Below are 72,089 nucleotides of genomic sequence, written 5' to 3' on the forward strand. Positions count from 1 at the left end.
CCTATCAGATTTGAAGACTCGGACCAGACGACAGCTTGTTTGCAAATGAATCGCGATCTACGCTTTGTTGATCGTCGCTGTTATTGTTATGCAGCGAGAAGAAGTAGGCGGTCGCAAGCACTACACGTGCTCAGGTCAGCTGATGACTAGTCTCGTCTTTCAGACTCTACTACACTACAGCCCCCCCCCCCCCATTTATCCATGGTTTATTTATTATCTACCTTGTTTTAAAATGATTTAACTTAAATTTAAGATCATGACAAATTTCAACTTCAAACATTACCAGTAGAGGCTAGAATTAGCTGAGATGTTGATTTACTGCAGAGAATGAAGGCAGAGAGAGAGAGAGAGAGAGAGAAAGAAAGAAAGAAAAACGATGAGATTAAAAAAATATATATATGTTACATACATTTTTTTAAAGTGTGCCCCCCTAACGGTTCCCCATTTTAAATTTTAAACCGAATAGGCACTTGTTTTCCCCTTTTTGTTTGTTTGTTTGCTCGCTTACTTGTCAGCAAGTTCTTTAGTAAAAATCCATGTATGATAAGATATTTTGCCACATATACCCCTCCCCTCCTTTACATAATCCCGAATCTGCCCCTGCCATCCTTAACTTATTACTTCTGAATGCAAAACTCAGTCTTCGATCTGACAAAATATAGGGATCTTCTTTCAGGTATTTTGGAGAAACTATACTATACTATTACAGTGAGTGAGAGAGAAATGAGGTGGAAAATGAGGGGTGAAGACTTAGGACTACGTAGTCTACGTTTATGTATACGTGTAGTCTTATCTTGGTACACGAGTCTGTCGAAATGAGAATATTTTCCCTTTGTTACGGATTTTTATCTTTTCGTCAAAAGTATGCCTGTTGTTTGTTGGACCAAACACGTTTTGTTGTTACCAGTTTCCTGCTCTTTCATTCACGAGAGATAAAATATATTTGGGAATTTCAAGCCCTGGTGAAAAACGAAACAAGTATTTACATCAACTTTTGTTAAAGGTATATGTATCCCTTTTGCAGCCAACATCAAATTCTGTAGAACTTTGCAGGAATTATATGAATCTGTCACTTATGTCCTATCTGTGAAATTTAAACGTTAGCAGTGTCCTAGTATTCAAATTATGCAAGGAACCCCGTTAACTTTCTAGACTTTACTGTCAGACACTATTGACTGACTGACTGACTTCTTTTTTCTTTGGAAGTAGCATACATAATTATACTGTGAGCTGTAAAGGGTACATGAGCATTTGCCTACATCAATAACCCACTTCTTGTAATGGCCCTATTTAAACTGATTGAACATTTGCGCGAAGCAAAAAAAGTGAGACCATTCGATACAAGGGTCTGAAAAGGGTCGGACTATTTAATTAAACGATCGCGATCGCTAAATTCGAATCGACATCTAACGGCCCTTAGTTTACCAAAACAATACATTTTCAAGCCCTTTTGTTTTTAAAGGAAGTTCTAGATTAATTTTACCTTTCAATTGCTGTTGGAATTCAACCTTTTCATTTTCTAGGCCTCCGAATGGGACATCGTACCTTAAAACCGCAAAATTATGATTTCTGCTGGTCAACAGAACTATTTGAGAAGTAATTGTGAACACGATTATTCTCGCTTGATGTTGGGACGTTAGGGCTAAATCAAAGGTTACAGACGATGAGCCTAATTTTTGTGACCAGTTTAATTATTAATACTAATTATTTTGTATAAGGTTGTCCTAATATTTTTTGTTATTTACAGGCTATGGCCGAAGAATTCGTTCCACATATTTGATTAGAGATTATGGTTTTTGTGATGGGTTTTTTAGAGCCCTATTTTCACTCCAAATATATTCTATATTGAACACCAACGTAACTACAAATAAACGGTGGTTTTGAAGTTAATTGGAATGCACAAAGTCAGCGAGGTTGAGCAACGGCTATCATAGCCGTTGCTCAACCTCGCTGACTTTGTGGGGGGGGGGGGGGGCTCAAGCACACTGCATAATGCAGTGTGCTTGAGCCCCCCCCCCCCTTTCCTGTTCTTCAGGCCACTAACAAAATAATTATAAGCTGTCCACTTCGTATCCAGTAGATGTATCCCTCCGCTTGAATTCAGGCCCGGCATTTAAACAAAATGGTACGATTTGCATTGAGACTAATTGGGGGGGGGGGGGGGCTGGGCTTTGATGTAGATTCTTATGTACACACATCATCTCCCCTAAAAGAGAGAATTCCTGCCCCCCCCCTCTTGTTATAACTTTCCGGGTACGTCCCAGCTTTATTTATTATGATAATTCCACAAATTTTTTAACAATTTCTGACAATCGATTTTTTTAATTGAGGTGTAGAAGGTGCTTTAGGAGTTTATAATTATCATTGCTAAAAGGCCGTGAACAGCAAATTTTGTAAGTCTCCATATGACGTTATGAGAAGGTTCTGAAGTAAACATATTGTTAAACAAAAATAGCAATTAGTGTTTTAGCCTGGGGGAAGTCCTGTTGGGGCATTTCATTAGAAAATATAAAGAGAAAGTACAAGATAATCTGAAAAAACACGAGATAATCAATAAAGCGATTGTGAATGCTGTGGTATAATTTGTAATGCGTCATTTTCTTTACAGTTCCTTCCGCGGCGGTATAACTATATCACTGTTTCAAAAGAAAGATAAAAAAATCCGGATCTTTCTAAATAGATACACTAATCTATTCTTTCGAGTCATACCCGGGAGTCATACCCGTGAACTTGCAGGAAAACAACGGTTTTCCCCACCGTCGGACAATCGGAATAAATGAAATGACTAAGATGGAATAAAGTGAGGTAAACATATGGATTGGCATCCGTTTAATTCACTTTGTTCTTAGAATGTTTAAGATAAATTGAGAATCTCATCAACACGTATTCATCATGAACTCTGAAAAGTGCAGTAGTAGTAGTAGAGCCTTTAGTAGGTCATAGGTTTATATAAGGTTCATATTTATTGTACATTTAACAATGGAAATTCGTGGTATTTAAATGGTATAAAGATACACAAATACACATTTCAATTAAATGATTTTGAGTTGAAAGAAAACAAAACAATTTAACATAAACATGTATATTTATTAATAATTAACTAGATTGTGACAGGTTTCTGTTGATTTTTTCGTTATGGGGGGAGGGGGTGAAAGGTACGTTTCTTCGATAAAATATGCCTATTCTGAAGAAGAAAAACAACTACAACAAAACAACAACAAAAAAAAAACATCAAATCAAACATAAATTCACTGGTCTATTTCAATTCTGACCATCACAGCTAGCGCAGAATGTTTGAGTGTATAATTATGGTACAAACGCCCGGTCTTTAAACACAAAAGGCATACGGCTTTCTTATGTGAATGGTGGGGGTAGCAGCTTTTCATAGATTTCTCTGGTAAACATAAACAAAAAACACCATAAATATATGTTTTTAAAGGAGATTTCTTATCTCTCACTTTCTCTCTCGAAAGGGATCTTCCCGGCAAGAGAATCCTCGATCTATCTCGCTCTGTGTATTATGGATGTTTTGAGTTTATACCATGTACAACAAGGACTGCCCAGGAAGCCGACATAAACTACAGGTACATGTAACTTTTTTTCAGCATGTGTTTGTAATGATGTCGTTGAAAATTAAATTTCTCAAACAAAAGCTTGACCGGTCGTCCTAGTTTCAACGTACCGTATCAAGTTCACTTCTATAACCAGCACACGCTCTGCAAAAAATGGGGAAATTCGAAGCCTATTCTACCCTCAAATTCTATGAAGATGACATAATTGTTTGTTTGTACACAAGGATTTGGGCTTTTAACGACTTCTTTACACTGCACACACGAAGTTCTATTGTTAAATAAATAAAAAAAACGGGTGGAAAAGTCTGTTTCCATAGCTCAAAATAAGTCTTCTTCAGTATATTGTAAATGCAGTTTCATCAATTTTCATGACGGGGTTGCAGTTCTCCAAATAAAATTCTGAACAATTTTGGTGCAAAAACATATTGTAATCATGGTGTTTTCCGTAATTTTTGTCCTAAAACTGAAAGAGAAACTAGATGAGCAATGTGGACATTTCTAAAATGTTTTGAAAGAATTACAATAAACAGTTTTATGTCCCTCCGCAAATAGGATGTAGTTCATTGTATGAATGTATTGTCATTATGGTCACAAAGGTGCAAAGTCCGTGGCGATTATATTTTCCTGGTTCTCAATGGTCAGCGTGACTCAAATTTAATCAACAAGCCCTGTGAGAGTAAAAAAAACACTGTATTCTCATCCCTCTTTTTGTTATTTTTTTTACAAATTGTGCGAAGTATTTGCGGAAGTGCTTCACAGTCAATATCGTAACACACACACTTCAACAACAAGACACACAGTACATCAAGAGTGGAATACTTCTATAGGGTGTCGGTCTGAGGGAGGGGGTGGGGGGGGGAGGGGGCACGGATTGCCCCCTCCCCCCTCTCACAAAAATCCAGAGGCTGATCGAGCACTGGTATTTTAATTGTATTTTAATGGATAATTCACACTTGATAGCCAGTCATCAGCAGGGGAAAAAAAAATCAGAACATGCTTGGGGAAAGTGTTCTCAACTAAGATAAACATTAATGTTATTAATAGAAATAAGTGATATTATAGTTATAATTTGTATTGATTAAATGATTTATTGATTGGTTCAAAAAGGCAAGTACATGTATAATAGAAAACCTAAGAAAATGTCGAAATATGAATTAACAGAAAAACTGGCAATTATTATCAAACAACGCTCAGAAGTTCTGATTTTTCCCCAAAAAACGTATTAAAAAATCATATAAATCCTATCGATGATATACAATTCACTTTCTTTATTTTCGCGAGAGGTCTTTAGCACTTGCATTGATTTTGATATCATGAAGATGATATAGCTTCGAACAAAGAATTCTCACGCTAACAAATTAAAACTATGCCGTGAATTTTCATCACATTTATTATGCCAATGAGAGCGTATATATGGGCATCGAGAAGAGATGGGGGCGTAGTCGTGACCTACGAAAATTTCAGAACGTCGTGTCAAGATAAAAAAAGATTTAAGTCCATTTTCTGATTAATTTTCATTTCCCCTTGAAATTACGATTATTATGAACAATCCAAAACCACAATAAAGTTACGTTAAAAGGTATGCATTGTATGCATATGATAAATTGGAATTGGAAATGATATAGAGCGATGAATAATCCCAAATATGATTTTGGGGTCTGGTGTGTGAGACTAAAAGTCGCATTTTTGATTTCGCCCACGTCCGTTTTTCGTTCCATAAAAGGTAAACGGCACGCGACCCGCTCGGCCGAAGGTCTCGGATTTCACACACTTTTTGCCCCAGGCCCAGGTATCCCGCCCCGTTACGCGTGCTTCGTTTGTAACCCCATGACCCCCCCCCCCCCCCCCCCCTCCTCCTACTTACCCTTGCTTCTCGCACCCTTACGAAATCTGTACACACACATAATTGATAATATTCCTATTGTGCATTTTTAACCTTTATGAGTCTGCTTTTGTACGTACTTCTTGCAGGCATTGTTTTGCACACTGTCATTTGTACTTTTATTGTTGTGGAAACTAAATGAAGTTATGAACTTGATTGGTGACGATATCCAAAACTCTAAGAAATAAAGAGAAGGTTGGCCTAAAAATTAAAGAAAAGCATGGGAGAATAACAATTTTATAAAATCTATTATATTTAATTTCCAGGAACATAGCATCGAACGATAAAATACAGAGACAATGGTATCATGAATAAATAATTTTAATGCTAATATACAAAAACCAAGAATATAACCGTCATATCATTTCAAAAGGCAATATAATAAATGTCATATCATTCCCAAATCACAGATATGACTATCAAAATGAAGCGCGGGAAAGGAATAAATGAAGACTGTTACCATGGTAAAATAGCACACCCTTATCCGCCTCGACTCATCTGACGCTCTTCCTTAGAAACAGACCAGAAAACATCTTAAAGGTATAGGAGTGTTTTTTACTGACACTATTCTGTAAACAGATATTCATAATAAAATTTAGCGATGGAAAATTGTAGGATTTACAAACATAATGATTATAATAATAGGTCCATTTATACAGCGCAGCTACTATATTTACTGCGATTAATATACATTATATCCTGCATCAAAAATTTGTTGGCTTTTGATTGGTTGAGAGCTCGTCACATGCCCAGAAATATTTGATCTATTTGTAGAAAGTACTATATGGGAGTACTATTTTGGTTTACTATTTGGGAGTTGAAAAAAAAATGTGAATTTTTTTTGGGAATTGAATCAATTTTTTTAAAAATCTTAATTTAATGAAAACAAAACATTTTAAATCTTTTTAGAGAAAAATTGACATTTTTTTTGTTCTAAATTTTGTTTTCCCCAAAATGTTTTTTTTTTTTTTTTTTTTTTTTAAATAAATTTTTGATGCAGGATATAAACAAAATATACCATGCCTTCTATTCGAGGTACTGGTTAACCTATGGGCCTCGGTGACTCCAAAAGTCCCATTTGATTCGGGGCTGCGCCCCTCAGCAAATAGTACTATTGGAGTCACCTCTTGCGCATAGTTTTAACCAGAACCTCTCAAGGCAGTGTATATTTGTATATTCTATCATATTATTACCTCGACTGTAGCAGAGCTGCCACAAAGGCGCTAAATCACGCAAGGAACTTCCTCGCACCGGGTAAACGTTTACTTCATCTGGGTAGAAAGCGTCAATGTAGATTAATGTCTAGTCGGAGGACATCAGTGCCGCGGCGGGACTCGAACCGCGAACCATGTAAGCCACAGTCCATTGACTAGACCACGACATCTCTTCATACGACTGTACAACATAAATTGGAAAACATTAATTTTAACCCCCCCCCCCAAAAAAAAAAAAAAAAAAAAAAGAATAAAGACAACTGTCAACAACAAAAAAGTGTAAAAATGTTTTTAAAAGAAGAGAAGAGAGGAGAAGAAAAGGGAAGAGAAGAGAATAAGTGAAAGACGACGAGGAGATAGAAAAAGAGAAAGAGAGGAAAAAAAGAAGAGTAAAGAAAACAAGGCGAAAGAAAGGAAAAAAACACACAATTCCATGTCAAATTCAAAACCCGCGCTTATTTTAGGGTTTAACAATCAAGGAACTTAAAGTACAGTCATTGTACGAAATGAACTCCCACTAACATAATAGACCAGTTCACGGTTAGCACATGTCCCAAATGAGCCCGAATATTCTCAGATCTTCAAAACATGAAGAGGTCCCACTTTGTACATTTTGAAATAATCACTCCTACAGCGATGGAGGTGCTATACAAATAGCCTTTGTTTCCCCTTTTCAAAGAATACTACTACCTGTGTATCATGGAGTGCACTGCTTGTGCATAAATGAATAATGTCCCCTCAGCTATATACGCACGTTGTCATAATGATGTTGTCATACTACATGTAATAATAATAATAATGATAATACACGCCATTTTCCATTTTAATTAAATGCTCATGGTACTTATTTTACATTGGTATTACCCGTTTGAATCATATTAAAAAGCATATAAAAGTGTTTTCTGTTTCGTCACCAAAGAGCCTTTTACCAGAAGGAGCTTTTTTTCCGTATGTTTTTATCATGTTTCCCCCCCCCCCCTTTTTCCCAGAGAATCCTAGTATTACAATAATTAATCTACTAAAAGTTCTGCCGCTTTCTTTCTGTCTCTGTCTCTGTCTCTGTCTCTCTCTCTCTCCCTCTCTCCCTTTCTTTCTCTTTGACTTATATCTATATCTCTCCCCCTCTCTTATTGCTATCTTTTCTCCTAATACGCTAATAAACCTAATTTATTTTGTCCACCTAGTACATTACAACAATATTTTAAAATAAAATTTGTTTGCATTCATCAGAGGGCGCCTTGTAAGTTATTGGTCAGAGCCATCATGATAAAGTTGGACCACGACGAATGCTGCTTTGTTTTAGGCCAGCACATAACACAGATTATGCATTAAAGTATCTCCAACTGAAGCCGAGTTGGCCAATCTGTGTGTACAATTGGCTCATGGAAAATAATTATCATTGATTTGGGGTATTTTTCAACACTTTCCACTACTTTGATTCCTTAGAGCTTTTCACATGTTATTAAGTGCATATTCATGATACCATAACAGTTGAAAAAAAATTATGTTGCAATTAGTTCATGTCTATTCCTTTTGACGAAATGACTGTAGTATGAGAGAGAGAGAGAGAGAGAGAGAGAGAGAGAGAGAGAGAGAGAGAGAGAGAGAGAGAGAGAGAGAGAGAGAGAGAGAGAGAGAGAGAGAGAGAGAGAGAGAGAGAGAGAGAGAGGGAGCGCTCCTTGGTAGAATATGAACCTACTGTATGTGTTTTCGACTATCATTCGATACAGCGCCCTCTCTTGTTGAAATATAGAATTATCGGAAAGCCAGCGATTGTAGAGTATGATACAAACACTATGGGGTATTATTTGCGTGTACTTTGAGTAAATGTGAGATTAAGTGCCAGAATTCATTCATCTTCAAAAGTTCTTGATAATTAAAACAAAGGATTAATTATACACAAATATTCTAGGTTGTGAGTGAATAAGTAACAACTGTTTGATATGAAAGATTGGCAAGTCCAAGGTCTTCAAGTTTCAAGTTTGTTTGTCCCACATTTTACACAAAATATAGCCATACATATAACATGTATATTATATTTATATATACATGTCTTTTTTCCTAAATTTCAGGAAAGCTCCCTTTCTCATTTCTTCGCAAGAGTCAATAATTGTTCCCGGCGGGAATGGCGAATGGCTCTTTTGAAATTTTCATGAAATTCTTCCCGTCTACATGCCCTGGTTAAACATACAATCGAAAGGCTTATTTTGATTGAACATTTCGATTTGCCTGTTTTGATCATTGACAAATCTTCAACCGTGAATGCTAAGGAGCAAAGCAATCGAATGAAAAGACTCTCGTCAAAATGAACACTGAATAAGAATGAAAAGAATTAACCTAAAAACTATTTTACATTATTGGGCTACAGAGTTTTTTTCATTTTTTTCATTTTCATTTTCATTTTTTTTTTTAAATTGGGGGGGGGGGGGGGGGGGGCGGAGCCGTCGCTCCACTTTGAAACAGTTTCTTTCCCCCCCCCCCCCCCCCCCCCCCCCCCCCCCCCCCCCCCCCCCCCCCCCCCCCCTCTTGGGAACCTCGTCGCTGACCTTGCCTCCCACAGTTTTTAACATTTACTCTGATCTCTGCAATGAACCAGCCTGACCCAGGCATAAACCTACGAGATTCTAATCAAACAGTCATTTCCGTGGAATTAACATTTAGCGTTAGCAAAAAACCTGACATGATTTTGTCTGTAGATGGCGATGGACTAGATTCCAATGTTTCGATCGTGAACATGGTTTGAAACCAATCCAGGAGCTCGAGCAAGAAGAGGGCCAGGGTAAATACTGGGTTACGAGTACCGCAACTCCCAGCCACAGAAACACGCTATACCATACATAAACCTCCACCTGGATACGCGCCGCTACTCTTCACTTATACGGTTTTCAATCACAGGCTACCGTCAAGTTTTGGGGTGCAAATCTCTGGCGCTCGACGCCGAGAGAGAAATACTTTGCTCAAAATCTTCAAACAAGCTAACCGGTGATGGGGCCCAGATATCTATTCCCCGCTCTCCTGCTTTTGCTGGTTACTTTGTCAGTGGACGCAAGAAGAAACCGCCGTCCCAATGTGATCATTTTGTTTGCAGACGATTTGGGGTATGGAGACCTGCAGGTGTACGGGCACCCGACCTCGTCTACGCCCAACCTGAACCGACTGGCCCGCGATGGGAAGGTGTTCACTCAGTTCTATGCTGCGGCCGCTATATGTAGCCCATCGAGGTAAGCTGAGCAAATAACACAAATTTGTTTCAACCTAGCCATGCGGCATGCGTACCTGTTTTTTTTAATTTTTCATTCATTCTTTTTACATTGAACGTCTTCCCTCGGAAGAGGCAGTGAAATAAATGTCTAGTATACTGTATATGGGGAATTCTTTAATTGAAATGACATATTGTATTTTGTCAATTTGTATATTAATAATATTGATCAATGCCAAATGCGCACTCAAGAATCTACCTCCGACCCCCCCCCCCCCTAGCCTCCCTGACTCCCTGACTTGTTTATTATGTGAGTACCTTAGTGACAAGATGAAAGACCTGGAACCTTGGCTTCTACCTCATTATTCTTCCCATATTTGCTCTAAAGGTAAAGGTAAATGGGGATGTTGGATGTCTATTTTTTTAAATGAAAACACTCTTGAAATTGGATGGTTATCATGGTTCTATCAGTCATGGCCACAATCTACTGCCAGACCAGAAAGTAACATCCTCTATTAATTAATTGCATGGCAACATAATTCAATTAAATGATTATACTTTAGAGCAATTATTCGGAAACCTAGCCCTATATACCGGTAGTGAAATTGATAAAAATGTTGCATTATGTGTAGAGCCTTGCCCTTGTCAGGGTGTTTTGCAAAACAAACGTGTGTCGGTCAGCTGAGTGTAGCATTAGACTTGATCGTAGCTCTGTGGGAAAAGTTACATCTTGGGCAGATGTAAAGTTTCCCAATGAGCTAAAAAACAACATCATGGATAGCATTTTATGTGTACACAGTACATGTATGTACTCCAAATTTACAACCCCCCAAAATCTCTGACTCTTTGTGGCAAAGAAGATTTTTGCGGCCACATGAGGCCAGCCAGCTTGATCAGGCTTCGGACAATGAATGATGAGGGGGTAGGAAGTGGTCAGAGGAAGAAGAAAGCCAGACCAGACCAAACAAAAGAAGCAGACACTATTGTGCTAAGGGGCTGATGCCTTAAATCCTTTTCACACTCTGTCTCTGAGTATACTCAGGTCACAAGGAGGGCAGAATAACTTGTGTGAAAGAAAGGGAAGGTAAGATATATTCGCTTGTTTTGCTACTTAGACCCCGCTGCGGCCCGAGGACTGCTGTTGAAATTTTGATTGCGTTCATCCGTGGAGTGTTGCAGAGTGTCGGGGACCTACATACCACTGTATGTGTATGTAACCCTGATCGAAAGATAGACCTTCACACTGAAAACGATATGGAAGGAGTGAAGAGGGGGGGGGGGGATAAGGTAGCTCTGGAACGCGATGTAAACAATCTGCAAAAAACCTTTGGACAATTGACAAAGAGCTTGTTGGAAAGTTGTTGAAGATTAAAATCTACGAACCCAGCAAATAAAGAATTACCATGGACGTAGAGCATTGAACTTGTCTATTTCTACTTCTGTTGCTGGTGACTCATTATCAAAGTCTGTTCAGCATCTTTGCCATGGAAGTCTATAAGAGCATCTGTGATCAAGGAATACCAAATTGTACACTTGGTGTCCATCATGACCTGCATTTGAAACATTATTTTGAAACATATATGCAATCAGGGAAAAAAATACACGGGAGCTCGGGGCGAATTAGCCCCCGAAATGCCAAAAAGAGCCCCCGAAAATTTGTATAGAGTTCAATGCAAAACAAATTAAAGAGTGTTATTTTCATGCATGCAAGCTTGAAAAGTAGCCCCCGAATTGTTTTGAATTTTTTTTCCCTGTATGCAATTAGCTTATTGGGTGATGGAAACCACAACTATTTTTCATGTACCTCCTTTCCTCTCTATATTTCCAGTCACAGTCAATTTGTTTGTTCTCTCTTTTTGGAGAAAGTTACCAAAGAACTAAAGTTGATACACACAGTGCTGACGTCATAAAAAAGTATGAAGATTTTGCTTTTTCAGGACATTGATCTGTAGGTATACTTGCAAGAGTGCAGAAGAAGGATGGAGAGATTAGAAATAAATTTAGTTGAAAGGAGGAGTTAGAGAAAGAGCTTTAAGGTTGAATGCGAAATTAAATTATTCTTTTTTGCTAGGAAATGAAATAAACTAAAGGATACAGGTTCATAAATTGGTTCATGGGAAAGGGAGATTTCCTCACAGGCAGTTTTTCTTTATGTACATTTCCCCCTAGAACTCATGCCCATTTTTCTTTGTCAAAACCTGTACATTCGTTGACAGGAATAAGATAGGAAGTGCAACAACATACATTTAGATCATGAGAAAATGCTGTAATCACTTTTTGTTTTTCAATTTCCATCATATGAATTGTTCGAAATGTTTTTCTGTCTGCCATCCTGATAGCAAGCAACACAATGAAGTGGTTACCAAGGTGTTGGAATTTTAAGCCATTTGAACCAAATTTGTTTTTGCCCACCCTTCACTCATACTCTCACCACCTTGTATGTGGGGAAGGAATTAACTTTTGTGCAACATTTGTCCCAAATCTCGCCTTCTACAACGTTATTCAAGCTAGTCACCACCAAAGTTCCATGTTTTTTCGTGGCAAATGCACCGCAGAAATGGCCGTATCCCAGAGCGATGCTGGCCCCATGAATAGCTGAGTGACTGTGGTGGAAATCTCTATTTATCCTTCGGGTTTGCACAGGAACCTTACACTGAACAGCGCCGGAGAACATTCATTGTGCTCCATGAAATCCTATATGACTTCTCTTTGGCTCAACCAACTTACAATTTAATAGCTCCCAAAGGGTTACTACCCTCCTTCTGCCAGCCCCCATTCAGACGAGCCAATTTCATCTTAGAACTATACAAACCCTCAAACAACGTTCTGCAACAGACCGGTTTACTAACATATAATCAAATTTTATACATACTTTTTGGACAAAGGTTGTTCTTGACAACCTGAAAGCTTGCCCAACATAGCAGCACGTCATATAATGCAGACTGGATTCTGAGTATTGTAGTTCATCCATTTTCAACAAGTTAATGGCATAACTCATCACTTGGTCTCCAGGAAAGAAACATTTGAATATATGTTAGTTCTATTCAAAGTATTATCATTGATATCTCTTTTGTTAGTATATTATCACATTTGTTGTTGGTATCATCCAAAATACTGCTTTTTCCCCTTTTCAATGATGCCCAAATTGTTATGATTATGTAATAATGGAATATGCAGTATACCTGCATTTTGGGCCAAGTATAAAGTGAAATGTTACAAAATGCATTGTTATTGTCAACAGTGAATCTTCATTTGTTTGGAGGATGTGTTTTGAAGGAATACCAATGCATTTTTTCAACTTTTCACTTTTGACTTGGCCCCTCATATTTAGGTGTACTGCACAGTCCATGATTACATAATGATTACAAATAGGGCATTGATAATGTAAAGGGAAATAAGCAGATTTTCAATGATACCAACATCAAATATGATAATATAGTAAAAAGAGAGACATCAACAATAAAACTTGAATTGCAGAATGTATACATTTCTTACAGTGTGAACAGTCTACAAGACTTTTTATCCTTTCCCCCCTTCCAATGGCAAGGACTATTGTGTTAGTTCGCACCTCCTAATGCAAACATAGAACTCAATCAAAGGCGGAGAAGGTGGTTATTGATAAAAAAGGAAGCAATTTGTGAACTATTTGCACAGACTTTTGTATTGTATCAGGCGAGGTTTCTCTCCGTATTACCAGAACTTGAGGATATTTGTAGAGTTAAAGATGGCAAATTCAAGACATTTGTGAACTACATTGTATTTGCAAAGATTTTAGTATACCCCAAGCAGAGGTCTTCCTCTTCCTCCAAAGGGTACCTGAACAGACTTTGAGGATGTTTTCAAAGAGTCAAAGATGGCAAATTCAAGAAATTTCTGAACTATTTGCAAAGATTTTAGTATACTAGTTAGCAGAAGTTTCCTCCCTTACACTGCCTATTTGCTTGCAGTGTACTGTATGTCCCTATGGTGTTACAAGTGTTGGTGTACTGTATGAAACACAGCTCAGTATGTATGTGTTTCTTTGATTTCAGAAAATGAGAATTTGTTAAGTCATCTCACGTCTTCATCAACGTCAATTCTGTTCTTCCTGTAGGCCCTGAAATTATGATTTCCAGGTCCCCATTTTTATATGGGTGGAGGCCTTTTGAGGCTGGAGGGTGGCAAATGTTGAATAATAATGTCTTGTCAAAGGATGTTAGCCATTGGCTGGGATACAAACCCTCAACCCTTGGATTGAGAGTCAAGTGAACGAACCACTATACCACGCCACCTCCATGTTCATTGATGGGGGACAAAATCACTTATGGTGAAAGGAGGCTAGGTATAAATGGAGTTCCAGCACCCAGTGACACCTCACCCCACCTATTTTCTTTTCTCTGTGGAGAGGGTGTGTGGGTGTGAGGGGTGAATTGATCAAGTTCACATTGTGAGGGAATGCTTGGGTATTGTTAATAGTACGCGACCTTTGACATCGTGTCACCTCGAGGGTCAAGAGCGGATCCAGCCCCCATTGGGTAAACAAACGCGCTAGATGACAAGTTCATGCTGTCAAGTTACGGGCTAGCTAGGACACCTCAGTAGCCTAGTTTCCAATATGTTGAAAAGAGGAATGGTACATGACATTGACATTGCATGCATTACAGTAGATGTAGACATGAAATGGAAAAACAACCCTTATCTCTTTTTTTCGAAATTGTGAAGAAGATTATTATGCGTCAAAGTAGTAGTAGATGTGCAGTGGAACGCAGTGGAACAAAATTCCTTTTCCCCTTTTTTAGATGGCAAAATTCAAGAAAAGGGAACATAGGCCTACTTCAAGCAATTACAGCAGTAAAATAACATTTCCAAAGGATTTTGACCCCAAAGTAAAATCTAGTTGAATAATTGATGACAAGATGATGAGGTAAAACTCTTCCAAAGGGCTTTCTCCCTCATTCTCTCTCCCTCTCCCTCACCCTCCCTTACCCTCTCTCCCTCACTCTCTCTCTCCCTCTCTCTCTTTCTTTCTCTCTGTCTCTCTGTCTCTCAAGCAAACTAATAACAGAAAAAATACATGTACCTAATTGAATCAATGTGGAAAATTAAAGAAATTGAAGAACGCTTTAAAGAACTTAGCCTTTCATGGTGCACCCATCGAAACGCAAGAATTAACACAACGTCAAAATTGGACGTTCGTATATATGAAGTTATTAGTTTGCTGTAGCTGCAATATACTACGTTGTACATCCATGTCATAAAGACAGAGCTAGAGGCTAGGTAACTAGATCATCTCTTGAGAGCTAGAAGGGCCTTAACTTGTCTAATTTCACACAATCTTAACACCCTTCTGGCTCTCAAGAGATCATATCATATGATATTTTCCAGTCAATGCCATTCTCGTAAATAACAAAGATGGACGGCGAAGCTGTTCAATATGTCTGCCTCGTCATCATTAACGCCTACATGTAAATCAGATGACTCAATAACCTTCAAAATGCTGGCATGTTGTCACAGGGGAAATAATGATGTTTTCATGTCTTCCAAAGTGATGTTGTTTTAGTTGGAATACATTGTTTGGCACTTGGACTGTAAACTTAATTTAGAACAAAATTTATTGCTGAAGTGACAGAATCACATAGGCACTAAAAAGACTTCTACCCAGATCATTTCCAGTGGCGTATCCAGAATTGGATGAAGCAAGTGTGTGCCCCCAGCCGCCACCCCCTTTAATATCCAAAGCTTTAGAAAGAGCAGTAATTTGTAAAACATGTATTGTACATGTATGTGGGTGCTCGATGGCTTACATTTTCATCCCTTCTTTGATAAGAATCGATCATTATAATCATGATTCTTCTCCATAATTTCATTTTGTATGTATTTTGTTATTTCTTTTGTCCAAGTAAAATGATATACAGGGTGCCCCTGGCTTTTTTATACTGTCTTATGATAGATTCTTTAGTAGGTCCATGGTCTTACATAGAAGTGGGCAGTAGTGTGTTATGATAAGATCTTTTGTTACATTGTTTATCGGTTTATCCCCACTTTACCTGTGAGAATTTTCCTTTTGTTTGCTCCAAATCCGATTCAATCAGGGCTTTTTATTATCTCCAAATGCTGTTATGTTAACTTGTAAGGAAATGAAGGAAGGAAAGGATTACCTTCCAATCGCTTCCCTTGCAAACACTTAATGCAAAAATTATGCCCTATTCATCTCATTTTTCTTTCCAGCGGCTTTATACTTTGATGGACAACACCCTGATAAACTTATAAATGTTTTTAATCAGTTGATTGACTAATGTTTATTTTACCTGAGTGCTATGTAGGCCTACGTCTACATGCTTCTCATCAAGTTGAAAGTAGACCTTGGCTTTAAGTCCTATTCCAATTCGAGGGACTGACCCTCCGTTTAGACTCCCAGAAATTCTGGATTTCATGGTATAGCCATAGTTAAACTTCTATTTGATATTACTTTTTGCATAGTCTGAAAGTCATGTAAAGAAATGTCTTATCACATAGCATCATTATAGCAAAATGCATGTTTGAGCATCGTTTGAATTGAAAACTCGATAAAGAATCAGGTTCCGGCTGTAGTCTGAACTTTGTATCATGCAAAAATCTTATTATTGGGAAGGGCTTAACGTGAGCTTGCTCTGATCATAGCTACATGTACATGTAGCTGTCACGTCAATTGACCTTTTCAAAATTTGGATTCTTTATGTGATATTTCTTCATACGTTGTTATCTCCCTGTCTTTATGCTCCTTTTTGTTATGGCAATTCTTTCTACGCTATACAAGTTTAATATACATTTCCTAAAACTACGACTGTGGTCTGAACTGGCTATTAACAAGTTGAAAATAGACCCCTTGCTTCAAGTCCTATTCAGATCTGAGGGGCTAGGTAATCAGGGATCAACGAATGAATACCCTGCCAAAGGGCACCCGCCCATCAGCTTTCCATTCGCACCTGAGAACTCCAAGTCACTAATTGATTGAATGGGTTGGTGGGTAAGGGGGAGGGGGCTCAAGTAGCTAATCTCTTTTAAAATAAGAAATTGGCTATATATGCCCTTATATGCCCAAAACTAATATATAAAAAGCGGTCTTTGAAAAGACAATGTTGGAGTCTACATAATATACAACTTTCCTGTGTTTCAAGCCTTATACTACATATTTCAGGCTTGTTCGGTTGAAAGTGCAAATATCTTATGTGAAATAGAATATACATCATGATATAAGTTGTTTGTGCACTAAACTCTTTTTGCCAACCAACGTGTTTTACTCTGCCAGCCATGCATAGCAAAGCATACATCAGACACATTGAATTTCATTTAAAAAAAATATATGGAAGGATGACTGACTAAGCAATGTTCAATGTAAACATGGGCAACACTAGAAGGGGGAGGTGTTGGATTAGAGAATTTCCAGGTCCCTTTTTTTTCTGGCACCCTCCCCCATTCACTTAAATGTAAATCCATAGCCCTCTAAAGTTCTTAACTTCAGAAAGACTTTTGTTTGTCTGCGGGAATGCACAATATAAACAGGACCATCACTAGATTGTGGGGAGGGGGGGGGGTGTAGCCAGTAGGGTCTCATTTCCAGCTACATTGTCGTTGTTGCCGAATCTGGTCCAACAGCCCCCATCCCCCATTCAAAATGGTCTTGCAATACACCTGAAGGCCTGGATATAATCAACAGCTCTTTAAATTTCATGACTTCAAAAACACTTCTGGGAATGGACAATGTAAACAGGGCCTTTGTTCGACTTTTTGAGGGGGGGGGGTGGGTGGTTAGATGGGAATTTTCAATTCTTTTGTGAGTAAATTAAGTTTGGCACCCCTGCTCCTCCCCAAATCAAAATGGTCTAGCGACATCCCTTGAATCTAAATCCAGAGCGCTCTAAATTTTTTCACTTCAAAATCACCTCAGGTCTGCTTTCATCAGCCTGAGTTGGCCAAATAGCTTATCAACCAGAGTTAGCCAGATCACAAAATAGCGGGCTATTTGGCAGATAAAAATGCAAATAGAGGCTTATTTGCACGGGAAATTTTCCAAAGATATCTTGCACTAGTTTGCAAAATAGCCCACTATATTTGTGGTCTGCTTCAGACTGAAAACTCGCACTTTATGCGCGAACACGGATTAAATTTCTCAACATTCAGTTTTGAGTTGATGAAGATGAGATTTGAAACTTTTGGTTGATCTCAGGGATTCCAAAATAGTGGGCTATTGGCCAACTTGGGCTGATGAGGACAGACCTCTCTTGTATATTTGGAGGAATGCAGACCTTCATTCTTCTTTCATCGGTCCTTTGCTGGGAAAGCAAAATGTCTCCTCCTTCCTTTTCTTAGTTTCTTTTGGGTGAAGTGACAAGAGGCAGCTAACAACTTTCACATGATTACACACTCACACACAAATACACCCACACACTCAGAGGGGGGGGGGGGGGTGGAATAGTTATTGTGCATCCAGTAGAAAAGTTAGTAGACACAATCAGGTGTAATTAATATGCACTATTTCCTTCTGATTCTTAACCAACTATGCCCCTTTTATTCTTCTTTAGCACCTATTTCATTCTTTTATACATTTTGACAACTCTTCCTCCCCCTTTTTTGTCATTCTTTTTTTCTTCTTCAAAAAGGGCCCCCTTTAAACTACTTACATATCTAGAGGGCAACACTCATGTTGTTTAATGTAGTTAATATAAGCGTATGCATCAGTTTCCAGTAAGTTCCTGAAGGAGTTGGAAACCTCTTGAATATCACAGGGTTGAATCACCTTGCTTCAACTCAATCAGTGTAATGTAGAGTTGCTCACAAGTACAAGTTCACAAAATTACATTGTCACCCTGGTCTTGAGGACTCTTTGCTGCTGGTCATTCTGATTTTCTCACATTTAGACACTTAATAGTCCCACTCCACCCTTAGGGTGCTGCGTGAGGAGAAATAAGAATTCATGGATCCTATTTTGAAATGAGCAAAATGGGTGATAATTAAAGTCTTGTATTGTACTCCTGCATTTATAATAGTCTCAGATACTGACCCGGAGTCATTTGAAATAATTTGCTGGAGCATATGAGATCAAGGAGATAGGATTGAGATCTATTCTCTGTATCCTTCACCTGAAATAGATACGGCAAACAAGATCAGTCGCTTGTGACAAATTGAGTATTGTCCCAGTTTCCCTTCATTTCCTCCATGCAAACTTGACTCACGAATCAATGATTAGAGGGTGACGGATGGGATTAGGTGGGATTGGTGAATGCGTGGCCCATATCCCGTGGCCAGGCCGGTAGCGAGAATCAACGCCAGACAAAACATCTAATTTTTATTTGGATTTCGGTCAAAATCCTGCTTTTAGCTTTTAGGGTAAATGATGTGTTTGGGGCTCAAGCTGGTGATATATCTGAGATTATCCCGGGTAATATCCTATTTCAAGTTGTCGATTTATCATCTCTAGCCCCGGGGAATAGGCTAAAGCAACAATGTATACTAGGTGTCTACTACATGCTAGCAAGTAATTGATTCCGTCAATAACATTCAATGACCATTGTCAGAGATGCCACTTGGGCTTAGCTTGCCCATTTCTCAGAACACAAAGAGGTTGTTCACCTATAATTAAAGTACACCAAACACATACATTTCAAGTCGGACAAGACTGAATTATTTTACAGCCACAAAAAGGGGATTTCATGTTCATAGGCAGAGATATGGGAGATTATCCATAATCCTGTGAAGAGCAGTAAATGTTTGAATGTTGTAATTATTTCATTATTTGTAAAGGTGAAGATAGAGACTAAAATGGCACTCAAGAACATTCTAATGTGATGTGGGAGCCATATTGAGAAGAAAAAAAAATCAGAAACGAGTTCATAGTGATCACATTTTTTCATCAGCAACCAGGCTGAATAATACAGTAAGCTTTATTATTGAAGCATAGCTACAAATGTCAAATTCTCAAAGATGAGAAAGCTACGAGTTTTAGAACTTGTAATCACTATACGCATGGGAATTTCAAATGGGCCAAATCGATGATGTCACTGTGATGTTATAAGGGACAATCTCCTATTTGTTCCAACACACAAAATAACTGAAATTTAAATTTTTCAAAAATGTATGACTCTGCTTCTTCTTCTTTTTCAAGATAATTTGCCTCCTTCAATACTCAGGATGGTCTCTTCCATTTAGAGGACCTTTAGTAATATACTCTCCATAATACATTTTGAGTAGTGCCTCAAGGGTGGAGGCACGTATGTACATGTAGGAAAAAACAGAAATTTGTGATATTTTTGTACACAACAAACAGGAGAGTTATCCGTAACTGATTATTTCAAACAGTCATAATTTTCTTATTATTGGTCAGATTTATTTCACATTTTTTGTCATTCTGTTTCTCATTACTAAGGTTGAATTGAAAAACAAATATCACAGGATCTCATGACTCTTTCCTCTGTAGCTGAGCAATTTCTAAAAGGACAATTCAGGAAATCTAATAGGAAATAATCTTTATCCTTTCCCTTTGCAGGGCTGCTCTTCTGACTGGCCGCTACCACATGAGATCCGGGATCTACCCCGGTGTCTTCAACGTGACGTCCTCAGGAGGCTTGCCACATGAGGAGGAAACCATCGCAGAGATGCTCAAGGGGCGCGGCTACTACACGGCGATGGTCGGCAAGTGGCATCTGGGGGTGGGGCTCGATGGGAAGTACCTCCCACCCTCTCATGGCTTCGATGAGTTCTTAGGTAGGTGTCTCATCCGTTGTGATTTTCCTTGTGTGGTGCCATGTCGGGTCATTTGATTTGTGCTTAAAGCAAAGCCCCACTGCACCTCTTATAGCTGCTTGCCCCCTCTATATAGCAAACAATGCCTAATCAGTGACCATTGGTCCCCCATGGTCCCCATTTTCTTATGTTAATTGAGAGTTGCCAATTTGAAACCACCTGTCAGTGACCTTACAGGGAGGTCTAATCCCCCTGGCCAAACTAGTGCAGACAGGCTTTAAAGAACATGTACATTTGCTTTGGATGTTATTTCATTAAAGACATACACATACCTTGTTGTACTAATTCAGTTGAACCTGATCACGTTAGAAAAAAAAAGGAAAACTTTGACCTCAAACTAACTCCCTTCCAAGTTAGGACGAAAGCCTTTGGTTTGAATTTTAGTAGAATAGGGGCAATAGGTTTGGGCTTTGGGTCTCAATTAGGTTTTAGGTCAGGCTTATGTCCAGAGTTTTGTAGTTTTTAGTCTAGGATTTGGGGGGTTCAGTAGTGTTGAAAATGAAGGTTAACTTCATGGTCTCAGTTGGATTGTATTTTGGATCAAGCACAAACATGTATTCAGGAAGAAGGCGGACATTTCATTCAATTCTTGTATGATTATGTTTTTAGTTGCCTAGTTTTGAGATAACTATGGTGGAACATCTTTCAAGCTAGATTCCTCGCCTGACAGTGCCCCCGTAAATGTTTTTCTTACACAAAAAGTTCAATAATCCCAAGTGATTTTGAGAACTTTTCAGGCTTCAACTAAGCCCTGTTGGTATGTGAGTCTAGAATCATTAATCATCCCAAATTTAGTGTTTGCAAAACAAAAATTGGATTGGAATTCTTTGATTCTGACTGATCCTGTGATACCAATCTAGTTCTCCACAATGAAATGTCTCTACTCTCGACAGGATGAATGATAACTAGTAGAGAAGACATTTTTCAAAGGATTGTCATCAGTATCAACCTATTTGTTATCATTATAGCATTTAAAGGTACATGAACTATTTAACTTTTGGAGTCTCTTATTTAAAAAGACATTATGAAAGGTTACAGGAGGCCAATTATATACCAGTCGGTTATAGCAATGGGCATTGTACAAAATTACCTCTCTACTCTACTGAGGTCCAGAATACTTTAAAAAAAAAATTCTTTTAGTGTAATCAGTATTCCCTCCTCAAATTGGCAACAATTAATCTTATTTTTCACTCCTGCATAGTTTGAAAAATAATAATATTTATTAAATGAACTAATGTAAAAGACAATGGAAAAATTTAACCAAAATAATTTGAAAAAATAATGTTTATTAAACTTACTGATGTGAAAAACAATGTATATATTTATTTATATTTTACATCACTTTGCCTTTTTATAGACTTTAGTGGTAAGTTGCTCTTAAATTGCACAACATACTGCATTGGAAATAGACTCAAAGTTGTCTGTGTTGTTTTGCTCTTTCTGCTTGTGTATTATGTGTAATTCCAAGCTTTCTGGATCAATAGATAATGCAAAAATGTCAGTGAAAGGAGACAATGTACTGCTATGGGTAATGCCTTTTTGTATTGTATTATGAATCAAATTCTTGTAATCTTTTATTGATTAAATTCAACATCAACTTACCCCTTACTAAACATTCATCATCTTTTTCAAAATTTCAAAAGACAATTTTTTATTGAATATTCTTGGCCCAATCATACAGCGATTCAACTTTTTTCTGGACTGTGTCAAAATGTTAAATGGTGCCTCTGGGGTAGAGAACCTATATATGGATATTGCTTTAGTCCCCATAGCGACATTAACATTCCTTATAGTACTACAACCCCAGAATACTACAACCCCAGAATTCTAACATAATACTATTTTTTTTTAAATATAAATATTTTAACTATTTTTTGCCAGGTCCAACAGAATATTTTGTTAGCGTTGAATCTCCCTCCAAATACAGGGGGGAAAAAGTTATGATATTCAATATTAGAGAATTAGCTAAGGATTCTTAAAAAAATAATGCACTCATTTATATCATTTTACAATCTTTGGCCTATTTTCTACGGAAATATAATCATCAATGCTAGTTTTATGTTTTATTCAAATTTGGGTAACATGTAGATCTAAGTTTTTGTTTGTTAAATGTGGTCTGAGACTGGTGGCAAAACGTAATGTATATATAGCTATTCTCATCCTGCACGTCACTTGAGTTAATTTCACAAGCAAGCATTACTTGCCCAACTCAATCTAATGAAGACAGAGAACTTCAAACTCTGACTTTCTTTTGGAGAAGTGCTGTTTGGTCTAATAATGATCTCAAGCTCAAGCTTGTCTGGGGGGTGTTTCACAAAGATTCTAAGTTGAACTGAACTCTAAGTTGGACTTAAAAATTATGGAGAACCATTTGTAGCCTTATAATGAAATATATTTAAAAGCAAAAATTCAAGTATTTTAGACTTTTCATAAATTCCACATCAAGAACATGAAATCTCCAATGATAAGAGAAAATATGAATGATTTGAATCTACATTTCATGCCTTTTAAAATAACTTTTACAAAATATTTGTAAAGATGCTAATGGCTTTCCATAACTGTTAAGTACAACTTAGAGATAAGTTCAACTTAGGATCTTTGAGAAACATCCCCCAGGTCTAATAAGGATGCGCCTATAGCATATATACAATATCCGCCCATCATATCAACCAGCAATCATCAATATACAACGATGACATAAAGGTCAAAAGGGTCATTTCGGTAAGAGGGGTCATGTTGCATGGCATTTTTATGCCTCCGCCACCGAAGGTGGTGCCGGAGGCATCATGTTTTCGGGTTGTCCGTCCGTACGTCCGTCCGTACGTCCGTCCGTACGTCCGTCCGTACGTCCGTCCGTCCGTACGTCCGTCCGTCCGTCCCGTTTGACCGTTATCACAATATCTCAAGAACCATTTAAGATTTAAACTTAAGACTCGGGAATAGTATTTATCACCATAGGAAGACGATCTGATTAGATTTTGGAGTACGTAGGTCAAAGGTCACAGGTCACAGAGGTCAACTTATGAAATTCCTTGTATTGAGTTTGTTAGCGCGATATCTCAAGAACCATTTGAGATTTAAACTTCAAACTTAAGGATAGTCTGTATCACCATAGGAAGACGATCTGATTAGATTTTGGAGCACGTATGTCAAAGGTCAAGGGCCACAGAGGTCAACTTATGAAATTCCATACATTGAGATTGTTATCATGATATCTCAAGAACCACTGGAGATTTAAACTTCAAACTTAGTGATAGTGTGTATCACTATAGGAAAACAATCTGATTACATTTTGGGTCACGAGGTCAAAGGTCAAAGGTCACAGGGCTCATTATGTATGCAAAACAGCTTGTGATCGCGTTATCTGAACAACCGATTGATGGATTCCTGCCAAACTTTGGTCATGTAAGTATCTTGCAGAGCTGATGAACTGATTAGATTTTGGGGTCACGAGGTCAAAGGTCACAGGGCTCATTATGTATGCAAAAACAGCTTGTGATCGCATTATCTGAAGAACCGATTGATGGATTCCTGCCAAACTTTGGTCATGTATGTATCTTGCAAAGCCAATGAACTGATTAGATTTTGGGGTCACGAGGTCAAAGGTCACAGCGCACATTGTGTATGCAAAAACAGCTCGTGATCGCCTTATCTCAAGAACCGATTGATGGATTCCTGCCAAACTTAGGTCATGTATGTTACTTGCAGAGCTGATGAACTGATTAGATTTTGGGGTCATGAGGTAAAGGTCAAGGTCATGCGGCTCATTATGTATGCAAAAATAGCTTGTGATCGTATTATCATTAGAACAGATTGATGGATTCCTGCCAAACTTAGATCATTTATGTATCTTGCAGAGCCAATGAATGGTTCATAAGATCAAAGGTCATGGGCTCATTATGTATGCAAAAATAGCTTGTGGACGCATTCTTATTAGAACTGACAGATGGATTACTATTTAACTCAGGAAATCTTGCAGAGCCAATGAACTGAGTAGATTTTAGGGTCATGAGGTCAAAGATCAAAGGGTCATATATGTATATGAGAAATTGCTTGTAATCACGATATTCTGAGAACATGTTAATGGATTACAATTGAACTTGAATTTGAAAAATTTCTTCCGTTTCGGTTTGTAAAATTGCTCTATGACGGAGGCATCATTTTCGACTGCGCGCAGTCGAATTCCATCTAGTTATTTTGATGAGATTAACTGGTCGTGACAGAACTGGTTTTAATGTCTCTCTGCGAGAAGCAGAGGAGTACTCATGAATATGTTGTCTGGGGATGCGCACAATGTCTCTAATTGTGTTCCGATGCCCATGACCTTCTAAGATAGTTGTGTTGAAGTTGCCAAAAACATTTTAATCAGATTTGATTTTGTAGATATCATAGATTTTATGATGAATTTTTTTTTATAGATCAATTAAAATTACAGATTAGTAGGTAGATAGCACAAGCTGCAGGCTCTCACTTTTTGAGTATATTATCTCATTCCGCATGGTCGCAATAAAGTAATACTGACTAAGTAGGAAAAGCCTTAGTGTTTGTCCTACCTAGGAACAAGTAATGTATGTAATCGGCAAAATGGTCTATTCGATCAGATTCATTCCATTTTACTTTTCGCTTTCATGCAGAAGTAAAGATTTTCTAGAACTGGTTGTGAGAAAACTGGTTTGAAGTCTTTCCAAGGAGCAGACTGCAAAATGAGAAAAATGTATTGTCTGGTGGTGGGTACAATGTCTCTGTTTGTGTTCCCATAACCTATTTAAGCTACAGGGGCTGCAAGAATGGGGGTGCGGGAGGGGAGGGGGGGGGGTTCTTTGGGGTCGGCAGGCCCTCTCTTTTTGAGGAAACTGTCTCATCCTGCATCGTTGCAATAATTGAAGTTATACTGATATATTCTCAATCGTTTGCTCAGGCCCCAGTCCCCCCACTTTGCCTGTTGAAAAAGGAATGACTTAATAAACATAAAATCTGTCCCTTATTTAACTCATGTCAGTAGAGCATGTGAATATTCATCCTATCCAAGATTTCAATATTTTATTTTTACCATTTTTTATTTATTTATTCTTATCAAGGAAGACAAAAAGCTTAAAGATAAACTTTAGTACTGGTAATGCGATTGCATTGTGAAAGAAAAGGTGTGGAAAGGATCAGAAACAGTTGATCATGTAGCATGTAAGTATTGGTGTGCACTGCAAGGTTCTGGAGTCATCAAAATCATAATAAATTTGACCGAGTCTTGGTAAAGTAACAAGCACATACACAGAAAGCTATGTATGGGACAACACGCATGATGTCGGGGTTGGTACTACCTTGATTCCTTGTCTTTCTATGCTCATTACTCAGCCAGTATACATTTTCTTCCAAAATTGTTTGGCACATGTCATTTATTTGTAATCTTGAACATTCAGTGTAAGTTTCGTTTGATTCTGTGAGAAATAATTTTCTTTTTTTTACCAGTACTCAACTTTATCTTTAACAGGTGCTGATAATGGCTAGTATCTAACCATTTTTCATTATAAGTTGAAGAAATCTGACAATCTTTTTTGGGGATCTCAATTATTTTCACCTCCTTGCTATAATCTTCTTGAGGAGCTAAAGGCTACAATTGCTAGCATCTTACCATTCTTCCCCTGTCTTAAGTTATATTGAAATCTAACGAGTGAAGACAAGTTATATTTTAGGCTTACCCGAACTGTACATACATGTAGGCTTTTAGTTAGGAGTAGGATGGAGTATGAATACAACTCTGTTTGGAGCCTGAATGGCATTAACTCCCTTAGTTTAACATAGAGTTAGAGATAAACTTGAGTTCTGGTAATGCGATTGCATTGTGAAAGAAAAGGTGTGGAATGGATCAGAAAAGTTGAACAAATAGCATGTAAGTAATGGTGTGTAATGCAAGGTTCTGGAGTCATCAAAATCGTCAAAAATTTGGCAGAGTCTTGGTAAAGTAACAATCGCTTACACAGAAAGATGTATATGGGACAACACACATGGTGTCGGGGCTATAGTACTACCCTGATTTCCTTATCTTTCTTTGCTCATAACTCAGCCAGTATACATTTTCTTCCAAAATTGTTTGGCACATGACATTTATTTGTAATCTTGAACATTCAGTGTAAGTTTCGTTAGATTCTGTGAGAATTCATTTTCTTTTTTACCAGAACTCAAGTTTATCTTTAATCCCCTTCTAGCTCTGCACAGTCAAGATGTGCAATGTTTTATACTGAAGGAAGGAAGGAAACGATTTGAAAAAGAGGAAATTTTTGACCTTGATCAAGCTCATGTGTTCTCTGTCTCAAGGTATCCTCGTTACGCTGAATTTCCCACCGAACTCCCGCTGAGCTTAGGACCAGCTTTCCTGTAGGTCCCACGTAGGGATCCAAATCATGGTCCAAATTAAGATTATATTGATCAGGGTTTAACCGTTGGTCCAGGGTTCAATGCTAACAGGGGGCGAGCCTGGTGCACATGGACTCAATATTAGCTCTGGACCTCTAACCCCAGAAAAAAGTATTTGAACCTTCTGTTATACCTTTAAATTGGATCAGTTATGAAGAAAATCAAGAAATAAGCTAGTAATAATATTAATAATTTGTTTCTCTTTGAAAGAATGTAAATCAACTCTAAAAATGTATATGGGCCATTCAATGCTTGGTTGTTATACAAGATAAAGGGATTATGATTTCATATCAAGGCTTAAAGAAAAAGCTATCCTAATAGTTAACATGCTGTTATTCAAATTTACTTTTTGTAGTGTTTGTCATTCAGATTTAATATTGACACCAATTGTGAGTCTTTGAGTATGTATTGTATTCACACAAGTTGTTTTTAATAAGTTAATGTAAATTCAGTGTTTTGGATTGCATAAATACATCTATTTACAGAAGTATTATTCGAAGCAGATATTTCGAATTTAGGATTATGGTGCAGAGAACCAAACTAACAGAGCAAAATGTTGTTAGGTGGTCCCCTCGCCTTAAAGAGAAGAAATCGAATGGGTCTGTGCAATGATCCATTATGCCCATGAAACCTTAAAACTTTTCTTCAACTTGGTAAATCGATCCAGTTAGAAGAACCAGTGATAAATTATTGATACTTCATAATCGATATGAAACCTCTTGTCTTTGCTTTACTGTGGGTCTTAATAATTCTGTGAAGTACCAGATGTACATGTACATAGAATTTGTGCTCACAGAGCTTTTCTACATGCTCAGAAAGGTGAATAGTCTGGGAAGTGATTCATAAAGGAGGTCATCTGGACCTTAGTAGAATATTTTGTAAAAAAAAGGGGTGGGGGGGGGGGGGGGGAGGGGGAGTGGGTCAGACAAAAAGAAATATACATTTGATATATCTGTGACGCACTTGCTATCTGCATCTCGCAGAGGAAAGGAAGTGTCCTGAAACCTACAATTTGTAGTCAATGATTAATGTTCCAGAACAAAATTTTGAGTGGGAGAAGGAGATGGGGGTGGGGGGGGGGGATGTACATTTACCAGTCCCCATGTCTGTCTTATACCAACGCCCCCGGCTCACTCTTTCCTGAAGCTGACTATGCTAACAATGGTGTCTCAAGTTTCAACAAGGTTCGTTGGAAAACCTCTTTAAATTTGGGTTGAGAGCTGCTAAACTAGTGTAGGATAGAATACGACATGAATGAGTCAGAGAAGAAAAAAAAATGGAGTTGGCACTTCAAAATCGAAAGGTTTCTTCCAGATATGCAAGTATGCACAAAATTGTACACAGCAGTATAACAGAATTCATGGTCTCAAATATAAGGTGGGAGGGAAATTTAGAGGGATAAAGGGTAAGTCCACCATGAAATTAAGTTGGTTATGAAAAAAAGTAGAAAAGTTTGAAAAAAGTGAAAGTTTGAGAGAAATCAGAAAGTTATGAATCATTCAAATTATAATCAATAAAATGCAAGTTGGCAACTCTGTGATGTACCTATTGAGCATCTCTCACATTTGCCTTGTACTGACATTTATTTCCATTTCTCTTGGTTGTTGATGGTGGACTGGATCTATTTCATAAGATGGTTCCATTGAAAAATCCCCTTAAATTTGGGTTGAGAGCTGCTAGCTAAACTAGTGTAGTATAGAACACTAAATGAATGAGTCAGAAAAAAAAAAGTTGGATTTAGCCCCTCAAAATTGAAAGCTTTCTTCCAGATATGCAAGTATGCCCACAGCAGTATAAAATTATTCATGGTCTTGAATATACGGTAAGTCTTGAATATAACTCTCATATGTCCCAATTGAGCATCTCTCACATTTTCCTTTTACTGAAATTTTCATAAATTTCTATTTTTCTTGGTTGTTGATAATGGATTGGATCACTTTCATAAGTTGGTTACATTGGAAGCCTCTTAAATTTGGGTGGAGAGCTGCTTAACTAGTGTAGTATAGAATACTAAATGAATGAGTCAGAGAAAAAAAGTTGGAGTTGGCCCTTCAAAATTGACAGGTTTCTTCCAACCATGCAAGTATGTACACAGCAGTATAAAAGAATTCATGCTCTTGAACATCAGTGTGGGAGCTAGGGAACCGGGTCAATGAATCAGCAAAATATCCTCCTCCTTGGTTCTTAATGAATGAGCAATTTTCTTTTATGTTCCATAAAAAAATCTAGGCTAGAGCCTGGTATGATTTGGAGAGAATGAAGATTTGATTATTATTTATGGAACTTGAAATGCACGAACCAAGCAGAGAACTGTATGCAAGAATAATCATACAGTTTCCAATTTGTATAAATTTCTTATCTTTTATTGGATAATCATTTAAACTGTCACTGATCCAATCTCATTTTCTTCACTAAAAAATTTGTTATTTGATGAATTTCATTTCCCTTTAATTTTTCCTCTCCACCTTGGAGAGATGTCTGTCAGCTTGTTCCAAGTGCATGTGCACATGATTCAATTTTTCCAGACAAGCGTAATAGGAGTCTGGAGGCAGTCTGTTACCATGCGATAGACATGGCATACTGTATGGCCCCTAATGCTCAGCCAATGCTGTATGTTAATCAGTTTGGGGACATGAAGAAAATCGTTTGGACCACTAATTGGACTGTATTTGAGCATGTTTTAATTGGAGAGGGGAAATGTTTTCATGATGTTTCATATAGGATTAGTTCAATCAATTGTTGTCCTCATTACTTAATCTACAATGCTGTATGTTAATCAGTTTGAGGACCTGAATGCAATTGATTGGAGCACTAATTGGACTATATTTGAGCATGTTTTAATTGGGAAGGTGAAATGCTTTAATGATGTATCATCATGTTTCATAGGATTGGTTCAATCAGTTACTTACTTATTCTACAATGCTGTATGTGCATCAGTTTGGGGACATGTAGAAAATTGATTGGGAGCACTTAATTGGACTATATTTGAGCATGTTTTAATTGGGAATGGGAAATGTTTTAATGATGTTTCATAGGATTGGTTTGATCCATTATTGTCCTCATTACTAATTCTGGAGCATGCTTCATTGGGGAATGGAAATGGTTGACTACAAATGTTGAAAGTTGGTAGTTAGAGATGCGAAGCTGATTTTTCATATATATGCGTAAAAGATGCAGAATTCAGAACATCATCTTTTCAAAGAATTTTGTCTGTTTGGATCCAGAAAGATGTTAACTCATACATGTACATAATGCTCATAAAGATTTAATGTCCTTCTGGCTCTGAACAGATGATTTACATCTTAAGCCCACCGCACACTCTACGATCTTTCCATGATCTGAGATTTTAAAGAAATAGCAATTATATTAGATATAGAAATCTAAACAAACGTCATCTTCCTGATGCAGGTTCTAAATAGTTATAAGAGGACTAATAAACAAAATCAAATTGTAGACAATCGCACAACTGATTTGATGTCAGTCATGTCACTAAGATTCTGAGCTGATTCCTCTTCCAATTAAGCATGGAATCCTTTGAAATTTCAAGTTTATTTATCATATGACTATTGAAGTCATCGATCATTAACATTTTAGGAGTTTGAACGTTCATATCAAATGTTATTTCGAAGTCAGATCGTGTAGAGTGCAGTCGATCGGTTTTATATGCACAGACATTAGGAGACAAATAAGTTTGACTTCATGTACATATTCTATAGTGAAAGACAAGGTGAAGTGTATTTGTTTAAGACATTACAGAAAAGAAATCCAATCAGACGTTTAGTTTCAACTTGATTGTACAAATATTCACGCTGGATGACTAAGCCATATCCTTCATTTCACAGCATTTGTTGTGGTCTCATGGTTTCATCACTACCGTTGTAAATCTAGCACATTGTACAGTTTTATAGGATTTGGTAAATTGCAATGATGAAATTACAATTTTTGACATTAGTTTGAAGTATAACATTTCAGCAAAGATCTTTCATCATTATATTTTTAGTTTCAACTATGTTTTACACATTTTCTTTGCGGAGAAAGACATATCCTGAATTTCACAGCATTTCTTGTAGTTTTATGAATTCATCACAGCTGATTAAATTAGAGTTGATGTAGCATGATTTACAGGCAGGGAGTATGATACCGAATGTTTCTATTCTATTAAAGTCACAATGAGGAAATCAAAATGTAGACATTTGTTTGAAGTATTTGACATTTCAGCAACGTAGAAGTTCAGCCAAAGAGTTAGTTTACTTCTTTATTTTAACATTGTTTCTTCCTAGTTTAATCAAACATATTTGTGCTTTCATCAAAACCAATGTTAATGGAGTGTGATGTTTTTTCATAAAGATGACCTTCAGAATTTCAACACTTGGGTGCAGTATTTATACATTTCAGCAAAGAACTTCAATGAAATTCTCAGTTTCACATTAATTTAACAAATTTTGTTTCCGGATGAATGCCTCCAAAAGTCCAAATCATGATTGATTATGAAATTCATTATTTCAGAAAGCATAATTTTGACATGTGATTTATATTTGTACGTGGCAAGAAATTACAAGAAAGTCCATCAAGATTGGCTCTTATGATTGGAAAGGTGTCAAAATCGAGGAGCCATTTAGATGAGAAACTAAACTACTGTAGTTCTGTTCAGATTTCATGAAATTTGTTTGAAACTTGTATAAAGGAATTTAGTATTTAAAGAATCATGTGTAGTGAAAAGGGCAGGGAAAATATTAATATTTATTTTTCGGGGGCTACATTTCAAGCTTGCCTGCCTGAAAGTAACATTCTAAAATTTGCTTTGGATTGAACTCTATGTAAATTTATGGGGGCTCTTTTCTGATTTTCGGGGGCTCTTTTGGGCATTTCGGGGGCTATTTCGCCCCGAGCCCCCGTGTATTTTTTCACTGGAAAAGGGCATACAGACTAGATAACAACATCGTATAAAGAAACTAGTTGGAAGAGGTCAATTAACATGATCGCTAGCCAATCATCATGCATGATGATAAGCTATGCTCAGTTTTATGATTTTCTTATGATGCTACGTTCGGACTAGAACTAGGCACTGATTCTTTATCGAGTGTTCATCCAAAACGATGCTCAAGCATGCATTTCTCTATACAACATTTATTCAATCCTCATTCAGATTAGGACAAAAGTAATTAGTTATTGTATACATTGTGTTTATTAGGAATATGATTCTTGTTTACATGTAGCTATACAATAAATTCTGGTAGTCTGAATGAGGGGTGTTATAAGTAAATCAAATGAAGCAAAAACAGCCATTGGACATGTTCTGCTTGATTGCATGTTTTACTTGCTCAGAGATGCCAACCAGTACGATTTAATCGTATTTAGTACGATAATGGAATGTGATAATACGATATCACCTCTTAAATTACGATTAAAAAAAAAAGTTAAATATATTTTTTTGTTTTTTGTTTATACCCATAAAAACCACGGAATCGCATAGAAACATGTACAAGTAACCCCCGCTACCCCAACAAAAACTTTGCTTTACAATTTTCTTTTAACATTTTAATGAAAGAGCAAACATTTTACTTGACCGTACGTACCAGTATCACATTTTTCTGAAATTTTACTGGCTCGGGGGCTAACCAGCCATTGGTAGTGTCAAGTTTTCGTGAAAATCTAATGTTTCTCTCCAAAATCTGATTTTTTAGGATACTCAGTCTGTTTTTTTTGTGTCAAGAGGTTGGCATCTCTGCTTGCTACTCAGTTAAACAAAAACTGATGGTCTGTTCGGACTTGAGAAAAATTATATGAAATATGAAATAAAGAAACGTTATAAGAAATCAATGCATACCAAAAGGGGCATTCAGACTAGCCGGTAACAAAAAGTGAGTCCTAAGACTGATGAAAGCTCCTTGGAAACAGTGTTTGTTTTTGCAGTCATCCAGTGGAAGTTCATGGAGAACGCTTGTGACAATGTGTCAAAAGTAATATAATACTTGATGAATCTCTCATCTCGATAGGAAAGGGGATGCCTCATAAAACTCTACACCCTGACCTAAGTTTTTGTGAAATAAATCTTGAGCAGCGGGTGGGGACGGCTAATGATATTCTGTGCTGTAGTGGTTTACTAAGAGGATTTTCTTTGTAAGCCATTCCCCTTACCCTTACCTGGTATATGTTGAAGCTCCTATGAATCAGATATTCAATGACGAAGAAGAAGAAGTTGGTAATTTTTTTAGATATTGAAGATACAAATGTGCAATGAGAAGTTTAAGAGGATTAAATTGAAAAGTACATGTATCTGCTTCTGCTAGAGGCAAGCAAACTTTCCTTGAACTTTGAGGTCAGAATGAAACCTGTTTTGAGAACTTTTTTTTGTTCCTTATCCCTCCCTCTGTACCCCTCTCTTTCTATTTCTCTTCTTGTTATGTTGTACCCCCCTTCTTATTTCCGTCATTTGCCCCCCCCCCCCCACATTTCTTTGTTTTCTATCCCCACTTCTCCAATCTTCTTTTCATTGTTCTTCAGTTCCCCCATCTCTCTGCATCTTTCCATTTTCTCTTTTCTTCTCACTTTCCCCTTCTTTTCCTGTCACCTCTCCCCCTCCCTCCCACTCTCTCTCTCTCTCTCTCTCTCTCACTTTCCCTCCTCTCTTTCCCTCCTCTCTTTCCCTCCCCTCCCCCCCCCCTCCCCTCTCCTCTCCTCTCTCCCCCCCCCCCCCTCTCCTCTCCTCTCTCCCTCTCCTCTCTCCCATTCCTCTCTCCCCCTCCCCTCCCCCTCTCCTCTCTCCCTCTCCTCTCTCCCCCTCCCCCTCTCCTCTTCTCTCTCCCTCTCCTCTCTCCCTCTCCTCTCTCCCTCTCCTCTCTCCCTCTCCTCTCTCCCCTCCCCTCTCCCTCCCCTCTCCCCTCCCCTCTCTCTCTCCCTCTCTTCCTCTCTTCCTCTCTCTTCCTTTGTGTCTTTTAGTTAAAATGACCCTTCGTCCTTTTTATTTCCCCCACATATCAAATAATATTTGCAATTCTACAAACATCACATTCCTGACAACAATCATATCCTCTGTTCAGTTCTTCAGTGGAAGAATCCATATGAATTGAAAGCAATGGCCAGATGCAGTCAAGTGATGCTGGGGGGGGGGGGCAGCATAGATTTCTGTGAAACTTCTAAAGCCAGATCAATGAAAAATATGGAAAATACAATGCACATATAATCATAATATATCTCCAAATAGCCTTCTGTTAGAATTGCTTTAAAGAACAGATTAAAACAGCTACCAGTATTTACTATACATTATAAATATACCTATTACCTTTGTCACCCTGATAAGCAAGCTCACACTCTTTTTAGTAAATGGTTTGGGGGTTATTCATGTACAGTACATATAACAATGACAACAATTCAGTGGAATTAGTGCTTTTTGATTTAATTATCTACATGGTTTCTGTGGTCAGTCCATTGTGGCAGTGTATGGTGACAGTCACGTAGGGCCAAATCACCAAGAAAACCCACAGAGCTGCAGCATACTTCCGAAGAAATTCACAGAATTTTGGAAATGGGAATTCCTGGGTGACCCACTCTCGCTCACCATGCCTTGCACGCCATGGAATTTGAAGAATTGGAAGCTTGTAGTTCTTGATCAGCAACTTTGTATACATGTGTTGACATAAATTTACAGAAATTATATTAAACAGTGATTTCTTTTTAAGTGGAAGGAACTCTTTAAAGTCTACAGGCCCATAGAAAATACCATTTTACAGATGCCTAAAAATGACAAACAAAACAAATAAAAAACAATGGAGGAGGAGGAGGGGGAGGGAGAGGGGGAGGGGGAGGAGGAAGGGAGTGAGGAAGGGAGGGAGAGAGAGAGAGGGGGGGGGGGGTACATAACCATGCAGAATAAGCTATAATTGAACTTGATATGGTATACATGTAGGTTTCCTTATTTTGCCTGTGAAGTTGCAGCAGTCTCTTTTATTTGGATACAACCCTTTGGTTTTTCATTTTATTTTATTTAAAGCAAGATGCATTGTAGACATTTATTTGATTAAGTGTGAACTTGCCTTGAACTTGTCTTGCGCCACATGATGCCAGTCTATTCTTGTATAGTTACCTCCTTTTATAAACTGCACCAATTCATTCTCTGCAGGACCACATTTTGTAAACATGGTGCAGAAGAGATTGAGCTCTCTCTCTCTTTCTATCATTAAAAAGAAAAGAGTTTCAGTCATGTCCACACTTTTTGTTACCATCATGAATGCATGTATATTTATTTAAGAAGCTATTCACTATTCCTGTTCTCATTTCGCTGTGGTTGCTCTGTGCACAACTATCTTTGAACTGGCTGGAAAGAATATCAACTCTTAAGCAAAGTGGTAATCATTGGAGCTTTAACGTTTTTTTGTCCATAAATATACCGACCTTTCTAAAGACATTTGGCAAACACACATGATAAAATATTTTTAAATACACATAGTTTAGTTGGTAAAAAAAAAACCCATATCACTCTGTTCATCTTCTGTTTTCTTGGTGTATAGTAAAGCTGTGCCCCCCTATAATATGGTAACTACCTCAAAAAGGGCCAAGGCTATTAATTAATCTTAGTGCTGACATTTGACTATTTTGCAACACCAGGGAACTCCCTGTAGGGGCCTCTAATATTGCATTTTTTTTTGTTTTCTCGCCCTAACCGCCATGGTAATTATAGCAATGCATGAACAAGCTTTTTAAGTTTATGCATGTCACTACAGAAAGACTATTTTTAAATCCAAAAGTTTCCCTGTGCGTTTCAGCATACCGGTAGTTATAGGGTGCGTTCAATCGAATTTTCGAAGCTAGAATCACAAACATGAATCACAATTCAAAACGCCGTTACAAAAAGCAAGGTCACTGCGGTTTGCGTTCAAGCGATTTTTCATCAACGCTGATTCTAGCTCATTGCGAGCCAAACCACTGCGCATCACACTGCGCAGTATGGCCCAGGAACTTCGGCGCGCGCTTTCTGGAATTGTTTACGGCCGACTGTCGACTGCTGTTTTGAGCATAGATCGCAATAATAAGACAAAGAATGAGAAGGTAATAGAAGGAAGAAACAAAGAATAACATGAGGAAAGAAAGAAAGAGAATGTGAAAAAAGGAAGGAACAAAGAATGACATAAGGAAGAACAGAAAGAGAAAGTGATAGAATGATTAAAACAAAGAATAACATAAGAGAAGGTGAAAGAAGGAAGAATCAAAGAATAACATAAAAATAGAAGGAAGAAACAAAGAATAACATAAGGAAAGACAGAAAGAGAATGTGAAAAAAGGAAGGAACAGAGAATGACATAAGGAAGAACAGAAAGAGAAAGTGATAGAATGATTAAAACAAAGAATAACATAAGAGAAGGTGAAAGAAGGAAGAACCAAAGAATAACATAAGGAAAGATAGAAAGAGAAAGTAACAGAATGATTAAAACAAAGAATAACATAAGAGAAAGTGATAGAATTATAAAACAAAGAATAACATAAGAGAAGATGATAGAAGGAAGAAACAAAGAATAACATAAGGAAAGACAGAAAGAGAAATTGATAGAATGCTTAAAACAAAGAATTACATAAGAAAAGGTGATAGAAGGAAAAAAACAAAGAATAACATAAGTATAGAAGGAAGAAACAAAGAATAACATAAGGAAAGACAGAAAGAGCAAATGATAGAATGATAAAAACAAAGAATAACATAAGAAAAGGTGATAGAAGGAAAAAAAACAAAGAATAACATAAGAATAGAAGGAAGAAACAAAGAATAACATAAGGAAAGACAGAAAGAGAAAATGATAGAAGGAAAAACAAGGAATAACATAACGGAACAGGCCACGATGGTATAGTGAACGCAAATTGCATGCAAAGCGGGCGCGCGGTTTTTCCCAAACCGGAAGAGGCTTCGTCATACAATCATGATTGAGAACTCCGTCCGTTCAATCGAATTTTAGCGACCGTGATTCTTTTGAATCATGATACAAAACGCATCTTTTTCAGCGTTTCATGTTTGTGTTTTCAAACACGTTTATTTTTACGACCGACGAAAAAATCGCTTGAACGCATTGCGTTTTAAACTAAACGTCTTTAGAAACCGTGATTCTAGGGTGAAAAAGTGTCGATTAAACGCACCCATAGAAGCTTGTATGTAGAATTGCATGAACCATGCATGTCTGGTCTGGGGGAGGTATAAAAGCTAGAATCGAAGGAACTGGTCAGCACGTGACGTTACCCGCCTCTCTCTCCTTACAGGTATCAGCTTTAGATCAACATGTTATCTTTAGGATTACCACTCCTTTTGATACAAGTTTCCACCTTTAACTTTTTTAAAGTTACACTTATACTCTTTTCACACTGGTTTTGCTTAACCCAGTACTTTGCTTAGCCCCGTACTATCCTTAACCCCGGACTATTTTGTTTGGCTTTTCTCACTGCAATTCCTTAGCCCCGTACTAGCCATGGCCATGGAATTCATTAATTCGCTTCACTGCGTAGTCCCGGACTATTTTTCGTTTCTGTTCTCATTCATTTGCTTGGCACCGCAATTGCGGAGTTAGCAGGAGTTAGCACCACAATTGCGAGGTTAGCCCTGCTATTTTGCAGGGTTAGTTAACCCCGTACAGCCCACTTTGGTAAAAACAAGTCTGAACAGAAAGTGGAATAGGCTTAACCCCGGACTATAGGTAGGGCAAAGACCCCCCTTTAACCCCACCTATAGTACGGGGTTAAGCAAATTTTTGCCAGTGTGAAAAGAAAGTGGAATAAGCTTAACCCCGTACTATGGGTGGGGCTAAACCCCCCCCCCCCCCCCTTTAACCCCACCTATAGTACGGGGTTAAGCAACATTTTGCCAGTGTGAAAAGAAAGTGGAATAAGCTTAACCCCGGACTATAGGTGGGGTTAAGATACCCTTTAACCCCACCTATAGTACGGGGTTAAGCAAAATATTGCCAGTGTGAAAACAGTATTAGATCTTATTCAGGGTAATATAAAACATTTCGCATTCCACTTCCAATTTTCTTGTGACCCCCAAAATTACCAAAACGTGGGGGGAAAGATCATTTACATACTCTAGTCCTAAATTATGGAATGGCCTTCCTGAAGACATCAAAAAATGTTTATCTTCTGATTCTTTCAAAACTCATCTCAAAACATACCTTTTCAAGTCTTGATCGTTTTTCCTGTTTACACGCGCCTTGAGCACTCCACAGAGTGGATTTGGCGCGATATAAGTAACATTATTATTATTATTATTATAGTGTTCATTCTGAGCTTACAATAGAAAAAATCCCTTGGACACGAATTAAAGGAATACTTCACGTTTTAATTTTGTTCGTATTTCTTGTTCTTATCATATCGGTTGCAAAATATGAAGCTATGAATTATAGTAAATGGCATTTCTGAATCATGTAAGCATCAAATATCTAATAATTTAAAGTAGTAATTGTTTTCACCTGGTATATAACTTCTTACTTCTTTATACTCATGTGTCACTTTAATACAGATAACAACTAAATTATTCATACCCCTTGTAAATTTGATTATTTTTTCTAATGTGTGTTTTACGTAGCTCAAGAATGAAAGATGGATGGTTGAATAAGGGGTTTTAATTGTTATATACTTTTATATGTAAGCTTTGATATATTACATTCTCAAGAAACACCAATCTGGACAAATCAAAATTTCACATACTTAAATTATTACAAAATACGGTAAGGGTGTGAATAATTTAGTTATTAACTGATTATATAGGCCAGCTAGTCCCATCATTTCGAGAAGGATAGAGATACGGTAACTATATGTGTAAAGTGCAATTAGGATTATGCTGAGAGAGATGGGGCTAATACAGATAATAAACTGCATAGACAGTTCTGTCTGTTCGGAGAAAAATATTCTGTGTTTATGCATATGAGTTAACGCCCTTCTGGCTCCAAACAGAAGATTGTACCAATTATTATAAGGTAACATTTACCAACATAAGGTGTGACCAGGCCCTTAACTGAGACTTGTACAAACTATTTATGGTAATCCTCCTTTGGGTATTTCTGGTCTTCATGCTGAGTTTCTGTGAACTTGTCACAGTCACATGCACTTTTTTAGGTGATCAAGCCCCTCTCCACATGATATCATTCTAGTCTCGGTTTCTTGCGTTCGTTCTTGAGATCCCCTTATCTTCCCTGTAGTAAGGTCAACATAGGATCAAGATATTTAAACCCCCACCCCTACTGACCCCACTCAGACAAGCAAAATTGTACGATGTTTCATACGATAGTCATAAGGGCCGTCCTCATCAGCTCAAGTTTGCCAAATAATCCGCTATTCTAACTATCCCAATCGGAAATTAGCCTGTTGAATTGCGTCTTCATCAGCCCGCAGTTGCAATTAACAGGATATTTGGTAGAGAAAATATCCAGTGAAATATTGGACTTGTTTCCAAAATATCCTGCTATTTGGGAAATAGCAGGCTAATTTGCACCCATCCGAGCTAGTTTGTGATGAACGTATCAGTCTGGTGAAAGACGCAATTTCCAGCTTCAGGATAATATCCAGAGTCTGAAAATAGCAAGCTGGAGCTGATGAGGACAGGCCTACAGAGCCGTACCTCTTGATAAGTGTATGATTAGTATGAATGTTTTCGCGTCTGAACACGGCCACAGAGGGAGGCCACCAAGTAGAGGAAGTATATAAGAGGGCCTTCTTTTCTATCTTTTATTTACCTTTTCCCTTATTTTCTATCCCCCTTTCTCCCCCCCCCCCCCCCACTATTCATTTGCCTTTTGATTTTGGGAGCAATGTCCCATGTAGCTCATTGCTATGCCAATTAGTAGACATAACCCTAGTTGACCTTCTACGTCTAGTCCCTGGACGCTTTCGAAAGGACATGAATCTTTGGAAGTGAAAAAGAAGCAGGTAATTACGAATGATGATCTTAAATAATTGAAGAGCCCCTGGAAGGATATCGGATGCAAGTTTACCACCTTGAAGTCGAACATAACACCCGATTGTGGTATACTTTACTATAGAAAGTGGATTAACCGAAATGATTTTAATCAATAAATGGCTGATTTTATTAAAAGGTTAACAAACTGTATCCGCCTCGGCAGTGCTGTAGACATGACCCAAAGTGTGTTTAGCAGTAGTTGATCGAGGTCACTTTACTTTAATATGAATGTGTTAGCCATGTATTATCTTTTTTTTTTCTTCTAAAGTCTAACGGTTTAACTTGGATTAGTAGTATTCTATGATAATTGTATAATTTGGATTAGGTAGAAGTGTCGTAGTCGAGTGGTTTAAGCACTTGACTTGAAATTTAAAGGTCGTGGTTTGAACCCTGACATGGCACTCAAGTCCTTTGGCAAGGCATTAATCTTCATTTGCCACACTCCAGGTGAGGTAAATGGGTACCTGGCAGGAATTAATTCCTTGAAATGCTGAAGCGCTGTAATGGCAGCTAGGCTATTAAAAGGTATAAGCTGTGCATGGTTTATCTTTATAGCAATCACAGAACGAAACCTCGCGCCATTTTTCTTCTGCGACTGCTGTAAGATAATAGTTAACTGCAAACATTTTCCTTAAACTAGTGTTTTTGTACTGTGGTCTTATGTTGTGTGCATGCCCCTTCTGCTATACGGTTATTGTATGTGATTCTGTGTACAATGTTTTCTCTTGTCTGAAAGAGTATGATGATGGTAGTCTAGGGGGTAATCTTATTTACCTGGTCAATGTTTAGCAAAGGTCACTGTAAGGTTGCTCTTGATTATTCAAAGCCGTGAACAACAAAAAAATCTTTCATGAAACTACCAGTATTTTTTTCATGAAATTTCTTAGTACCGGTATGATATTCAATACATATGTATTCCCCTTTCACTAAATATTTATTATCTCATTAGATTGATTCTTTAGATGTTGTTTCCTCTGGTGTGAATGAGGTCTGATTGTGGTCATACCACAGGGTTTATTCTGTGTACTTTGGTGACTTTGGTCTCTATTTAGCAGAGGTTACTTCATGACAAGAAATTTCTTTTTGAGAGACTATATCCTCCCTGACATTTCTTTATATGATATTCATTCCATGAGTATTTACTTTCCCTCAACGATTGTCAGGATAATAGAATGTTTCTATAGATGTTGTTTTCTCTGGTGTGAAAGAGTTGTGCTTGTGGTCTTAGCAAGGGGATTAATCTGTGTAACGATGGTCAATGTTTAGCAGAGGGCACTGTAAGGTGTTGGATCTTTTCAAAAAGGTGTAATATGTTTACTTTAGAGATTCGTAATCTTGAAGAACTTAGTTAATACTAGAAGTTATAATATATTCTGGCAGTATTCGGGCAGTTGCTACATTGTTCTTTTTTTTAGAACAGAATTTCTAGAAGTTAGACTCCAGAAAGGTCTTACATTATTCACATACCGTTATAGAACAACATTTCTAGGAAACTAGAAGCAGTAAAATAGGGTTGGACCTTTTCAAGGTGTAAATATCTCTTCATGTTAGATTCTTTATCTTCAAGAACTTAAGTTTTCTGGAAGTTGGACTCCAGGAAATTCTTACAATTATTCACATAGAACAACATTTCTAGGAAACTATAGGAACAGTATAGTAGGGTTGGACATTTTCCAGGTGTAATCTCTTCAAGTTAGGTTTAGAGTTCTTTAACCTCAAGAACTAAAGTTTTCTGCAAGTTAGACTTAGTGTGATGTTAATTTTTATTTTCTTCATAATCCTTTAAGTGTTTAACCCATAGAATGCCGGGTTTGGGAGGTTTAAAAAAAAATTCTTGATGTACCTCAATTGTTTTATAGGTGATTGTTACCCTGTGATTTTTGTGCAAAAATCAGTTTAGTTTCCACAAGGTTGCACCATATTATACCATACATATTTTTCTTTCTGATGAGACCCTATTGAGATATTGGACTAAAATTATTGCTGTACAGCAAATATTGTCCTTGTTAGCAACAAGGTGTACAATTGGTGAAATTGTAGACTGACTAATAGTGTATATAATTGCATGCTTGATAGATTTCCTCATTCCTGAGTTAATTTGACCATGAAATTGCCACAAGGCCTTGTGAATTCAAACACTGGTGTGGGCAGGAATTTATTTGTAGACTGATAATAGAACCAAATCTCTTTGAAATCTCTTTGAAATTTCATTTTTCATTTGATCATAATACTTTTTATATGTTTGATCAGTGAGTGTTATTGCCGTCACATGTAGTAAACATCCTATTTTCTATTTATAAGAGATTTCATGTCTGTCTGTTTTGGTAGAATAGAATATTTATTAAGTAAATAGTACACATATATTGTTGGGTATACATGTATGTGCAGATGGTATTCCATTAGAAGAAAAAGAGCAAATTATACTTGTTTAACTTGAAAGTAGTATAGAGTCAGCTGGGATAAATGTGATATTCAATTATTCATGTTAGAAGGGGGTCGTGTTTGCCTTTGGGAGGCATTTTTTGTTGGTTTGTTTGAAAAAACTCACTTGTATCTTTGTTCACATAGTATATTACATAAAGATGAGAGAGACATGATGGATCAGTGGTAGAGCAGTGGTCTTGTAACTGGGAGGTCCTAGGTTCAAAATGAAGTCGGTGTGCTAGGGCTAGGGCCCTTTGGTAAGGCATTGATTAATCAAATCCCTCAAAAAGAATTTAAAGACCTAGGCCAATTTTATTAGCTGCCTGTCTAAAGGCACAATTTCACCTGCTTTTTATTAAAGTAGTCTAATAGAATGAGTATTGTCTTTCAAGTTCGATATTGCTCTTTTCATTTTCTAATTTTCATTCTATTCTATCAGTAAATTCATGATGATGCATCAGCTTTATATACATGAAGCTGCAAAATTGAGTTTGTCCCAACAAATCACAATCGCAACTACTTCCTAAAAACATGAAACAAACCAAAGGGTACTTAACCCAATGTATATCCTATAGACATCATGGTCATTACGTAGAGCGCCATTGTAATTATCAAACGTTTCTTAAGGTGATGGAAGGGGCTAGTGAAATTGTTGTAATGTTGTTGATATTTCAAGAGTATTGCAAAAGTGTTATAAGTAGCCTAGTTATAAGCATAACCAATAAAATATTAAAGCCTTATTATAAGCTAAAATGTTATTGAAAGTAAGCAATGTATGCCTACATAATCATCATACCTGTCCTCTTCTACAACTCCTGCTCTCCTGGAAAGGAAAAACATCCTTGAGAGAACATTGAACCCCCTGCCTCGACCCTCTACAATTTAGCCAAATATGGAGCTCAATCCATCCATGATACCATATGTATTTATGAGTTTACCAGTGCAGCCTTGTATACATGTAACTGAATTCATGTCTCAGGCTGTGTTCATACTGCTTTTTTCAGCCTCGAATCATGATTTTCAAACATACAACATGACTGCATTTATCGACTATTTTTTGTTGGTGATTGTAGATTTTAATGTGTTTAAAAATGCTAACTTACTGATTTAGAAAGAAAATAATGTGCATTTTGTAACACTTTTCCCCAAAATATCTTGATTGAATGACATCCAAAGGCATGGTTAGTCGACTGTAAACACCACCCTACTGTACATCAAAATTATGTCTCAACTCTACAGACGATCGCAAGAGAAGTGCAAGGGATTTATGGATGTCAATCTCAGCTTACTAGTTGTATTAACAAGACACTCACAATGTGTTTCAATTTTCAAGTCTATGTTTTTTAATGGTTGTTCCATGTTTCAGAGTTTGGGTTTTAAAAGTTTTTTATGAACACAGCCTGAACTTGGGGGCGGTACAGCGAAATCCCATTTAGATTTGGCATTTTAAATGTTTGTCCCTCGTTCCTGATTCAGACTTCAAAATAGTTTATGAACACAGCCTAAGCTTTGGGGTAACAGTATGTCTCTTGTAATAATTTGTATGTCAATGAACTTCCTCTTGTAGAGTTTTTCCAATAAAATTGGGCATTTTGATCAGTGTTCCTTGTTTCTGATTCTTGCTTTAAAAAGTTTTATGAATGCAAGCTAAGCTAAGGTAGGAGTAGCTGTACAACTCTTGTCATAATTGATACAAATGTTATTCCTAAGAAATAATGATCAGCTTGGCAATTTTGATGGGTATTCCATGTTCCCAATCTGGCTTCAAAAGGTCTGATCTGAAGAAAAAAACCTAAGCATGGAACAGTATCATAATGTTGTCTTTCAAATTCCTTATTTTGATCAGTGTTTTACATTAGTTTTTCTGGCTTCAAAATATTTTATGAACACAGCCTAACAGTATGTTTCTTGTCATAAATTGTATCGAACAGTTTCATAATGGTGTCTTTCAAATTCATTACTTTGATCAGTGTTTTACATTAGTTTTTCTTGCTTCAAAGTATTTTATGAACACAGCCTAAGTTTGGAGTAACAATATGTCTCTTGTCATCATACATGCTATGGAGGTCATTGTCATCAGTGAGGAAAAAAGGCTGAACAAGACAGATGACCTTTCAGTGAAATTCAGACGGAATGGACATTGATATTGTTGTTTTGACCTACTTTTATTCACTTGAATTACATCCTGCCATAGTACTTGAGAATAATCGAAATCTATTCATGTTTTATCTTTGTATTTTACAGTGAAATACTTAAATAATGATTCAGATTTCACTCTTTTATGTTTTTTTTTATTTTATATTCTTCTTTCCTTACATTTAACTCTCCCCCCCCCCCCCCATTTTTCATTTCCACTCAACTTTCCAGTGTATTTGATACACAACATAATGTTTTCTTCTGTTATCTTTCTGAAATTTTTGCCTGTTCATTATACCATTATATTTAATTTACCTCATTACACTATTTTGAAAACAGGATCTTATATTAGAAACATTTATCAATATTACTTTTCAGGTTTGTTTTGCTGAATTTAAATTATAATGCATACCCACCGCCCCTTTAAAAAACAAAAACATAATTGGACCTCTGTGTTAAGAACAGTTTTTCAGTCTTTATGAATGGCCAGTGCCCTGTTTGTGCAGTATGTTCATACTCCAATCATTCTACTTATAATATTTAGTCCCCAAACTTTCCTCCCCACCCATCTTTTGGTACATAAAAGAGGTTATTAGTTGATTAATAAACAGGTGATACGAATATCAGTCATAGCATAATTTCATGAAAATCATGAGTCATGATTATAATATCCAACATGATTTGGCTGATACAAGTACTGTATTACAATGTACTGCCAACATCTGCATTATGCATCGTCTGTGGTTTTCTGCCTAGGATGGTTACCATAGCAACTGTCATTTTGTGCTAACATTTGTTAATTTCTGAGTGCAAAGTACCGGTATGTGTTCTTGTAGATGTGTGTACTCTGCAAGTTAATTTTACTATTTTATGAGTTACAGTTAGGAATAGGATGCAGTACATTAATGTGAATTGGGAGCCAAAGTAACTAGAGGAAGACCGGATTTGAAATAATTTGTAGTAGGACTTCCTGTTTTCCCAATAGTTCTAAGCATATATTTCATATCCTGAGATGGAGTCACAATAAACCAGTATTTGTAGGGGGTGTATCTCTGGATTAAGTAACACTTTTGTGATTTTGCATTATTTTGACATTATTAAACTTCTCAGTGCTTTACTGTGTATGTGGGGCTATACATGTATCTTGATTTTTATCCCAAATTTAGATCTTCTTTTAGAATTTTGGTTAAATTTTGACTAAATTTCACCATAATCTGAATGGAACGTCAGAATATCTGCCACATGAATACAAGAAGAGCAATTTTTAACAAATTTCATTCTGATTTTTTGTCAGCTGCTGGAATGAAACATTCTTGAAAATCAAATCTTTCCAATAAGAAGCAAGGATTGGGGCATTACACAAAATTCATGACAATGATCTAGCAGATTTATGAACATTTCAGCGTGATGTATTATTGATCACTATTTTTCCTTAATGATGTTTTCCAGGTCTCCCTGCATCCCACAGTCACTGTCCATGCAGCATCTGCTTCCATCCAAACCGAACCTGCGTCTACAGCTGCAAGCAGAACTTCAGCCCCTGTCCTCTCTACAATGGCACCACCATCATCGAACAACCCATTGACCTCATGACCCTGGACGAGAAGTACGCGACGCAGGCTCGCAAGGCCATCCGGAAGAGTGTCAACGGTGAGAAACCCTTCTTCCTGTATTACTCCTTCCAGCATACGCACGACCCGCAGTACGCGGACTGGCGGAACACGGGAGCGACCGCTCGGGGCGACTACGGCGACGCCCTGGCCGCGATGGACTGGGAGATAGGGGAGGTGATGGCGGAGCTGGACCAGCAGGATATATGGAATGACACCTTCATCTTCTTCAGTGCAGACAATGGGTATGTAGTACATTGTAGACTGTGGAAGACATCATTTTAATTGCAACTATTCATAGGTGTACACAGTGTAGGTGAAGTTTTGATTTGACCCCCAAAATATGATTTTCTTTGTTCTATATATACTCTAAGATAATTTAAAGATATAATCAATTTGATAATAATGAACAAAAAATTAGGTTTTGTTTCAGGAAAGAATGAGATACTCTTTTATCCAAACATATCTCCCAACTGCATCAAAGAAGGGGTCAAGACAATAGTCCTGTTTCATGAAATTTAACATAATATAATAATAATATTTAATTTTTATATAGCGCTTAATACAAATGTCTCTAAGCGCTTTACAAATATATTATTACCCCGGTCATTGGATTCAGTGCTTACCCGCACACAATGTGTGCACAATCTCCACTCCCTGGGGAGCATTCCAGCCAGTCGCTATTTTACAAGCGCCACTTGCTAATCAAACCACATTAGCTTTCGCATCCTACCGGGTACCCATTTAACACCTGGGTGGAGAGTGGCAAATGTAGATCAATGTCTTGCCAAAGGACATTAGTGCCGCGGTGGGACTTGAACCGCGAACCTTGTGATCCACAGTCCGATGACATATCCACTCGTCCACGACACCTCACAACATCAATAATAATTCACAATGAGTAATGTTAGCTACTGAAATAATACAATTTTATTGGCTGAAAGTTGTAGATTTGTCACAGAATTTAAGACATAGTCCTACAATGCCCACCTTCCTTCATTCAAAATCCACTGCACATGATATCATGTCAAACAATGCAGATATCAACCTTAACATGTTTCGTGAAACAGGGAACAATTGATGGCAGATTGTCTAACAGTCAGTGATTAAATTTCATCTTGCACCACAGGCCAAGCCTCTCTAAGCGATGGGGAGGCAGCGTGGGACTCCTGAAGTGCGGCAAGGCTACCACCTATGAGGGCGGTGTTCGCGTGCCAGCCATAGCCCACTGGAGGGGTCGCATCAAGCCTGGCTATACCCTGGAGCTGTCCAGCACCCTGGATCTCCTGCCGACCGTAGCCAAGATCACAGGGGCCAGACTGCCCAGTGCCATGCTGGATGGGGTGGACATGGCACCATTTCTCTTCAATGGTGGCAAGGTAAAAAAGCATTTTTTTCTTCTTTTGCTCTTGTGTTTTCAGTGTTTTACTCTTTATTCCTTTACTCTTTTATGATATACTTTGTTGTTGTTGTTGGGTTTCTAGGCTGTCCAATCTGAACAGATTATTTCCGCCTGGCAATATTGTTTTTCAAGTTCTTCATCAATAATGATTACATGGCGCTGTTTCTTTTGGTGATGTGACTTTTATCTGTTCATGGAAAATTTGAAAATGGTTGAAAATTATCCAATCTTATACAAGTCTCACAAATACTGTACCGTAAATGCAGTTTGTTCCTGATTCATTAGGGAAAGTGTAGAGCAGTGGCTAGGTTGCATCCAATATGTTCTGGTAAATGGTAGTTGGAAAATATTCATCTAGGGTTTGAAAGTATACAGCAGGGCCCTATTTCACAAAACTTGTCATCGGTGACAAATGACAGTTTTTGTTATAAGCAGCTGAAATCCTTGCTTCTAATTGGTTATCAGCAGATTTGTCACTGATTTTTGTCATTTGTCATTAAAAAAAGGCTTTGTGAAACGGGTCCCTGATCACAACAACTTGTAATATATACAACCGACTAAAAATATTTGTATTACTTCTGTATGTTTTTGGTGTTAAGCCTTAGTGATATAATGATTTCATCGCCTTCAACAGGGGAAAATTTAGAATCAGTGTTAAACAAAACAGTAGCTCTGAGTTTTTGAAATTTTGTATTTGCCTCATAATAGGTTTTATCACAGCATGTCGATAAATATAATCTTAATCATTTTTGCTTGTTTTGATCTCTTAGAGTTTGAGAGAGACATTCTTCTACTACTCACCTGCAGCCAGCGAGAGACAGAGCTCCTTCGCAGTTCGTTACAAGCAATACAAGGCTCACTTCTACACCAAAGGCTCCACCCTGTCTGGGATAGGACATCCTGATCCTGATTGCAGGAAGACTGCCAAGAGAACCAAACACAACCCTCCCCTTCTCTATGACCTCCACAGGGATCCCGCCGAGCAGTACAACATTGCCTACGAGCCAGAGTACCAGGATATCATCAAGCTGATCACCCGCATCAGGGAGGACTTTGATGGTAGGATGGAGTGGGCCGTGTCTGAGATGCATAAGCCGTCGTACGATGAGTACATGCCCTGTTGCAATCCTGGATGCGAGCCACAGCCTTACTGCTGCCACTGCACCCTGACAACCTCAATCGCTTACAATCCATGGGAACTCTACACCGACATCTGGCAGGATAGCAACAGGGAAGCAAAGATGAAGAGGAAGGAGAGGAAGGAGCTGTTCAAAAGAGAGCGAGAGGACAGCCGACGGCAGCTTTCCTTTATGAAGGACCAGAAGAGAGGAAGAGATAACACTCAAGATGTCTTCTTAGATAGTGATCTTGATAGAGGCGCTGGAAGAGATAGGATAAGGGATGGGAACAGAGAAAAGAACAGAGGAATCTTTGATGATCCACCAGTAAGAGACAATGACAGAGATCGGGTGAGGGATAAACCACAAAGAGAAAAAGAGACTGAGAGTACCAGGGAAAGAGTTAAAGTCAGCCCCAGAGGCAGGGTACGGATTATCACAGAGGAAGATCCTCCATCTCGAGGTGACAGGGAGCGGGGTCGGGATAGGCCCAGAGAGGGGGGAGGAGCCTTTGGAGATAATCCAAGGGAAAGACGGAGAGAAGGTTCGCGGAAGGAAGCCAGGTTGACTGGTCAAGGTTCTACCCTGGATGAAAAAAGGGAAGCTGCTGGTAGTGGTAACAACTTACATTATCTCAATCCTACATCGCTGCATGCCACGAGTGAAACACCCAACCTGCAGGATCAGAGCAAGGAGTCAGGAGTGGGATATGTTGGTGGGGGAAGTGGTTCTCATCAAGGCCTCAGGGATGCAACAGGAGCAAACATCAATAATTACTTCGGGGGCTTCTTTGCCTGGGACAGTTCCAATGAACAAATGGACGAGAGTAGCGACGGAGGCATCGCCAACCCTCTTGCGGACACTCAGGTCCAACAGGTGGGAAGCACTTTTGAGGAGGTGTTCGAGACCACGACAGATGCCCCGCTGGCATTTGATGCGGTTGCCAAAGAGCGCAGGAGAAACAATAGAGACCAGAAAAACATAGACAGGAGACAGGAGAGACAGAACAAGAAAGAAGTACGCAGAATAAGATTTGGTGTAGACCAGGATGATGATCAAACATTTGACTTTTGAAGGAAGCTGGAAGTACGTGGACTATATGCAAAACGATGTCTCTGGGCCAATCAACAGGAAGGATAGAACTGATGCGTTTGGTCAAATTTTGATAGTGCCTGTATGGTCTTATGGTCTCGTGGTCCTATTCAGACCAATTTGGAGTGTTGCGGTATGAGACATCTTAATTTCTTGAATGATTTCAGCTTCAAGTGGACATGTCAGATGTGCACATGTCTACCAGTTATGTCAGGAGAGATAGATATAAAGAGAGAGAGAGAGAGAGAGAGAGAGAGAGAGAATAAGAGAGTCTTCATATAGATTGAGATAAAGAAAGATGGGGAGGAGTTGGGAAAAAAAAGAAGAATATATCGTCTGCTGAGAGCCAGAAGGATGTTAACTCAAAATAAACTTTTGCTTATACTGGTAGCCAACATCCTTCTGGCACTCAACTGAAGACCTGTGGTATTGATCGACAAGGCAAACGATTGACAGTTAGGCCACGGTTCTGGGACCATCAGTGATGGAGACTCGTAAGGTCAAAGTTCAAAGTTTTTGATGCCCTTCTTTGCCTGTAAATTGTCTATGAGGCTTCACCTAGCAGGGTATAAATCATATCAGTATGCAGGGATAAACAGCAGGGTCTGCACTTGTAATCCGCAGCCATAATCTATTGCATACTCATCATTTATGAACCTGTGCACTTGTCAAATGAATTTGTTGCCATTGCTTTAGTATTAAAGGGGGACCAATCATCAAAGAATTAATTTCCAGTGTATGTTTGGGATTCATGCAGGTATATTATTGAAAATACCAGCTTCATATATATGCTCTTTAAACTTAAAGAGATAGCCCACATACATGTGCTTGAAAGCCTAGTCAGAGTTTTATTTCAATACAGGCCTTTTATGAAGTAAGGTTAATGCTTCCTTACTCTTGCAGGGATGATGTTTCAATTATCATTTGCCCCACCAAGATATGTAGGTACTTGGTGATCAACATTTATCACTGTTTTGAAGTCTGAATCAAGCATTCTAAATCTGTATGAATTAAAGAATGTTACCAAAGAATATTTCTGAGGAATATTAAATTGCATATTTGTACAAGATGTATTTTTATTTAGCGTTAAACAATAGTAAACAAATGAGGAACAGACAAACGAAGGACTAAAATGATACTTATTTTGTACTTTCACAATTAATTTAATTTAAATAAGTGTGGATATTTGGTATCATTTGAAAGGGTAATACATTTTCTACAACTTTTTTTTCTACTTAATTTTTTTTAATGAAAATAATGTTTAAAAGAAACCAGCATTTGAAAAGGATGTCTTTAAAAAACAAAAAAAAATTATACTTCAGTGATTGGTCCCCTGCAACTGCTATGCACAAACTGCCTAGCCTGGCTCACAAGCTGAATCATTTTTTTCCAAGTACATTTTATGCAAGAAAATATATTTTGTAACATTTAACAGTAAAAATTGCCTTAGGAGTGATAAGATTGTGCCTAGTATAAGTCGTTGGATATGCAAGCGTGTGTGATATTGTTGAGTAAGAATTTAACTTATTAATATGAATGATAGTTTTGTTTTCTATGCACTTTGTCTGTTGCTGCTGTAGCGTTGCTGTAAATTAAGCATTTTTAACATGTGGAAATAATTATGTATTCATGTAAAACTTATTTTCAATTTTGCGTACTTTTGCATCATGTTAAGTAGTTTTGATTGTTTATACTTTACAGTTAATTCTCCATCACAAAGAGAGTTTACTATTTGAGAGTAACTGTTAATAAAGTTATTTGGAATATTTGAGAGTAACTGTTAATGAAGTTATTTGGAATGCATATATTTTTTTTAAAGTAATATTTCACAGGGTTCCCACAGTCATGGAAAAGCCTGGAAAGTCATGGCTAATGAAGAAAAAAAAATCTCCCTTTGTCATAGAAAGTCATCAATATTTATTGTGGGTATGGGACCTGTGGGCCGTGTGTGGCTATGGCAGACTTCCAAATTGAACTGACAATGGGCGTGGTGTTAAGGTCTTACACCTCCGCAATCCATTCCAAAATGGTACTTATCTGGTCATGAAAAGGCAAATATGGAAAGTCATGGGAAGTCATTGACTTTGGTTCTCAAATTTATGTGGGATCCTTGTCCAGCAGGGTTGCTCATATGATTAAGGTTATTATTTTGATGGAAGAATATGTTTGTTTTACTTTCTTTATTATGCTTTGGTCAGTAATTTATATATTAAACAGTAATTTTGTCAGTGCAAATTTATTTTGTGGACAGTTTTTTATTTTTTCAGTAAAAAACATGGTGTATTTTAATTTTTTTACCCTTATCAAATAATTAGAAAAACTGGATTAGATTTGATTAGAGAACATTTACATATTTTAAAGGGTTAATATAGGTGACCCAGTGAAAAAAGGTAAAAAGTACATTTCTAGAAGTTTTATCCTTTTCAAATAAATAATCAGAAAAAATGGGATTATATTTTAATATAGAATAGTGACCTAACAAGTTATTACATTTCCTCCTTTTGCTCAAAGTGTTGAGTTTTGATGCCATGTTTTGCCATTTATTTGTCAAGAAAGTGAATTTGAAATTTAGTCCCATGTTCTGTGTCATTCAATAACACTCAAATGTTAAATTAAAAGTTCAAAAGGGCAGTGGAGTCACAAATCTTTCAAAATGATAGATATACAGTTCAAACTTGATGCTAGATTCAACCTCTATGCTATTGGAAACAGCATGTTAAAAGTGTAAATCTAACCTTTTTAAAAAATGTTGTTATTTGTTTACCTTTTAAATGTTGATTTAACACTGAGTGAAAATTGAAATTTACCTTCTTTTTTAATATGGAGTGTCACAAGGTTGCAGGGGTATTAAAATGTATCTTAGCTTAAGAGTCTTGAGAATTCAACTTTGAGCTGTTAAAAAGGCAATCGTTTACATAAGTTATTTATCATATAGATTTTTTACAAATGTAATAAAAGGGGAAGTTTTTTCTATGAAAGTACAAAAATCTGAAAAACAGGTCAGTGATACCTCAAGAACAATCTGTCAAAGAGTGGGAAATTCATGGTTCTATAAGTTTTGGTATCATTAAACAAATTGATATCTCCCTGATCTCCTTTGCAAGAATACTCTCCATTCGCTCTCTACTAAAGATTTTTATGAATTTTAATTCTCACCCAAAGATAATGTTTCTCAAACTTCTTCCTAGTAAATTGTGTCTCTGAAAAATTATTCTTATAGACCCTTCTTAATGACAAACATAAGATATTCCTTAATGATAATTTGAGAGTTTGAATATACTATCTGTCTAGAATGCTTTAAATGATAAAGAATATTATAGTCGACAATTCTGAATAATTCTATTAAAGATATGCTTTATATTTACTTGCTTGTTAAAGGTGGAGGTGTTGTGGTCGAGTGGATACGTCGACGGACTGTCGATCTTAAGGTCCGCAGTTCGAGTCCCGTCGCGGCACTAGTATCCTTTGGCAAGATGTAGATCTACATTTGCCACACTCAACCCAGGTGATGTAAATGGGTACCCGGCAGGAATTAATTCCTTGAAATGCTAGAGCGCCGCAGTGGCTGCCTTGCTAAAACCAGGGTAATAATCGGGGCAGCGCCAGGAGCGTCACAAAGTGACGGACATGTGCGCTATATAAGAAGCCACCATTATTATTATTGTTAAAAGAATAATGACAACTCTTAGAAGCCAATTGTTTGATTTACCAATATCAGGTGCTCTTTTTGATTGTGGGTCAATTTGCAACTCATTTGGAAAACTTCAGAAAAATTGGTTTTATTTGTTAAATTCCTTTTTTTATAAAGAGTTCTAGGCCTTTTTCAAGTTATATTTTTAACACAATACCTTTATTTTCTTCAAGTATGATATGTGCTAGTGCAATTGGCTGTAGTGTAAATTTTGTAATGAAATTCCAGCTGCAGATTTCTTGTTTTATTTTGTAATTTAATCAATTGAATGAGATGAAATCCAATGTGTATTTTTGACTATATGAACAGTACAATATAGCTTCCAAAGTTCCAATTAATGACACAATATTGTTCAATATAATGTACGATTTGTCTTTATAAATACTTGTATTAATGATTGAAGCTAGTGAAATATTGATGTGTAATTAGCATTATGACAATGAAATATTGATGAAATTTTAATGGTTTTTTCTAGAAGGTGAAAGGGAAGATTTCCTTAATCTTTCCAGTGCTGTCAACAGTTCAAACACTATTTTTGTATGATTTCTATAGAAGCTAGCCTTTCCATTGTTAAAAGTAAATTAGGTGATGAATTGCTAAGTCAGATCTCACGAAGCAATGTTTTTCCCAAAATGAACAATAAAAAGAGGGACACATGATTCAAAACTTGTCACATAAATTTGTTTCTGTGATTATATGTTTGTAAACTTACTGACGCTATAATTAGGAAAAATCAACTTATACCATTACCTGTGCCACATAAAATGAGCTCTAACGGGTACATGAGCATTTGTCTACATCAATAGCCCACTTCTTGTAATGGCCAAAATTAAGCTGATTGAATCTTTGCGCAGCACAAAACGTACAGCCATTCGATAATTACAAGGGGTCTGAAAATCAGACTATTTGCTTAAAAGGATTGCAATCCGTAAAGTCGATTCGACAACTAATGGTCGTTATTTTCAAGCCCTTTCGTTTTGAGGGAAGTTCTAAATTAGTATTATCTTTCAAGTGCCAGTGGAATTTAACCTTTCTATTTTTGGCTTGCAAATGGGACATTTAAGGGGGTGTGAAGGATGTAAAACTTCCCCCTTTTTTCGTCATTAAGAAAAACACAATTATAATTTTTTTGTTAGACCCTTGTCCAAATGTTTGGAAATAACAGTTGATGACTCCATTTGCTTGCTAGTTCCATTTTTTTCTTTTTTATCTGGAGACAAATTTTTAAAATTTGACAACCAGTTTTCACCCTTTATTGGCAAGGACGAAAAATGTGGGAATCCTTTATCTTGTTTGCTTCATGTTAATTGTCGGATTAAAAAAAAAAACTTTTTGGCCAACTTCCCAGAAAATTGTAGGCCCCCCCCCCCCCCCCCCCCGCTGCCCTCCTTAGAAAATGATCTCGTGACACCCCTGCAGGTATATGTTCTACGATGTTTGTTGGTGACAGAAACACAGTGGTGGATTGCCACATTCTCTGTGAATGTTTAACAGTGGGAGAGCAAGCGAGAGAGATGGCGAGAGAGTAAGAATTTAAACCTTTGTTGAGAGATGTGTAGCTATAGATATGTCATATAATTTCACGCAGACTTGACATGATCATGAGATCAATTATGATTGTGCCATGTGGCGCGCTGAACTTAGCAGGGGTATCGACACAAGGAGATTGCTGTCAAACAAGAGTAGTTATGTGAACCTGGTGAAAGGAATAAAGGAATATAGTGAAGGATTCCAGGAAGATAAAAAACTTAGAAGTAACAACTTAGAAAAGGGAAAGGGAGAAGTAAGATGGAAGATGAAATTAACAAGTGAAGTGAAAGAGAAAGGAAATGTAGAATAGAATGAATTTAGAGAGAAAAAGGAGAATGAGGAGGATGACGGAATGCACTCTAATGGAATGAATTTATCGTCGGAGCCAAAAGGGCATTTACTCTGTGTATTATGAGTTAACGCCCTTTTAGCTCCAAACAGATAAGTATGCCCTTCTTCCTCTCACCAGACGATGCTACTGCTGTCCATGAAGAAAAATAGCCTGATAACAGTGCGGTAAGGTAAAAAATAACCTACCTTTCTGGCTAATATACACTGATCATTTTCAGCGTGGCAGAACATTTGGCAGGAGTAGCCGTAAGTAATGTCTTTGCCTGAGAAAATGTCATCAATCAACTCGATGCTATTATACGTGCTGTAAGGCATGGAAATTGAATTAACCTCTTCACTCTTTGGCATTTTGGTTTTGACTTTCTTCATGGAAAACCTCTACTTGTGGTTGGTTGATCCCCGCGGAACGAAGCTGCCCCCACCGTATCGCCATGTCTTCTTCGCCGGGTGAAATCATGTTTGGGAGTTCAAGACATCAGGTTCAGAGGCATAGCCGGACTTGTTGCATGGAGGGAGGGAGGGAGACGGGGGAACTACGGAGTAAGTTCTGTGAAAGACTTATAAAAAGAAAATGCAGCGAATAAAGAGAAGATGCCATGGTTCCCTTGTGCCCCCATGGCTATAAGCCTATAGTCAGGTTATCCGCTCTGACCCCCCCGTATGCTGAAAGGGGTCCAGGCTGTGCGCCTCGGAACGAATTTACAGAAAACATTGAGTACGACGCAGTTCATTGATCGGAGCTGTTCACCATTATAATATACTTAACCAGTTGACTCCTGAATTATCTAATTCCCATAGACTTAACACAGTGACCACCAGGTTCCAATAAGCAATGGGTTAATTTTTATTATGCATATTTCGTTTTTTGTCTTCACACGTTTCTTTCAGATTTTGAACTTTGCCTTTAGTTTAGTGATTACTCAAGTACCTTCTTACAACCCGTACTAGACTACTATATACACTTTCGGGAACAGAAGCTTGTAAAGTAAAACTTCATAAAAGCGAAAACACAAATATCTTTAGATATCATAATTCATTATTTGTGTACTTCTTTCAGACCATCTGCAGATTATTCCGTTATGTTGATCATGATTTAATTGGTCATACTGCTTTCTCTGTAAGTTATTAGTAGTTATTTATTAAATGGAGTGTAACGAGGGTCGATTATGTCAAGATTGAAAAGAGTCTGGTAAAATAGTTTCCTTTATTAAAAAAATGCCACTTTTTTTATGGAGAGTTAGACACTCCAGTAAGACTCTCGTACGGAAATTGCTTCATCACATCATTCTTGTTACAGGGGAGTAGAACTCCACTCTTTTTAGGAGTCATAGTAGGAAAATCTCTTTATTTTGGAGTTAATTCCAGTCCAAATCAGAGTGGAATTTACTCCAATGTAGAAGTTTTAGTTTCTCTATTGACAGCAGAATCTTTGGACTTCCACTTCAGAACAAGAAGATCCCTAACACGACTCGTTAAAGGTACTATGTCCCTTTTGCAGCCAACATCAAACTGTCAGACACTGTTGAGTGACTAACTGGTCTTTTTCTTCTTTGGTAATAACATACATGAAAATAGTTGTAAAGGGTACATGAGCATTTGTCTACATCAATAACCCACTTCTTGTGATGGCCAAGATTAAACTGACTGAATCTTTGCGCAGCATAAAACGTATGACCATTCGGTACAATCGTCTGAAAATCAAGACTATTACTTTTGGGCTCTATAGCCCTAAAGTCGATTTGACAACTAATAGTCATTATTTTCCCACTTGAAGACATTTTCAAGCCCCACTTTTTTTAGGGAAGTTCTATATTAGTATTATCTTTCAAATGCAGTTGGAATTTAACTTTTTCATTTTTTGGGCCTGCAAATGGGACATAGTACCTTTAAGACAATATTCCTAAATCCCCCTTCACACCACACTAGTTCTCCTTACGTTCTGGAACCGTTCTAGAAAATCTTCAGACGGGTTGTGGTCGGGGAAGAACGTTCATAAACATCCTCAATACGTCAATCTCATCTGTACCCCGTTCACAGTCAGTTCAAATCAAGTTCAGATCAAGCAGTCCAAGCATTCTTATTAGTTCGCAACTGTCGCGTTCTGATTGCTCTGCGTTCTGTTTTCTATGTGTTCTGATTCAGTGGCGGATCCAGGAAAAAAAAAATTTACATTTTTTTGGAGATGGCCCCCCCCCCCCCCCCCCCCCCCCCCCCCCCCCCCCCCCCCCCCCCCCCCCCCCCCCACTGAGCAAAATATTGATTGGCCGGCACGATTTTCATATTTCAACACACTAAATTTCAAATTGATTTCAAATTTGGGCCCCCACCCCTAAGAAATCCTGGATCCGCGCCTTTTCTGATTGGTTAAACCTATACATCCATTCGAGGGCTGTATAGTCGTACACAATTATGGCACTTCAGCCCGCACGCTGGAAACCATACATGCGTTCACGAGTACTTCGATGGATGCGTAGCCGTAATGTCGCAAAGTCGTATAGTTGTATAGTTCTGATTGGTTAAAACTATACAGCCATTAGATGGATGTATAGTTGTATAGTGGTTATGAAATATAGCACGTTCCGCCCGTTATACGAGGGACACTCGACCTGCTTTCCCCCGTCACCCGTAGCGACGATGCAAACATCACTCTCATCCTATCACCCATAGAAATTATCACTTTGGTAGTGTTACAATCATCATAAAATTGCTAAAGTTCAAGTTAAAAAAACCGACATTATCATAAGCTTCCTCTTTACAGTTATCACGATTTATTTTATTATTTATACTCGTTATTAAAATGACAAACGAGAAAACGTGAAAACAACACGATAGGATGGCCCCGTCCTTAATGCTTTATCTTTCACTTTAATACTTTCTCTCTCTCTCTCTCTTCTCTGCTAGAAAGGTCATTTGTTATTTTTTCCAATATCTGTACAAATTCTTTGTATTCACCAATATTAAAGAATACCTTTTTTGTTTTGTAGCGTGGGGGAAGGGGGAGGGGGGCGGGTGTAGGATTACCTAAGCATTTATAAATATATTTTCTATTTATATTATACAGAGCACTTGTAACTTTTTTTTTATTCTCAAGGGTTGTCAAGACATGCTTTTTTAATAGACTCCTTCACTATGTTTTCACCATTGTGCCAATCATGAAAGATTTATTTGAATAATTGTATAATTATTTTTCGTATCTTTTGTTTAATATTATGTTATCGAATTTGTATGTATTGCATATTCATTTGATTTTGTTACATTTTGTGGAAAATAAAAGAAACCTTGAAACTCAATCAACTGAAGTCACTACACACATTGCCCATATTATGTACGAAGATTAGGTTAGTATTCGAAGGGTGTCTGGGCACAGGAATGGTTACCATACTCTCTCTCCCCCCTCTCTCTTTCTAATCTGTTCTCTTTTCTTTTTACTGAGCATCAAGGTGCCCTTATTTACAGTTTTCATATATTCTCTTTAAGTAGTCTATAACCGGCATCTCAACAATCAAGGAAGTAAAGAATTCAATCGTCCATCTTATCATAACAAATCGTCAAACTGCAGTGGAGCTGTTAAAATATATATGGGCAAACTTATCAGAAATGGTTTTTCAGTTCATGTGACAGCGACCATGTTTAAATTGGGGGAGTTTGAAGACTTTCAAGTTCATGCCAAGCGTGGCAACATGATGAACAAATATCAACTACACGACAAAGGGGCATCCAGGATCGGAAAGACGAGACTATCACTTAGTCATATGACAAAATACTTATTGCCCTTCAAATTTACCCCTGATTACATTTTTAGAACGACTTCCAACATTTTCAAATTATACCCCCCACCCCCACCCACCCAGAAGAGTATATCACCCTTTTGCTTGCATCTCACCGTCAAGAAAGAGCAAGGGAGCCCTACATCTGCCCAACAATTTGTTTTTTTTAACCATGTTTAAAGCCCACTCTGCTCTACGGTGTATTTAAATTGAAAGAAACCCACACGAATCTAGGATTTTATGAAGTTCCATTGGATACTGTTCGGATAAAAATATGATAAGAAATAATGGATGTTCATTTTCACACCCATTGTAACACGTAGCTATAGTAACGTATCGTTGATATGGTATTAACGTTATAACAACAGACTATTAGTTGTTTTAACGCACCAATCAGATGATTTCCTTGCGACTATTCCTCTAGCAGCTCACCTCTCTTCACCTAAGTAGCAATATCACTCGCCGCCAAACACAACAAGATTTATGTACCCGCTGCAGTGATATTATAATCTATTGGCTTGGATATTATGGATATGGGAGCTCATCAGTTCTTAGAATCTCCTTAGCCAATGTTTTGTTCTTTTCCGCATATAGTTTCCGATACGCATTATTATTTTGCCTTTTTAACTTGTCCTTTTCTGGAGAGTACCATATCGGTTGATCAGAGTGCTATAGGACAAGATCGACAACTTGTTACGAGATTTTTGTTGTCTTTTCTACCGAACCGGTGAGTAATGATTGACGAAAACAATCACCCTTTAAAGATACTATGTCCCTTTTGCAGCCAACTTCAAATTCTGTATAACTTTGCAGGAATTATGAATATGTCATGTATGTCCTATCTGTGAAATTTAAACGTTAGCAGTGTCCTAATATTCAAATTATGCAAGGAAATCAGTTTACTTGCTAGACTTCACTGTCAGACACTATTGAGTGACTGACTGGCTTTTTTCTTCTTTGGTAATAACATCTATAAAATAAGATTTAAAGGGTACATGAGCATTTGTCTACATCAATAACCCACATCTTGTAATAGCCAACATTAAACTGATTGAATCTTTGCGCAGCATAAAACGTACGACCATTCGGTAAAATGGTTTAAACATCAGCTATTACTTACTGGCTCTTTAGCTCTTAAGTCGATTCGACAACTAATAGTCGTTATTTTCTCACTTAAAGACATTTTCAAGCCCCCCTTTTTTTAGGGAAGTTCTCAATTAGTATTATCTTTCAAATGCCATTGGAATTTAACCTTTTCATTTTTAGGCTTGCAAATGGGACATAGTAGATTTAAAGATGATTAAATCAATCACTATGCATATGACGATTGGGTGAAGCTTGGATAATTGGTGCTCTCATTCTTGTTCAAACAGAAATAGGGTACTTCCTTGTACATAATCCAGGTATAAAATTGTCTAAATCTGGTTAGATTCAAGAATACCTTACGTTTTTTTTTTTTAAACCTAGGATTTCAAAGATGTGAACCATTTGAATAGTTACATGTATTGCAAAAAACTGATTAATGCCTGGATTACATTTGGCCTGCAATTAGTCTACGGAGCCCATATCCTGCCCGTATCCCCTTTTCCGTGCGACCTCTGTGCGGAGGCAGGAGGCGACCGTGAGATTTTCGTACGGATTCACGGGCTCCGCAGCCTTTACGATTTTGTTTCGCGAGAAGTTAAACAAATTTTAAAAATAGTAAGCCCGTAGCCCGGATACATGTCGTAGGTGGCATTGCACAATCCCCACACGGGCATCGCCCGGCGGCATCGCACTGATTGTGCAGCAAACGTACGATTTTTCGGTGAACATGGGGGCAAAAAAAAATCGTACAGAGATTGTAGACTCGTTGGGCATTCGCACGGCCATTGCACAGCTATCGCAAGGTTGCTGCTCGCTGCCCGTACAGTATCCGTGATATTGAACATTCATCTTTGCACGGAAGCTGCACGGGCTCCGTACGATTTCCGTGCGGAGGCTGCGGAGACTGCACGGCTACTGCATTCAAATTGCACGATTTCCGTACAATCTCCGAGCAGCCTCTGTACGGATTTGCCCTGGCCTGCCCCCGAGGGCCAACACAATATATGGCACGATGCTCGTAGATAATGTAAACACAAACATCGTACCCCGTAGCCTCCTACGATGTCTACGAAAAATCGTAGACTAATTTATCGTACGGCGCCCGGGGCAAATGTAATCCAGGCATAAGAATACATTCATAAAGTTTAAGAGAAATCTGAACTTGTATGATAAAATGACGTTAATTGTTATCATCACTATCTTTCCCTTTCAGCACAGAGTATGGAACAGAAGCATGTTTTGAAATGTACCTATGGCATCGTAATCTGCCTGTCCATTGGTAAATATAGTTTTGTATGAATTAAATAGAGAAGTTTGTCATTCCTCTTCAGAAAGTGAAACTTTCATGCTAACAGGCATAATAACACACTTTAATGGCGAAATGACATCAAAATTAGCTTCAACTTAATTTACTCTGTCCTAGGCTTAGCTCCTGTGCTTAGTTTATACTTTGCCTTCGAGAGTCTCTTCCATTTAATTATCATGTCTAAAGCTATGGTCACAACTCAGAGCAGCGACCGACCGATTTGTAGTCTGCTCGGTCGCCGCTGGAATTTATGCATCGCCCGACAATTTTTTGGAGAAGTCGAGCAGGCTGTAGATCCCCAGCGATGCTTTGGCGGTGCCCTGTCGATTTCCCGTCGGCCGCCGGTCGATTTTAGGTCAAAACTGGTCGAAATCGGGGAGCTCATCCAGGCGGCGTCCTGGCAGTGACCGACCGATGACCCACCGGTTCCCGATTGGTTTCCCACCAAAGAACATATTGCTCCGGTTGTCTCATTTTCACTCGATGGACCATTGCCAGCACAAACGTAGCTAATTCGACGGCACTACCAAACTAGAATGTTCCACTATGTTGCAGGGTGTATGCCATTGGGTGAACCGGGTATGCGGAAATGGTGTGTTGGGGAGGGGAAGTGAGAGTGCTCGTGTGTGTGGTAATTGGATGTGTGTGAACAATTAAAGACTAATAATGACTGATGGCTAATCATCAATCTACAATGACGAGTTAGCTGTCCATCTACAGGCACGGTCCACAGATAAATGTGCCTTGAACCTATATAGCAGACGGCAATCGGCGGATTAGACGACACTTGGTAGTGATTTAGTATGTGAGATTGCTTTGCTAAATATAAAATACAAGAACATTTTCCATATCTTTAAACTATCATTGATATCTGATAATTAAACAGTTATTAAAATAAACCTACCAAACTACATAATACAATGAAATACTTGACTTAAACTAGGGGAGTTTGACGTGGTCCCTTTAATATATAGTGGCTTCGATGACGAGAAAGGCCTATCATTGATCGCTAGAAACAAATTGAATATAGATCTAGCGCTAATTAATAACTTTTCACGGCTATTTTATAAGCTGATATTATATTAGAGCCTTTTAGAGGTGTATAGATCTATGATAAATTCTCAACCGTAAGATCTTTAGAAATGAGTCCCTATAAGTGTCTTCGATGACGATAAAGGCCTATCCTTGATTGCTAGAGTAATTGTAACTTAGTGCTAAGTAAAAAAAAAAAAAAAAAAAAATCACAGCAATTTCATAAGCGGATATTTGTAGATCTGTTATAAATTTGCTAAAGGTAGAGAATGCTAGAGCAGTGAAACTTTGCGAGCCTATGCCTAGAGTAATTTTGCTAGAGTAATTTCAACTTAGAGCTAAGTAACAGTTTTTCACAGTAATTTCATGAGCTGATAATATTAAAGGTGTAGAAGCAAGAGCAGAACTGAAACATTTGCAAGCCTATGCCTATGCACGCACATCATGCATGCTGATATAGGCAAGGCGCTGTGTGTACGTGTGTGTTGAAGCCCAGAGCTTTGCACCGTTTCTAATTTCGCATCTTTAGCACGCGTAAAGCTTGCTATTGACAAGATGAAATCTGATTGGCTGTATGCAAATGAGTTCATACTGGGGACCGGAGCTCAAGTGGGGAAAAAAATTACGACGGCGGGGCACCAAAATACACTCGGTGCCAGGGCGGTCGCCGCCCGGGCACCGACCTAATCGAGCGTTCGCCGTCGAGCGATTTAGGTCAAAATTCGAAGCTGCTAGGTCAAAGGCTCCCAACAGATTTTGAACTCGCCACCCAGTGACCGACTGATCTCCCAGCGGCGACCGGGCGGCGACCGCTCAGGAAAGGAGTTTGACCTAGCGGCTTCGACTTTTGCCCTAAATCACTCGACGGCGAACGCTCGATTAATAGGTCGGTGTCCGTGCGAGCAGGCGCCGCCCGAATTTTAACTCCACATTAAAACTTCAGCGGCGACCGTGCGATGCCCTAAAAACAAGCGGTGTCCGGGCGGCCGCTGCTCAGTGCCCGGGCGAAGTTGGCAAAAAACCCGCCGCCCGTCCGCCCGTCCGCCGAGCAGGCTACTTTTTGGGGTTGTGACCATAGCTTTACGTCACAAGTGTGTTACTGCAAATTGGGATGGGGTTGTAAAGATTCTTTTTAAAAAAAGTCCATTTCCCCTCTCCTTCCCTCTCCACCTATCTCTTTAAAAGGGTTCCTTAGTTGCTCTGTATTACATAATCAAGATAATGTCTTTTATTATGATAATCTTTTTGTTTGATTATTGAATTGAATTGAATCAAATTGTATTCACCACTTTCATAAAAATATGCAAAGTCAAACAATACAATAAAATATTTCTTACAAACATATATATCTGAATAAATGGAAAATACACGAAGAGCAAATTATATTATTCTGAATGATCAGTTTCATGCCCGTTCCGTTTAAATCTTTCAATATTAGGTGTACAAATCGATGCTTCGTGCCATGTGGGAGTTAGTCTCTCTCGAACATCAGATCTTCGTCATGTTAGTAAATAAAATTAATTACAAGTCATGTATGTAACCAAGAACTTCTTGATGTAACAAAATCTCATGAGAAAATTGATCGGAAGAGAAAACACGAAAGATTATGACCTAACAGAGAAACGATACTGAATCTATACAAAGTAGATCATCGCCGGGGTAATATCTAGGATAGTAGGAAAAAGAAACCTATGCAACTATGGTAACTACTCTCCTTGTATATCTTCCCCACAGCCCTACTCGTGTCATCGGATGAAAGCATGAATGAGATAAAAACTTGTTGTACAGACAGATTCGGCCTAAATTACACCTTACCAATGTTCTTTGAGTGTCAGGAGAAAGGACATCCCAATGGCAGTATGGTACAAACCATCCCAAAGCTTATCCCTAATTCATTCGGAGGAGGCGGTTGCCCCAGAAGGGAGAGTAAACTTGGTGTTCCTCCTGGACGTCGAGTCTGCAGATTTCCGGGTGATTGTTTTCCTCTCTGGTTTTCTTTAAAATCCTTTGCAGAACCTTTCTACAATGTACTTTTGTTTGGACTTTAAGAAAAATAATGAATGTATCTAATAATGCATAAGTAACTTTGTAACTATTTTTCGTCTTATTCAAGAAAACTCGGAGTAATTCTAATTAAAAGGATGCTGTTTTTTATATTTATTTAATTACATTTTCATTGAATATGTTCGCAGATTGCGACATGAATCCATGTGAAAACGGCTGGTGTGAGGAGACTATGACCGGATATAGATGTCACTGCCCTATTGGATTTCAAGGAACACAATGTCATGAACGTAAGAACAAAGATAAAAATTGTATTTCATAATTATTAAGGGTATAATGAAACCATCATGCAGTTACCGATAGAGACAAGTAGTTTACTTTTCGTCATCATCGCGCACTTTACGACAAAACTACGATTGGATTTTTGAATTAAATGAGCTTTGGATTAGATTTGGAACTTCAAAAATGTAAATTGACCGATCTCGTAATGCTAGACTCGAATCTAAGAAAATACCAACCGTTACCGGCCTTATAGTCTCGTAACTGTACTGACCGCGGGTGGTCGTCGGTAAGAGGCTGCAGGGTGAAATGTTTAGAAATGTATATCAATAATTTTTTCTCCAACTTTCCTGTTTATTTCATTCATTTCACCAATGTTGTCTATCAATCTTTAAACCAGTTGACACAAATCAGCCTGCAACGACCCAGGGAATTGTTGTTACCTGTGTGAAGGATATCACAGAAACCGTTGAGCTCGGTACTCTGAATAAGTCAGTAGAGTTCACCGCACCATCAGCTGTCAATAGAGAAGGAACTGTCGTCCTGGTCTCTCATAACTATAAGTCGGGTGATGATTTCCCAGTCGGGTCAACTTACGTTGAGTACATCTTTACTGATGAGAGCGGAAACCTAGCACCTTTGTGTACCTTCAACGTCAACGTCAATACTGGTATCAGTGCATGTTTTGCAATTTGTCATTTTTACCTACTTTATTCATGACATAATAAATCAAGATACTTGGTCTTAACATATGCACGCTCTTTTCACACTTTAATTTGATAAAAATGGAAAGATGTTCGGGTCGATACAAGCAAAGTAACAATGAAATTGATGATTCGTCAACTCAATCGCTAGATAGAAGGTTTAAATGAAATACTCATTTACTTTTGAGTCAGTTTGTCTGAGCCCATGATGGTTTGACTGGATAACAGACCATAAGACACAAAACTACATTCTTATTATGTCTTGATATCACAGTCGATACCACCCCTCCAGTGGTACAATCCTGCCCTTCCAACCAGACATTCTCGGTCCTCAAAACCACCACACCAATCACTTGGACACCACCAACAGCCAGTGATGCGTCTGGAATTGTATTCATCGTCGCCAACTACGAACCTGGAGTTAATGTCTCCGTGAATAGCCCTATTATCGTCATCTATACTGTGACCGACAACAGTGGCCTTGTAAACACAAACTGTTCTTTCAACATCACTCTCGTATCTGTAGGTATGTCATGTGTGATTTATGTTTGATATTACCTCGAAGATAACTGTAGCCTACTAGTCCGTACTCCTCGAATCCTATGCTCATAAAATTTAAGTAAAAACGTAGTTGATAATACTTGAATAGCCATCTGTCACTGTTTCACTCAGTTCAATGATGAGTAGAGGCGACGCCTTCGTAGAAAGAATATTTTAACACTTACGATAGCAACTATACTTTCGAAAAATCAACCTAATGGCACAGTCACACGGCCACTTACGGTAGCTGCGGATGCTTACGGATAAAAGTCCGTAAGCATCCGCAAGGATCCGTATCATCCGTAAGCATCCGTATCCATCCGTAATTCAATCCGCAGGATCCGCAGACATACGCAGATCCGCAGCGGAATTTTGAAAATCTCAAAATTTTGCTGCGGATGAAATATACGTAAGCATCCGCAGAATATACGTTATCCATACGTAAAATACGTAACTCATACGTAAGATACGTAAACTCATCCGCAGGATACGTTAGATACGTAACTGATCCGCACACTTTGTCGGGTGTGCGGATGCCTGCGGATACATAGGGGTACGTAAACACTATTACGTAGGAGTTACGTATGTTTAACGTATTTTTGACATATATATTGCGGATCTTACGATAGGACTTGCGGTAATTGCGTATGCTTGCGGATGGGATACGAATATTACGGATGGGATACGGATGTTGTGGATTAGATATGTATGTTACGGTTGAGATACGGATAATATGCAGAATTTTTACCTATGTCTTCTTTCATTTCGGCGGATGTCGCCCATGCCAAATGGTCTTCACTTGGGTATGCAACCCTGGATGCTGCCAGCATCCTCATCATTGTCAGTTCTTCAACTGTAGACTTTCACAGGTCACTCAAGATGGAGAGAGAACGTCGCCTTGTGTTGCTGGATTGTTTGATGGCCATCCAACACAATCAGATGCAGATGAAGATCCTGATGGCCAAGATGCAAGCCATCCTTGAAAGGAGAAAAGAGAGGATGTGTTGGGTTCGTCACTGGATCACATTGCGACCACACCAGGGTGCCTATGGTAACCTGATGCACCTGCTACGCAATGAGGATGTTCAGGGCTTCCGCAACTTCACCCGCATCACACCTGCCATGTTTGCCGAAATGGTCACCCGCCTCACTCCTCGCTTACAGAAGTATGATACCTGGTACAGGAAGGCCCTTCCAGTAGGCTTGAAGGTCGCCATCACCATGCGCTACCTTGCCAGTGGGGACTCCTACCACAGCCTGATGTACCTATTCTATGTACCCCACAAAAACCATCTCACTCTTGGTGTTGGACGTGTGTCAGGCCATCTACGCTGAGTATGGCGAGACCATCAGCAACCCATCTACTCCAGAGGGGTGGAAGGGCATTGCCCAGACCTTCTCCGAGCGGTGGAACTTCCACCATTGCCTGGGAGCCTTAGATGGCAAGCACATCCGCATCAAGGCACCCGCGAACTGTGGCTCCCAGTTCTACAACTATAAGGGGTACAACTCGATTGTACTCCTTGCCCTGGTTGATGGCAACTACAAGTTCCGGTGGGTGGAGGTGGGAGCAGGTGGTGCGAGTTCTGATGCCCAGATTTGGAACACGTGCAGTCTGAAAGAGGCAATTGACGATGAGAACATTGGAATACCACCAGATGAGCCACTGCCTCATGACGATCGAGACATCCCTTATTTCGTGATTGCTGACGCTGCATTTGCACTACGCACCACCCTGATGAAGCCTTTTGGTGCCAAGCCACTGGCCATGGAGGAGAGGATATTTAACTATAGACTATAGATCTCAGACTTGATGAAATGCGACTGAAGCAAGCTCCGATCCACGTGGGTTTATATGCGGATGGTGCGGACGCCAGAGGAAGCCGACATGCGCAGACACGAGCGTAACTTATCCGTATCGTCCGTAAGTCATCCGTATCGTCCGTAAGTCATCCGTATCGTCCGTAAGTCATCCGTAAGTCGTCAGTAACATGTGTCAGCGGGTTGGCAGCGGATGGGTTCATCCGCAGGTTTTACCCGTAACATCCGTAATTCATACGTAACATCCGTAACTAATCCGTATCGTCCGCAGAATATAGGTAACTTTTACTCAAATTTCCGTATTGGGGTTAAAAATTACGCATTTTCATTATCCAAATATACGCAGGCATCCGCAGGTCCGTAACATGGCCGTGTGACTGTAGCATAAGGCATTTGTATTTGCTTTGTGCGCCACCTATTGAAATGTGGAAATATGGCAATGACGTATTATGTAATCACAACATGACTACACGGGATGTAAAATATTGCGCTTGAGTTGATTATTTCCGAAAATAGTTGCGATAATGTTGTCTGGTGTCATGTCATTAAATCAAAGTATTTGTGTCCAATAGACACCCTCTATCGCCACCTAATGATTGGAGTTTTCTCCTTATCTCCATCACTTTTGAGTTTGTGTTGGACTTGGCCGCAGGCTAAAAATAACAGTCTTTACATTCTGGTCAAACCACTTGGTGCAGAATAATTAAAATCTATGTCCTGTCGTAAATTGCAAATTAGAACATTAAAAACTAAATATAGATGTTTTTTTTTCTTACTTAATTTTTTTACTTTCCGACGAATATGATTCCATACCTAGGTATAAAGATAATTATGGCATTACTTCACATTTACTTCATATTTTATCGGAGCTGAAGGTATGAATGATATGCAAATAGTGTTATACCACTACAAGGTATCGCACACACACACACACACACACACACAAATATGGCCCCTGTAAAATATAGACGGGTGGCCTTCTTAAGCAGATAATGGTGCACATTCATCTTCCTATAGAGGAAAATAATTTAGGTGACCATTTAGACAATATTCTTTATACAGAACAAAACAAAAGTTTAGACCACAACAAAAGTTCTGACAATGATTATATTCAATTGACTATTCTCAAAGACCTCATCTCCTTCCTCGAAATCATTTCTACTGTAATACCAATTGATCTTCAGAGACAGAGTGGGAATGCACATCCTCGAAATGCTACACCATTGATATAAAATTCCGACATTGGCAGGAAGCTCACGACTTTTGCCCGAACCTTGGACCGATAACCACGGCTGCAGGAGACAGGACACCATCCCTCCTATTTGCAGATATCGAAGAAGCGCCCCAGTTCTTCTCCATATTCCAGAAAACATTTTTTGCATGGATTAACTGCAGAAGCATGGAAACCGAAGGGCTGTTCATGTGCGACGTGGATGGCAAGGGAGCTGTGCAGATTAATTCAACCGGTTAGTTTAATATAGATAATTATGCACAGTAAAGCTAAACTTCCGATCTTGTGTACCTGTATAAATATGTTTGAATAAATAATAAAAAATAAATAAATAAATAAAACGTAATAACGCCCAATGTAATTCCAACCTTTGAAATTATATTGGTCATAATGACGTTTAGCATTACTGAGGAACAATCCATTACATTAACTTCGTCGTAACATTGGTTTGCTGATTCAGGACGTTGATCTTAGAATTCACATCACTGTACGTGATATATTGTTAAAGATGAAGTTGAGTTCTGGTCATGCGATTGCATTGTGAAAGAAACGGTGTGGAACCGACCAGAAAAGGTTGATCATCTAGCATATAAGAATTTGTGTGTATTGCAAGGTTCTGGAATCATCAAAATGATAAGAAATTTGGCCAAGTCTTGGTAAAGTTACAAACACTTGCACAGAAAGATGTATATGGGACTACACGAACACGTGGCGTAAAAAGCCGGCCCCCCGATTGTTACGATGTTATATGCATATTTAGAATATGAAGGCATTTGAAGAGCCATGCTTTTCAGGGCACATGTCTTAACTGATGTTCTTCCACACTTGCATAATAAGAATGAGTAATGCTCACAAATTATTTTTCACCTCTTCCCAGAACTCAACCTTCTCTTTAAGTGTTTTTTTTAACTGGAATTTCTATTATTTATATTTTATATTTTGTATTGGAGGTCAATAAATGAAACGGAGGGGTGCCTACGTTAAGACATGGTACCATTCAAAGAACAACTGAAAACGTATCTATTTATCTCAACTTTACTGTCTTTACCTATGAATTAACTGCAGAACTATTTTTCATATAACTTGTATTACATTTTCAAAGATTGAATTGAATTGAATATCCACGTTTTCGTACATTGATGGCTTGTTTCGAATAACTATATAATGAATTCATGTATAACTTCATGTATAGTATTTATTATCATTATTAGCTGCATTGTTATTACCGTCATTGTCCTGCATTGGAGTAGAACGTAATAATAATAAAATAAATTATTTCTCCCCTTTTAGATTGGAGAAGCGGAGAGCCAGAAGGCGAGGGAAATAAAAACTGTGTTGGACTGAATTATCAATTCAAATGGCGTGATAGTCCCTGTCATTATTTTCGACGCTCCATCTGTCAGATCGTCTTATAAAAGACCGTGGGTATTTTCCGGTCACAAGGAATATTCAGGCAAATAGTACACTGATTGAACCAGACTGGAATAACGAGTACAGGCTATGGGGAAAGGCGTGTAAAGTAGATACAAACATCAAATTTGTATTAATGATTTTGTTTTATATTTCTTTGTATTCCTTTTTTTATCTCGAATTTATCATTTTCATTTGTTCTTGCATTTAAAGGTTTTTTTTTCGGTGTAAATTTACATTCGTATCTAATGTGCTTCACTCTCATTTTCAAATTATATATTAATCTATTCTTTGTTTAACTCTCTCGGTTAGAGGGATGGTTGGTTGTATTTTTTTAAAGACAATATCCACCTTGTGCATGTAATCTGTATAATATAGTACTTTTTAATCGTCATTAATACATGCTGATAGTTTGTTTACATCAAAGAGGTTACAATTTATTACATATTCAATAGCACTCTATAAGTAAAATGCCCTTAAGTATATGATGTCAAAACGTAATGACTATCATTTTATTGATTCATTCTTCTAGTATTACTAGTAATTAAAAAAAAATATTAAAAAAATATCACATTACTGTAACATTAGAATTTTTTAAAGATTCATATCTTTCCCAAAATACCATATTTGCACCATATTGAAGTAATATAAAATTCACTACCCACAATATATTTTTTGGAAAAAATGTCGATGCCCAAATGGCAGTTTTTATGTCTCATATTTTTGTATTTTCATTTGTCGAATATTAATTTATATGTCTGACATCAAAAGTGAGAATTTTGTTTTCTTCCTGTAATCGTAAAAGTTTCATGTAATATTACCAAACAATTTTTTTTTAAATTTAGCTCGTAATAAAGCTTTGGCCTATGTGATGAAATATAAATTCAAACTCGATTATATATTACATGGAAATAGTATAGATATAATGACAGCTTTGAGAGGCATAGTTGTTTTTATAGACAAAAGGGGACGTTACATCCTGCTATCACCACGAGGCGGGTCGAGGGTGATAGCAGGATGTAACGCCCCAAAGATCCTATAAAAACAAATATGCCTCGAGTATTAAAGCAGTCATCATATATTTTATATACTGTATAATGAGTCAAAGAATACATGTGCGACTTACCAAGCATGGGGTCCTCACATCTAAAAATCATCATGAATCTGTGCTCCAGTAGAACAGGAAAAGCAGAAGTAATAGTTAACTCAAACAGTAACATTTGTAATAACATTCCATTCATTTATTTATTTATTTATTTATTTCTAATCTTTTGACAGGGTAGCCCATTCACCAACAAGTAGTGGTCTTCCATGGGGCCCTGAATGAACATATTTACATCGTTTATAACATTTATACAGAACAGTTACAAAAATAATACTCGTTTGCAAAATAAACATAATCATTAACCTAGTAAACAGTAATGTCAATAGGAAAATATTAATTAAGTCTCAATTATGTGAATAAGTCATGTAAATATTACAGAACATGCACGTAGTGTATGTACGGCTGAGCCATTCACAAATTACAACTTTGTTTAAACAATCTCTTAAAGAATTGACAGAGGAAGCCGTTCTCAATGAATTATCTAGCTTA

At 37.9% G+C, this 72,089-nt stretch overlaps 1 protein-coding gene across 1 annotated transcript; it reads left to right on the plus strand.

Annotated features, from left to right (window-relative positions):
- The first annotated feature begins 9,453 nt into the window (after positions 1-9,453).
- On the plus strand, positions 9,454-50,208 carry LOC593966 (arylsulfatase A). Its single transcript, XM_011679689.2, has 5 exons — positions 9,454-9,889; positions 20,369-20,586; positions 45,971-46,376; positions 47,261-47,510; positions 48,304-50,208. The coding sequence occupies exons 1-5, from the start codon at positions 9,654-9,656 to the stop codon at positions 49,723-49,725; spliced, it is 2,532 nt and encodes an 843-aa protein (XP_011677991.2). The 5' UTR covers positions 9,454-9,653; the 3' UTR covers positions 49,726-50,208.
- Positions 50,209-72,089: the final 21,881 nt, after the last annotated feature.

Source organism: Strongylocentrotus purpuratus, unplaced genomic scaffold (genome assembly GCF_000002235.5).
Source record: "Strongylocentrotus purpuratus isolate Spur 01 unplaced genomic scaffold, Spur_5.0 spur5_scaffold_2, whole genome shotgun sequence".
Classification (NCBI taxonomy): domain Eukaryota; kingdom Metazoa; phylum Echinodermata; class Echinoidea; order Camarodonta; family Strongylocentrotidae; genus Strongylocentrotus; species Strongylocentrotus purpuratus.

Bases quoted from the DNA above. Each gene is read 5' to 3' on its own strand.
- LOC593966 (XM_011679689.2), top strand. From the start codon at position 9,654: ATGGGGCCCAGATATCTATTCCCCGCTCTCCTGCTTTTGCTGGTTACT. The intron at 9,890-20,368 runs GTAAGCTGAGCA...TTCCCTTTGCAG, and splicing joins GCTATATGTAGCCCATCGAG to GGCTGCTCTTCTGACTGGCC. The intron at 46,377-47,260 runs GTATGTAGTACA...CTTGCACCACAG, and splicing joins TTCTTCAGTGCAGACAATGG to GCCAAGCCTCTCTAAGCGAT.